This window comes from Panthera tigris, chromosome X (assembly GCF_018350195.1).
Source record: "Panthera tigris isolate Pti1 chromosome X, P.tigris_Pti1_mat1.1, whole genome shotgun sequence".
Lineage (NCBI taxonomy): Eukaryota > Metazoa > Chordata > Mammalia > Carnivora > Felidae > Panthera > Panthera tigris.
The window spans coordinates 124,374,751-124,446,839 of record NC_056677.1 but is presented as its reverse complement, the minus strand read 5'-3'; positions in this window follow the sequence as shown (position 1 = coordinate 124,446,839).

Sequence of the window (72,089 nt, the reverse complement as noted above, 5' to 3'; positions counted from 1 at the left end):
TGGAATTTTAACTTGCTGTAAGACTAACTTAAATGAGAAAATTCAATTATTTTATTTGCTATACATCTCCCTTTTAGGTATGGGTGGATTATGTTTCATTTGATCAGCTCCCCAGTTCAGAACAAGTGCTTGTGTTGGCAGTTTGGGCCTTTTGTTACATGAGGATATGAAAGGTCCAGTTTTTGAGCTAGTGGATAGTGTGATGCAAGTCTCAGTTGCATAGCTATCTATACTACTTCCCACCACTCTGATAGCACCTTAGTTGCCGATCTCAGCTTTGTGTACACATCATAGGATTTTTAACATCATAATGATTAGGCAGGAAATTCCTGTTTTCCTTTCTTGTTTTCTTCAATAATCTAAATTTGCTACCCTGCCACAATTCCCACAAAAGTTGGCTGCCTCTGCATGTTTCCTAATAGGTGAGTGACTTTAGATCCCGCTATTGCTAAGTTTCTTTTTTCGTTTGTTTCAGCTCCATGGACATATTTCTCTCTTTCTATTCTTTTTTTTTAAAGCAATAGTGGTTGTGTTTTTATTTTTGAAGTATGTTTTATGACTTAGCTATCATTTTTTAAGTTTATTTATTTATTTATTTTGAGAGAGAGAGAGAGAGAGAGAGAGAGAGAGAGAGAGAGCGCCCATGTGCAAGCTGGGGAGGGTCAGAGAGACAGGGAGGTAAAATCCCAAGCAAGTTTTGTGCTGTCAGTATAGAGCCTAATGCTGGGACCATGAAGTCATAACCTGAGCTGAAATCAAGAGTCTGAAGCTTAACCTACTGAGCCACCCATAGTTTTAAGCAAAGGAGTAAAGTAATTTGATATTTTAATAGGTCCCTCAGGTTCATGTGTGAAGAATGAATTAATGCAGTTTAAAAGTAGCCAGGGTGAATGTAAGGTGGCCAGTACCACTTTGATACAGTGGTATCTGGAGAGAGGGAGAGAGAAGGAGAGAGTAGGAAGATGAGTTTGAGAGATATACTGGACATTGATAGGAATACTATATGGAATATTTACCAAACACTAGTAAGTCCAAAATAGCTGAACTTGTTATTTTTGTTTCAACATTTTTATTTAAATTCTAGTTAGATTTCATTCTTTTTCATCACCAAGTAGTATTCCATTGTGTGTGTGTGTTTATGTGTGTGGATACATACATACATACATACACCATTGTGTGTGTGTGTGTGTATATTTATATACATATACACACATACATATATACATATATGTATATGTGTGTATATATGTATGTGTATATGTATATATATATACACACACATTTATATATATGTATATTTATATACACACATACATATATACATATTCCACATCTCCTTATTCCATTCATCAGTTGATTTGGGCTCTTTCCAGAATTTGGCTATTGTTGACAGAGCTGCTATAAACATTCGGGTGCATGTGCTGCTTCGAATCAGCACTCCTGTATCCTTTGGATAAATTCCTAGTAGTGCAATTGTTGGGTCATAGGGTAATTCTAATCTTGCCATTTGCAACAACATGGATGGAACTGAATGGTATTATGCTAAGCAAAATAACTCAGCCAGAGAAAGATATCATATAATTTCACTCATATGTGGAATTTGGGAAACTTAACAGATAATCATAGGGAAACGGAAGGAAAAATTAGAAAAAAACAGAGAGGGAGGCAAGCCATAAGAGACTCTTAAATACAGAAAACAAACAGAGTTGTTGAGGGTGGGGAAAATGGGTGATGGGAATTGAGGAGGGCACTTGTTGGGATGAGCACTGGGTGTTGTATGTAAGTAATGAATCATGGGAATCTACTCCTGAAGCCAAGACTACACTACACTACACTGTATGTTAGCTAATTTGGGAATAAATCTAAAAAATAAATAAAAAATAAATAAAATCCAAATAAATAACAAAATAAATTCTATTTAGTTAACATATAGTGTAACATTGATTTCAGGAAGAATTTAGTGATACATCACTTACTTTATAATTCCCAGTACTCACGACAGGTACCTTCATTAAAACCCATCACCCACTTAAACCATTCTCCCACCCACCTTCCTCCATCAACCCTCAGTTTGTTCTCTATACTTAAGAATATGTTTTCCTGGTTTGCCTCTGTCCTTTTTTTTTCCTTCCCTGTGTTCATCTGTTTTGTTTCTTAGATTCCACATATGAGTGAAATCATACGCTATTTGTCTTTCTGACTGACTTTATACTTACCATCATTCTAGCTCTATCTATGTCCTTGCAAATGGCAAGATTTCATTTGTTTTGATGGCTGAGTAAAATTCATATTGGGCCCTTTCCATATTGGCTATTGATAATGCTACTATAAACGTTGGGATGCACATTCTCCTTCAAATCAGTATTTTTGTACCCTTTGGGTAAGTACCTAGTAGTGCAATTGCTGGGTTGTAGGGTAGTTATATTTTTAGTTTTTTTTTTTTTTTCAGGAACCTCTATACTGTTCTCCAGAGTGGCTGCACCAGTTTGCATTCATATTGACAGTGCAAGAGGGTTCACCTTTCTCCACATCCTCACCAACACCTGTTGTATCTTGTGTTGTTGATTTTAGCCATTCTGACAGATGTGAGGTGGTATCCCATTGTGGGTTTGATTTGTTTTTCCCTGATGATGAATGATGTTGGGCATCTTTTTATGTATCTATTGGCCATCTGGATATCTTATTTGGAAAAATGTCTACTCATGTCTTCTTCCCATTTCTTAACTGGATTTTATTTATTTATTTATTTATTTATTTATTTATTTTGTCTATTGAGTTTGATAAGTTCTTTATAGATTTTGGATAGTAACCCTTTATTTGATAAATCATAGGTTGCCTTTTAGTTTTGTTGATAGTTTCCTTCACTGTGAAGAAGGTTTTTATCTTGATGAGGTCCCAATAGTTCATTTCTGCTTTTGTTTCCCTTGCTTCTGGATGTGTCTAGAAAGGAGTTGATATGGCCGAGATTAAAAAAGTTGCTGCTTGTGTTTTTCTCAAGGATTTTGATGGTTTCATGTCTCATATTTAGGTCTTTCATCCATTTTGAATTTATTTTTGTATATAAGTTTTTCCTTGTGCAATCCCCTGCATGCTTCTTTATATTTCTCTCTCTCTGTGATCAGGGCTCCCTCCCCTCTACAGCATCTGGGATTTTTTTTGTCTCTCAAAGCATGTCTCCATCTCCACACCTCCTACCTTCCGTGATGTGGCCTCTTTTCTCCACACCTCCTACCTTCTATGATGTGGCCTCTTTTCTCTCTTTAGTTGTGCAGTTTGTTCTCTCAGTCCTCAGATAAATTTCCTGGGTGTACAGAATGATTTGATAATTATCTAGCTGTGTTCAAGGGATGAGACAACCATAAGGTTCTCCTCCTACTCTGCCATCTTGACTCCTCCTCTGCCTATTTTTCAAATTAGCTTCCTGTTGCTTTTCTTCTTTTCAATGGGCTTCTCAGATTTGCCTCAGCATTGGCAATCCTGGTCTGGTGTTGTGTCTGGTAGCTCTACTTGCCCAGGGCCAGCTTGCAAGAGCTGAACTTGTTTTTATGATTGTGCTTATTTTGCTAAGTTTATTTCCTACCAGTTTTCCTGACCTGTCTAATTTGCCCACATATACAGTTATTCTTCTTCCCTTTCTCTTAATTTCACTCTTTCTTCCACTTTAACCTTCAAGCTTCTGCTTTCTCTCACTGACATAAGGTCTTGACAATATTTTTGTGCCTGCATCCTTTAATCAACCTCTAATTTTCTTTATTCTACTTCCACATCGGTGACTAAGAGCATTCTTCATTTTCAGTGGTCTGTATTGCTTTCGCCCATTTCTTGCTTGCTTTCAATCCCTCTTTCTCAGTTTTTAGCTGAGGTTCATTTGAGAAAGAAACTCTCTTGCTCTTGGGGAGTGGGTGTATGCTTGCCAAATGTTTGCAAGAAGTATGTCATTGTTACAAGTGACATTCCAGCAGCACTAACACCCAGGCAGAAATAAGTAAATACTCAATCTTAGAACTCATTTTCATTTTTACTCCAGGAGTGATTTCCTCCTGCTTTCTGAGTGCCTATTTAGCAATATATAAATGACACAGGCTCTAGAAGTATTTGGGGATCCATGGCAGTATCCATGTTACAATAATGCTCACATTTATATGCTCAGTGTGGTCTGGAAGCTGAAATTGGTATATATGAACATAACCTTTCTCCATTTTTGTATCTTGTCTGTAGATTTCCCATTTTTAGATAAAGGTGGGTTGCCTGAACAATGTACATTGCACATTCCTGTTTATAGCTTATGTACCCTGGAGACAAACTACAAATCTGCAGTTACTTTTTAGCATACAGCTTCATCTGTCTGCCTGCAGCCCCAGGGACTACTATTGAAAGTAGCTATTTGGATGAGAGGCAGGACACAGCAGCATAGCATAGTGCCAGGACTCTGAATCACTGTCTGCAGGGTGAGTGTTTTGGAATCTGGGTGCTGAGTTGGAAGGGACTATGAGTCAATACACTCTTAGAATAGAGCCTGTTGTAAATCAGGCCAGCAGTCTGAGGTGCTTGTGCAAATTACACAGAGTGTCTCTCCTTCCTTGGTGACTTAGTTCTTGAATTACTGTCTCTAATTGGTGAGTCTGAGTCTCTGTCTATAAATGGTTTTGTGGCTTTGCCATGTACCTCCCAGTGGCAAGTAAAGGAATAATTTGAGATATAACCTGTATTAGCATAAAAAAGATGTTTAGGGGGGCACCTGGGTGGCTCAGTCAGTTGGGCGGCTGACTTTGGCTCAGGTCATGATCTCGCGGTCCATGAGTTCGAGCCCCGCGTCGGGCTCTGTGCTGACAGCTCAGAGCCTGGAGCCTGTTTCAGATTCTGTGTCTCCTTCTCTCTGACCCTCCCCCGTTCATGCTCTGTCTCTCTCTGTCTCAAAAAAATAAATAAACGTTAAAAAAAATTAAAAAAAAAAGATGTTTAGGGTCATATAAGCAATTCATATGGATTGGTGACACCTTTCCAGATGTTCTGGTGTACTGTAGCCCCAGGCAGAATTTACCTGTGAATATTGTGGCCAGAATTGACAAGGTCAGTGTTCACTTATTGGAGGTCCTGTGTCATCCGTCTCTCCAGAACTTCTCAGATGTCTTCAAGTTCTACTTTATGAACCCCTTTCTTGAGTGTTTGGTTTTTCTTGGTGAGAGACCAGAGATTTTTATTTTCATTTTAATATCTATTTATTAGATAGTATGTTAAATATATCACTTCACTGTGTTAGGTGTTGAGGACATAATAGTGAATCAGATAGACCTGGCCCCCACTCTGTTGGAGCTCACAATCTAAAAGGGAAGAGATACTTCGAACAAGTAATTTGAAGGTAAGCTGAATGCTATGTAGTAAAGAGGGTTATAAAGCAATTAAAGAGCTTTAAACATGAAATGACGTGATCAAAATAACATTTTCCAAAGCTAAGAATGGGTTGGCTTTCAAGAAAGTCTGACAGGTGTGAGGTGATATCTCACTGTAGTTTTGATTTACATTTCCCTGATGATCAGTGGCTGGCTGCTGGTATGGATTCTGAGCTCTGGCAGAGATTGGGGGTAGGGAACAGGGAAGAACTCAGGTGTCTGTCATCTTTGAATGCTATTACCTGTGGGACAATAACTAGTGAAATCTATATGGAGTTTATGATAGCTATCCTGGCCATTGGTTTTTTCAATGAGGAAAACTATTGTGGTCCTCTGCATAGCAGGTTGTGGGTTATGCTGGTAGCCCCAGCTTTTCTTCCTTGTTTCTACTCATATCTCTATGTCTCAGCTTTTCTAGTCTGGGTTGGAGGGTGAAATCAAAGCAGGTCCTTTGTGTGGTGCTTTCAAAGGGAAAGATGGTCACTCACTCCAGTCTCCCTTTCCCAGAATGGAGAACTCCTTCTAGCTGTGCCAGCCAGCACTGAGCAGTACCAGCCTGGAGGAAAGGATGATGATAGTCAAAAGAAATGTTCATCTTTCCCTTTGTGTGCAGTTATTCTCAGGTTTTTCGTTCTACTGTTGCTGGTTTCCTAAGTGGACTCTTGAGCTGTACCAGAGTTGTTTTTGTTCACGAATAGCTATCTATGATCTTTTCAAGGAGATGGAGCCTAGGTCCTCCTACTTTGCCATCTTAGTGATGTCCTTAAAAGGGTTTTAAGTTACAGATTCAATGTATTTAATATTATGGTACTGTTCTGATTTTCTTTTTATAAATGTTCATTTATTTTTTTTGAGAGAGAGAGAGAGAGAGAGAGAGCGAGCCTGTGTGAGTGTGGGAGGGGCAGAGAGAAGTGGAGAGAGAGAATCCCAAGCAGGCTCTGTGCTGTCAGCACAGAGCCAGACACAGGGTTAGCTAATCATGAGATCATGTCCTGAGCTGAAACCAAGAGTCATACACTTAACTGATAGAGCCACCCAGGCACCCCTGTTCTGATTTTCTATTTTGACTTGAGTCAGTTTTGGTAAGTTGCACATTGCTAGCAATTTGTACATTTAAATTATATTTTCAAATCAATGGCATACAATTTTTTATCATATCTTATGTTTTTAAAAGGTTTATTTATTATTTTTTAAGTAAACCTTATACCCAACGTGGGGTTAAACTCATGACTCTGAGACCGAGTCACATGGTCTATTGACTGAGCTAGCCAGGCGCTCCTATATTATGATATTTTTAATATCTGTGGGACCTGAGTTATATATCCTTTAAGTTCCACATTTTATTTGCTCTTTTTTTCTTCATTCGTCCTTCTAATGGTTTATCAACTTTGTTATTTTCAAATAGGCAAATTTTGCTTTGTTGATATTCTTCATTGTGTATTTGCTTTCTGTTTCATTCATTTCTGGTCTTATTTAATTCCTTCCACTTTCTTTGTCTTTAATTGCATTACTTGATTTAGATTAATGAGATGATGCTTAGCTTATTAATTTTCAACATTTATTCTTGCTAATATATGCTTTTGAGGTCAAAAATGTTCCTCTGTGCATGACTTTAGTTGTAGCCCATAAGTTTTCATATGTATTGTTTTCAATATTACTCAGTTTAAAAAGTGTCTAATTTTTAATGTGATTTTTTTCCTAGACCCAGGGTTATTTAGAAGTGTATTTCTTAATTTTGAAGTGATGTGGATTTTATAATTGTAATTTGATTATTTATTTTTTGCTTAATTGCACTGTGGCCAGAGTATACTCCGTAGAATTTTAATTTGAAATTTGTTGAGGGTTGCTTCTTGGCCTGCAACAGAAGTCAGCAAATTGTGGTCCATAGGCCAAATCTGGTTTATGGACTGTTTTTGTATGACCCTCAATCTAAACATGTTTTTTTTTTTTGCTTATTTATTTATTTATTTATGAATGAATGAATGAATGAATGAAGGGGGGAAGGACAGAGAGAGAGGGAGACGGATAATCTCAGGGAGGCTCCATGTGTTCAGTGCAGAGCCTGATGCAGTGTTGGAACTCATGAACTATGAGATCATGACCTGAGCCAAAATCAAGAGTCAGACACTTAACTGACTGAACCACCCAGTAGCCCCTGTTTTTTTTTTTTTTATTTTTTTAAAAGTTTTAAAATGTGGCTAATAAAAAAGAAAAATACATGACAACAACATCATGAGACTCACAAAGCCTAAAGTTTTTACTGTCTGACAAAAAAGTTTGCTGACCTTTGTCCTAAAATATGTTCAGTGTATGTAAATGTTCCATGTGTTTATGAAAACAGTGTGTATTCTTTAGTTGTTGAGTATAGTGTTCCATCTCTGACAGGTCCAATTTGTTAATGTTATTAAGTTGCCATATATCCTTACTGATTTTTTCTCTTTGTTTCATCAGTTACTGAGAAAGATGGATTAAAATCTTCCACTATGATAATGTATTTCATTTTTTTAAAAGTCTATTTATTTTGAGAGAGAGAGAGAAAGAGAGAGAGAGGGAGTGGCAGAGAGAAAGGGAGAGAAATCCCAAGCAGGCTCCATGCAGTCAGCACAGAGCCTGATGGAGGGCTCAATCCCATGAGCCGTGAGATCACCATCTGAGCTGAAACCAAGAGTCAGATGCTTCACCAACTGAGCCACCCAGGTGCCCTTTTGTTAGTGTATTTCTAATTGGGGTTTTGTCTAGTTTTTCTTCATCTCATATCTTACTCATATCTTTTGAGGCAACATTAGGTACATACAAATTTACAATTGTTACAGCTTTCTCATGAATGGGATCTTTTATCATTCTGAAGTGTCTCTTTTTATTTTGCTGGTAATGATGTTTGTCTTAATGTCTACTTTGTCTGATAATTTATTTATCCAAACCAACTTTCTTTTTTAAAAATTGAAGTATAATTAACATACAATGTTATATTAGTTTCAGATATACAACATATTGATTCAACAATTATATACATTACTCAATATTCACCATGATAAGTGTAGTCACCATATAACCTTATTACAATATTATTGACTATATTTCCTATGCTGCACCTGTCATCTCTGCAACTTATTTATTCCATAATTGGAAGTTTGTACCTCTGAATCCACCTTTATCTACTTCAACCATCCCCTCACCTCCCTCCCTCCTGGCAACCACCAGTTCACTCTTTGAATTCAAGAGTCTGTTTTTTTTTGTTTGTTTGTTTGGGAATGTATATTGGTTCATACTGTGGAGAATGGTATGGAGGTTCCCTAAATTATTACAAATAGAATTACCACATGATATAGCAATTCCACTACTGGGTATTTACCAGAAGAAAATAAAAATTAAAACACTAATTTGAAAAGATACATGTGCCCCTATGTTTATTGTGGCATTATTTACAATAGCTAAGATGGAAGCAATCCAAATGTCTAGTGATAGATGAATAGATAAGGAATATGTATATATACACAGTGAAATATTACTTAGCCATAAAAAGAAAGAGATCTTGACATTTGAAACAATATGGATGGGCCTAAAGGGTATTATGCTAAGTGTAGCAAGTCAGAGAAAGACAAATACCATATTATTTTACTTACATGTAGAATCAAATTAGCTTTTTTAAAATTAATGTTTGGTGTATCTCTTTCCAACCTTTTACTTTCAAACTTTCTGCATCCTTGTATTTTAGATGTTATGTCTTGTAACATAGTTTTTGTACATTCAGTCTGATAATATTTGCCTTTATTCAGATAACTGAGTCAGTTTATATATAATGCAATTATTGGTGTATTTGATTATAAATACAAATTATTATTAATGCTTTCTTTTTTAATTTTAATTTTTTATTTAAAAAATGTTTATTCTTTTTTATGAAATTTATGATCAAATTGGTTTCCATACAACACCCAGTGCTCATCCCAACAGGTGCCCTCCTCAATGCCCATCACCCACTTTCCCCTCCCTCCCATCCCCCATCAACCCTCAGTTTATTCTCAGTTTTTAAGAGTCTCTCATGGTTTGGCTCCTTCCCTCTCTAACTTTTTTTTCCTTCCCCTCCCCCATGGTCTTCTGTTAATTTTCTCAGGATCCACATAAGAGTGAAAACATATGGTATCTGTCTTTCTCTGTATGACATTTCACTTAGCATAACACTCTCCAGTTCCATCCATGTTGCTACAAAAGGCCAGATTTCATTCTTTCTCATTGCCACATAGTATTCCATTGTGTATATAAACCACAATTTATCTATCCATGCATCAGTTGATGGACATTTAGGCTCTTTCCATAATTTGGCTATTGCTGAAAGTGCTGCTATAAACATTGGGGTACAAGTGCCCCTATGCATCAGCACTCCCATATCCCTTGGGTGAATTCCTAGCAGTGCTATTGCTGGGTCATAGGGCAGATCTATTTTTAATTTTTTGAGGAACCTCCACACTGTTTTCCAGAGTGGCTGCACCAGTATGCCAAATTATTATACAATGCTTTCTATTCTGAATTCTTTATTTTTTTAAAGAGTTTACTAGGCAAATGGCAATTGAGTTTGTGGGGATATGATGTCAATGCAAAATAAACAATATAGTGCATTGTGGGATCTGAAAGGAGGACCATGTAGCATGAGATTATGGTAGACCTGAGACTGATGTAAATATAGGGCTGAAAAAGTAGTTTGGGCCTGATTATGCAGTTAATTTTTGCCTAGGTTAATAATTATTAATTTCCTTAAGATTATAGATACACCTCATTCTATCGTACTTCACTTGCTTGCACTTTGCAGATATTGTATTTTTTACAAATTGAAAGTTCGTGGCAACCCTGTGTCATGTATTGGTAATTCTCACATTTCAAGATTTTTCATTATTATTGTATTTGTTATGGTGAGCTGTGATCATTGATTATGACTCACTGAAAGCTCAGATGATGATTAGAAATAAAGTATTTTTTTAATTTTTTGGCAATAAAGTATTTTTAAAAATTAAGGTACATATATTGTTCTTTTAGACATAATGCCATTGTACACTCAATAGACTACAGTACAGTGTAAACATAACTTTCATATACACCGGGAAACCAAACATTTTATTTGACTCACTTTATTGCAATATTTGTTTGATTGCAGTGGTCTGGAACCAAATCTGCAATATCCAAGGTATGTCTGTACTTTGAAACCACCAAGGTATTTAAAGTGGTGGGCAGCTGCTGAAAAAATCAAGTTTTGAAATGCTAAACTTGGCTTCAGTGTGTAGAATGATTTAGAAGGAGGCAAGTAAATTCAAAGAAACCAGTTAGCACTGTATCATATACAAGATAGATGCTTAATAAATATTTCTTGTGTGAATGAGGCTTTAGCAGTGGTTAAGAATGAGTTCATGATAGCTTTCAGTGGAGTTATAGAGGACATGTGAAGAGAAATGATGTTTTGAAAAGGGCTTGGGGGGTTAAATTGGTAGAAATTTGAATAGACGAATATGGAGATATTGGAGAGGGAGATATGAAAGATGATTTCTAGTCTTCTGATTCTGAAGTTGGATGGATGATGGTAATGTTTGCTGAAACAGGGGATAATGAAAGAGTATTTAGTTTTGGAAGAATGCTGGGACCCCTAGAAAATGAAAAGTTCAAAAATAAAGTAAATAATGATATCCAGCAGAAATTTTGTTCCTATCACAATCCTTATCAATATTGTTTTCTTCCCCCAACCCTAACAATAGCTAACTTTTAAATCAATGTATTAGTTACCTTTCAATACTTTTAAATGTAGATGTCTTGTTATTTTAACATATATATCTCTAATTGCTATTGAGGTTGAGTATGTATTTATGTTTATTATTCATTTTTAATGTTCTCTGAATTGTTTTTTTAATCCTTTGTTAAATTTTGTATTTTGTTTCATCTTTTAGTTACTGATTCATATAACCCTTTATCTGTCAGAAACATTAACATTTTGCTTATAAATCCCAGTCTGTGGCTTATCTCTAACTTTATCAATGAGAAATTTTATTGCATAGAAGTTTAAAATTAATGTATACTTAAGTCTCTTGGTGTTTCTTTTCATGGCTTATGAATTTTAGGTTTTACTTTGGAGGCTCTTCCCTACCTCAAGTACATTTAGTATTTGTTGTTTATATGTGCTACCATTATATTCCATTGTTCATATGGGTCTCACATTTTTTGAAATTAATTTATTATTTTTAAAAATTTAAATCCAAGCTGGTTAACATATAGTGTAATAATGATTTCAGGAATAGAATTTAGTGATCTATCACTTACATATAACACCCATGGCTCATCCAAGATAGTGCCCTCCTTAATGCCCCTCATCCATTTAGCCCATCCCTCCACCAAACACCCTGCCAGCAACCTTCAGATCTCCATATTGAAGAGTCTCTTCTGGTTTGTCAACCTCTCAGATTTTATGTTATTTTTGCTTCCTTTCCCTTATGTTCATCTGTTTTCTTTATTAAATTACACATATGAGTGAATACATATGATATTTATCTTTCTATGACAGACTTATTTCACTTACCATAATACATTCTAGTTCCATCCACATTGTTGCAAATGGCAAGATTTCATTCTTTTTGATTGCCAAGTAATATTCCATCAGATATAGATATAGATATAGAGATAGAGATAGAGATATATACACATTCACACATATATATAATCTAAATCCATCTCTCTCTCTCTCTCTCTCTCTCTATATATATATATATATATATATATATATATATATATATACATACATACACACACACACACTATATCTTCTTTATCCATTTATCAGTCAATGGACATTTGGGCTATTTCCATAATTTGGTTATTATTGATAGTGCTGCTATAAACATTGGGGTACATGTGCCCCTTCAAATCAGCACTCCTGTATCCTTTGGATAAATATCTAGTACTGAAATTGCTGGGTCTTAGGGTAGTTCTATTTTTAATTTTTTGAGGAACCTCCATACTGTTTTCCAGAGTGGCTGCACCAGTTTGCATTCCCACCAGCAATGCAAAAGAGATACTCTTTCTCCACTCCTCACCAACATCTGTCATTGGTGAGTTGTTAATTTTAGCCATTCTGACAGGTGTGAGGTGGTGTCTCATTGTGGTTTTGATTTGTATTTCCTTCATGATGACTGATGATGAGCATCTTCTCATGTATCTGTTTGCCATCTGGATGCCTTCTTTAAGAGTGTCTATTCATGTCTTTTGACCATTTCCTCACTGGATTATTTTTTGGGTGTTGAGTTTGACAAGTCCTTTATAGATTTTGTATACTAACCATTTATCCAATATGTCATTTGCAAATATCTTCTCCCATTCCACCAGTTGCCTTTTAGATTGCTGATTGCTTCCTTCACTGTGCAGAAGGATTTTATCTTGATTATGTCCCAATAGTTTATTTTTGCTTTTGTTTCCCTTGCCTTTAGAGACGTGTTGAGTGAGAAGTTGCTGTGGCCAAGGTCTAAGAGTTATTGCCTGTTTTCTCCTCTAAAATTTTGATAGCTTCCTGTCTTACATTTAAGTCTTTCATCCATTTTGAGTTTATATTTATTCTTATTATTATTATTTAAAAAATTTTTTAAGTTTATATCCAAATTAGTTAGCATATCGTGCAAAAATGATTTCAGAAGTAGATTCCTTAATGCCCATTACCCATTTAGCCCATCCCCCCTCCCACAATCCCTCCAGTAACCCTCAGTTTGTTCTCCATATTTATGAGCCTCTTATGTTTAGTCCCCCCCCCAGTTTTTATATTATTTTTATTTCCCTTCCCTTATGTTAATCTGTTTTGTCTCTTAAAGTCCTCATATGAGTGAAGTCATATGATATTTATCTTTCTCTGACTGACAAATTTCACTTAGCATAATACCCTCCAGTTCCATCCATGTAGTTGCAAATGGCAAGATTTCATTCTTTTTCATTGCTGAGTAATACTCCATTGTATATATATACCACCTCTTCTTTATCCATTTATCCATCAATGGACATATGTACTCTTTCCATACTTTGCCTATTGTTGATAGTGCTACTGTAAACAGTGGGGTGCATGTGTCCCTTCAAAACAACACACCTGTTTCCCTTGGATAAATACCTAGTAGTACAATTGCTGGGTTGTAGGGTAGTTCAATTTTTAATTTTTTGAGGAACCTCCATACTGTTTTCCAGAGTGGCTACACCAGCTTGCACTGCCACCAACAATGCAAAAGAGATCGTCATTCTCCACATCCTCGCCAACATCTGTTGTTGCCTGAGTTGTTAATGTTAGCTATTCTGACAGGTGTGAGGTGGTATCTCGTTGTGGTTTTGGTTTGTATTTCCCTGATGAGTGATGTTGAGCATTTTTTCATGTGTCGGTTGGCCATCTGGATGTCTTCTTTGGAGAAGTGTCTATTCATGTCTTTTGCCCATTTCTTCACTGGATTATTTGTTCTTTGGGTGTTGAGTTTGATAAGTTCTTTGTAGATTTTGGATACTAACCCTTTATCTGAAATGTCATTTGCAAATATCTTATCTCATTCTGTCGGTTGCCTTTTAGTTTTGTTGATTGTTTCCTTCTCTGTGCAGAAGCTTTTTATTTTGATGAGGTCCCAGTAGTTCATTTTTGCTTTTGTTTCCCTTGCCTCTGGAGACGTGTTGAGTAAGAAGTTGCTGCGGCCAAGATCAAAGAGGTTTTTGCCTGCTTTCTCCTTGAGGATTTTGATGGCTTCCTGTCTTACATTTGAGGTCTTTCATCCATTTTGAGTTTATTTTTGTGTATGGTGTATGAAAGTGGTCCTGGTTCATTCTTCTGCATGTCATTGTCCAGTTTTCCCAGCACCACTTGCTGAAGAGACTGTCTTTATTGCATTGGATAGTCTTTCCTGCTTTCTCAAGGATTAGTTGGCCATTCATTTGTGGGTCCATTTCTGGGTTCTCTATTCTGTTCCATTGATCTGAGTGTCTGTTCTTGTGCCAGTACCATACTGTCTTCATGATTACAGCTTTGTAGTATAGCTTGAAGTCCGGAATTGTGATACCTCCTGCTTTGGTTTTCTTTTTCAAGATTGCTTTGATTATTTGGGGTCTTTTCTGGTTCCCTAGAAATTTTAGGTTTATTTGTTCTAGCTCTGTGAATAATTCTGGTGTTATTTTGATAGGGATTGCATTGAATATGTAGATTGCTTTGGGTAGTATTGACATTTTAAGAATATTTTTTCTTCCTATCCAGGAGCATGGAATCTTTTCCATTTTTTCGGGTTTTCTTCAAATTCTTAAACAATCTTTCTATAGTTTTTAGTGTATAGATTTTTAACCTCTTTGGTTAGATTTATTCCTAGGTATTTTATGTTTTTTTGGTGCAATTGTAAGTGATATCAATTCCTTGATTTTCTTTCTGTTGCTTCATTGTTGGTGTATAGGAATGCAACCGATTTCTGTGCATTGATTTTATATCCTGCAACTTTGCTAAATTCATGAATCAATTCTAGCAGTTTTTTTGGTGGAATCTTTTGGGGTTTTCATATAGAGTATCATGTCATCTGCAAAGAGTGAAAGTTTGACCTCCTCCTGGACGATTTGGATGCCTTTTCTTTGTGTTGTCTGAATGCAGAGGCTAAGACTTCCAATACTATGTTGAATAACCGTGGCAAGAGTGGACATCCCTGTGTTGTTCCTGACCATAGGGGGAAAGCTCTCAGTTTTTCCCCATTGAGGATGATATTAGCATTGGGTCATTCATATATGGCTTTTATGATCTCGAAGTATGCTCCTCCTATCCCTATTTTCTTGAAGGTTTTCATCAAGAAAGGATGCTGTATTTTGTCAAATGCTTTCTCTGCATCTGTTGAGAGGATTATGTTTCTTGTCCTTTCTTTTATTGATGTGATGAATCACGTTAATTGTTTTGCGGATATTGAACCAGCCCTGCATCCCAGGTGTAAATCTCACTTGGACATGGTGAATAATTTTTTTAATGTATTGTGTTGGATCTGGCTGGCTAATATCTTGTTGGGGATTTTTGCATCCATGTTCATCAGGGAAATTGGTGTATAGTTCTCCTTTTTAGTGGGGTCTCTGTCTGGTTTTGGAATCAAGGTAATGCTGGCTTCATAGAAAGAGTTTGGAAGTTTTCCTTCCATTTCTATTTTTTGGAACAGCTTCAAGATAATAGGTGTTAACTCTTCTGTAAATGTTTGGTAGAACTCTCCTGGAAAGCCTTCTGTCCCTGGACTCTTGTTTTTTTGGGAGATTTTTGATTACTAATTTGATTTCTTTACTGGTTATGGGTCTGTTCAAATTTTCTCTTCTTCCTGTTTCTGTTTTGGTAGTTTATATGTTTCTAGGAATTTGTTCTTTTTTTTCAGATTGCCCATTTTATTGGCATATAATTGCTTATAATATTCTCTCATTGTTGTTTTTATTTCTGCTGTGTTGGTTGTGATCTCTCCTCTTTCATTCTTGATTTTATTTATTTTGGTCCTTTCCTTTTTCTTTTTGACCAAACTGGCTATTGGTTTATCTATTTTGTTAATTCTTTCAAAGAACCAGCTTCTGGTTTCATTGATCTTTTCTACTGTTTTTTGTTTGTTTGTTTTGATAGCATTAATTTCTGCTCTAAAATTTATTACTTCCTGTCCTCTGATGGTTTGAGGTTTTATTTGCTGTTCTTTTTCCAGCTCCTTAAGGCTTAAGGTTAGGCTGTGTATCTGAGCTCTTTCTTCATTCTTTAGAAAGGCCTGGATTGCTATATACTTCCCTCTTATGGCTGCCTTTGCTGCATCCCAGAGGTGTTGTGTTGTGGTGTTATCATTTCATTGGCTTCCATATACTTTTTAATTTCCTCTTTAACTGCTTGGTTAGCCCATTCATTCTTTAGTAGGATGTTCTTCAGTCTCTAAGTATTTGTTACTGTTCCAAATTTTTTCTTGTGGTTGATTTCGAGTTTCATAGCATTGTGGTCTGAAAATATGCACGGTGTGATCGCGATCTTTTTGTACTTGTTGAGGGCTGATTTGTGTCCCAGTATGTGATCTATTCTGGAGAATGTTCTATGTGTACTGGAGAAGGATGTATATTCAGTTGTTTTAGGATGAAATGTTGAGAATATATCTGTTAAGTCCATCTGGTGCAGTGTGTCATTCAAAGCCATTGTTTCCTTATTGATTTTCTGTTTAGATGATCTGTCCGTTGCTGTGAGTGGGGTGTTGAAGTCCCCTACTATTATGGAATTATCAATGAGTTTCTTTATGTTTGTGATTAATTGATTTATATATTTGGGTGTTCCACATTTGGTGCATAAATGTTTACAATTGTTAGGTCTTCTTGGTGGATAGACCCCTTGAATATGATATAATGCCCTTCTGCATCTCTTGGTACAGTCTTTAAAGTCTCGATTGTCTGATATAAGTATGGCTACTCTGCCTTTCTTTTGTTGACCATAAGCATGATAGATGGTTCTCCATCCCCTTATTTTCAATCTGAAGGTGTCTTTAGGTCTAAAGTGGGTATCTTGTAAACAGCATATAGATGGGTCTTGTTTTCTTATCCATTCTGTTACCCTATGTCTTTTGATTGGAGCATTGAGTCTATTGACATTTAGAGTGATTACTGAAAGATATGAATTTATTGCCATTATGATGCTTGTAGAGTTGGAGTTTCTGCTGGTGTTGTCTGGTCCTTCCTAATCTTTGTTGCTTTTGGTGTTTGTTTGTTTGTTTGTGTATATTTTCATCTTTTCTCCCTTCAGAGAGCCCCCCTTAAAATTTGTTGCAGGGCTGGTTTAGTGGTAACAAACTCCTTTAATTTTTTTTTTTTTGTCTGGGAAACTTTTAATCTCTTCTATTTTGAATGACAGCCTTGCTTGGTAGGAATTCTTGGCTGCATATTTTTCTGATTCAGCACATTGAATATATCCTGCTACTCCTTTCTGGCCTGCCAAGTTTCTGTGGATAGGTCTGCTGCAAACCTGATCTATCTTCCCTTGTTGGTTAGGGACTTTTTTTTCCCCTTGCTGCTTTCATGATTCTCTCCTTGCCTGAGTATTTTGTGAATTTGACTATGATATATGCCTTGTGGATGGTCGGTTTTTGTTGAATCTAATGGGGGTCCTTTGTGCTTCCTGGATTTTGATGTGTGTATCTTTCCCCAGGTTAGGAAAGTTTTCTGTGTGACTTGCTCACATAACACTTCTACCCCTATTTCTCTCTCTTCCTTCTCTGAGACCCCTATGATTCTGATGTTGTTCCTTTTTAATGAGTCACTGATTTCTCTAATTCTTAAATCGTGCTCTTTTGCCTTAATCTCCCTCTTTTTTTCTGCTTCGCTATTCTCTATAAGTTTGTCCTCTATATCGCTGATTCTCTGTTCTGCCTCATCCATCCTTTGTGCCACTGCCTCCATCCATGATTGTAGCTCAGTTATAGCATTTTTTATTTCATCCTAACGAGTTTTCATTTCTTTTATCTCTGCAGAAAGGGATTCTAGTTTATTTTTGACTCCAGCTAGTATTCTTATTATCATTATTCTAAATTCTGGTTCAGACATCTTGGTTTTATCTGTGTTGGTTAAATCCCTGGATGTCATTTCTTCGTGCTCTTTCTTTTGGTGTGAATTCCTTCGTTTTGTCATTTAGAATGGAGAAAAGGAATTAATGAGGTAGAAATATTAAAATTTAAAAAAATATTAAAATTAAAGAAATATTAAAATTAAAAAAATATTGAAGTCAAAAAATTATAAAAACACATATACAAAATCAAATAAATGATGCCAGATCCTAGGTGTGTTTTCATCTGGGTGTTGGAAGTGGTTTGATAGATTAGAGAAAAAAAAGGGGAAAAAAGAAAAAGGAAATCATTTGAGAATTTGAAAAAATGAATATACTGACTTAGAGTAAAATGAAAGAATGGAAGTAAAATAGAATTTGAAAAACTTTACACAAAAGTAAAGAATGTAGTAGAAAAATCTACAGAAAAATATTTTTAGTAAAAATTAAAAATAAAAATGAATTTTTTCTCCTTCTGTATTCAAGATAAAGAAAAGAAATGAAAAAGGGAAAAGAGGGGAAAAAAAGAACAAAAAAGGAAATCGTTTGAAAGTTTAAAAAAGTGAATACACTGTGGTAGACCAAAATAAAATTATGGAAGTAAAATAGATTTTGAAAAAAATTGCATGAAAGTAAAAAATATAGTAAAAAAAATTAAAAATATTTTTAATAAAAATTAAAAATAATTTTTTTCTCTTTCTGTATTCAAGAAAAAGAAAAGAAGTGAAAAAGAGGGAAAAAAAGAAAATTGAATAGATGGACCTGCTAATAGTTTGAAATATGACTGAAATTACTTTGTTTCCCCTAGAAGTCAAACTATGAAGTGCTTTATAGTCCAAAAAATTAAGCAGGAGGTGAGGCTTGTGTTCTTGAAGAGGGAGGTTGGCCCAGTTGGGTGGGGCTCAGTGCAAAAGCTCTGTTCTCCACTAGATGGCGCTGGTAGACTACAGAGGTGGATTGTTGTAGTGCTCATAGTTACATACGCACTTGCACGGGAGCAGTGAAAATGGCATCACCAAGCTACCCAGTCTCTAGTATTGGAACTCCGTTTTCCCTGATCAGCAATTTTGCACTGGTCCTCTGTCTTCAGCTTTCGTCCACTCCCCGCTTTTTCACTGTCAGTGATCAAGCCCCAGTCAGTACCTCTCTCTTGAGTTTTGTCTTAGATGTGACTGTTTTCCCCGGCTGGCCCCTTACTTCTGAAGGACTGGGGCTTTGACCCTTTCTGCCCCTTTGTGGGAGGGTCTCACCGAGCAATTGCAGAATGCCAGCTGCACCCAGGAACGCTTGCTTGCTGGACCCTGCTTCTGCCAAAGCCCAGAGACTGTGGCTAGGTGCCAGCCCGCCTCCAAAAAAGCTTGCGAGATAGTGTAGCAGCAGTGTTTCAGGGATTATGGAAAATCACAACACACATCTGACACCAGGCTTCACCCTTAAGGACCTTGTTCCAGCACCAGTGAATGTGGCTGTTCTCTGGGGTCTGCTGGGCCCAGGTTGCCTCACAGCCTCTACCAATTGTTCTTCCAGCAGTTGAACCGCTTCTCCCTGTGTGGCCCAAAAACCTCCCAGACCCCACTCTGCTCCTGGTGATTCGCCCTTCCCACCAGGGCACTGCCAGGTATCAAGCTGCGGAGTTGCAGACTCTGTGCTCCCCTTGTTTATAGTCTGAATGGAATTTAAACCCTCTCCTTTCTCTGTTCTCCCTTTTTAGTTTAGTCCCTGTGACTGTTTCCAATTTCCGATTTCTCTCCAGCTGCTTTTGGGGAGGGGTGCTTTTCCTTCCCCCCATTTCCCTTCTCTCTCCACCTGCAAAAGCGGCTGTCTGCCCACCATGGCTTCTCACTCCCCAGGTTCACCTCTCCACACTGCCCATGTACCTGATTAATTCTGTGGTTCAGGTTGTGCAGATTTTTGTGTTAATCCTCAAATCAATTTTCTAGGTGTGCAGAATGGTTTAGTGTTGGTCTGGCTGTATTTCATGGATGCGAGACACACAAAAAACTTCCATGCTCTTCCGCCATCTTGGCTTGAGCCCCATTTTGAGTTTATTTTTGTGTATGGTGTAAGAAAGTGGTCCAGGTTCACCCTTCTGCATGTCACTGTTGAGTTTTCCCAGCACCATTTGCTGAAGAGACTGTCTTTTTTCCATTGGATATTCTTTCCTGCTTTGTCAAAGATTAGTTGGCCATAAGTTTGTGGGTCCATTTTGGGTCCTCTATTCTGTTCCATTGATCTATATGTCTGTTTTTGTGCCAGCACCATGCTGTCTTAATGATTACTGATTTGTAATACATCTTGAAATTTGGAATTGTGATGACTCCAGCTTTGGTTTTCTTTTTCAGGATTTCTTTGGCTATTTGGATACTTTTCTGGTTCCACACTAATTTTAGGATTGTTTATTCTACATCTGTGAGTAATGCTGTGTTATTTGTATAGGGTTTGCATTGAATATGTAGATTGCTTTCAGTAGTATTGACATTTTAACAATATTTGTTCTTCCAATCATGAGCATGGAATGTTTTTCCTTTTTGTGTGTGTGTGTTCTTCAATTTCTTTCATAAGCTTTGTATAGTTGTTATTGTATAGATTTTTCACATCTTTGGTTAGGTTTATTCCTAGGTATTTTATGGTTTTTGGTGCAATTGTAAATGGGATTGATTCCCTAATTTCTCTTTCTGCTGCTTCATTATTGGTGTGTAGAAATGCAACCTATTTCTGTACATTGATTTTATATCCTGTGAATTTTCTGAAAATATATATCAGCTCTGGCATTTTTTTATTGGAGTCTTGGGTTTTCCACGGAGTATCATGTTGTCTGTGAAGAATGAAAGCTTGACTTCCTCCTTGCTGATTTGGATAACTTTTATTTCTTTGTGTTCTCCAATTGCTGATGATAGGTTGAATAACAGTGGTGAGAGTGGACATCCTTGTTGTGTTCATGACCTTAAGGGGAAACCTCTCCTTTTTTTCCCCATTGAGGATGATATTAGCGGTGAGACTTTCATATATAGCATTTTTCATCTTGAGGTATGATCCTTCTTTCCCTACTTTCTTGAGGGTTTTTATCAAGAAAAGATGCTGTATTTTGTCAAATACTTTCTCTGCATCTATTGAGAGGATCATGTGGTTCTTATTCTTTCTTTTATTAATGTGATGTATCACATTGATTGATTTGCAGATATTAAGCCAGCCCTGCACCCCAGGAATAAATCCCACTTGATTGTGGTGAATAATTCTTTTAATGTATTGTTGGATCTTGCTGGCTAGTATCTTGCTGAGAATTTTTGCATCCATGTTCATAAGCGAAATTGCTCTGTAGTTCTTCTTTTTAGTGTGGTCTTTGTCTGGTTTTGGAATGAAGATAATGATGGCCTCATAGAATGAGTTGGGAAGTTTCCCTTCCATTTCTAATTTTTGGAATAACGTTAAAAGAATAGGTGTGAACTCTTGTTTATTTTTTAAAATAGAATATTTTATTATTTTAATGGTTATTTATTTTGAGAGAGGAGAGAGAAAGAGAGAGAGAGAATGAATGAGCAGGGGACAGACAGAGAGATAGGCAGAGAAAGAGAGAATCCCAAGCAGGCTCCACACCATCAGTGCAGAGTCTGACATGGGGCTCAAACTCACCAACCATGAGATCATGACCTGAGCTGAAATCAGGAGTTGGAGGCTTAACAGACTGATCCACCCAGTCGCCCCTTAACTCTTCTTTAAATGTTTGGTAGAATTCCCCTGGAATGCCATTTGGCCCTGGAATCTTGTTTGTTGGGAGATTTTTGGTTACTGATTCAGTTTCTTTACTGGTTATGGTTTTGTTCAAATTTTCTATTTCTTCCTGTTTCAACTTTGGTAGTTTATATGTTTCTAAGAATTTGTACATTTCTTCCAGATTGCCCAATTTGTTGGCATATAATTTCTCTTAATATTATCTTATTATCATTTGTATTTCTGTGGTGTTTGTGATCTCTCCTCATTCATTCATGATTTTATTTATTTGGGTCCTTTCCTTTTTTTGATCAATCTGGCTAGGGGTTTATAAATTTTGTTCTTTCAAATAAAAAGCTCCTGATTTCATTGATCTGTTCTGTTTTTTTAAACATCATTGATTTCTACTCTAGTCATCATTTTTTGCCTTCTCCTGCTGTTTTTGGGCTTTGTTTGCTGTCTTTTTTCCAGTTCTTTTAGGTGCAAGGTTAGGTTTTGCGACCTTTCTTCCTTCTTTAGGAAGGCCTTGGTTGCTATATGCTTCCCTCATATGACCACCTTTGCTCATCCCAGAGGTTTGGGGCTGTTGTGTTTTCATTTTCATTGGATTCCATGTATTTTTTAAATTTCCTCTTTTATTTTTTGGTTAACCCATTCATTCTTTAGTAGGATGGTCTTTAATCTTCAAGTATTCATGGTCTTTCCAAAGTTTTTCTTGTGGTTGATTTTGAGTTTCATAGCATTGTGGTCTGAAAATATGCAAGGTATGATCTCAATCTTTTTGTACTTGTTGAGGGCTATTTTGTGACCCAGTATATGATCAATTCTGGAGAATGTTCCTTGTGCATTTGAGAAGAATGTGTATTCTGATTTAGGATGAAATGTTCTGAATATATCTGTTAAGTCTATCCTGTCCAGTGTTTATTTTTTTAAAATGTTTGTTCATTTTTGAGAGACACAGAGTGATAGAGCATGAGTAGGGGAGGGGCAGGGAAAGAGGGAGTCACAGAATCTGAAGCAGGCTCCAGGCTCTGAGCTGTCAGCACAGAGCACGGCATGGGGCTTGAACCAATGAACTGTGAGATCATGACCTGAGCCAAAGTTGGACGCTTAACCGACTGAACCACACAGGTGCCTCCTGTCCAGTGTTCATTTAAACCCATTGTTTCTTGTTGATTTTCTGCTTAGATGATCTGTCCATCGCTGTAAGTGTGGTGTTGTAGTCTCCTACTATTGTGGTATTATTATCAATGAGTTTCTTTGTTTGTGATTAATTGATTTATACATTTGGGTTCTTTCACATTGGGGGTATAAGTATTTACCAGTGTTAGACCTTCTTGGTGGATAGATCCCTTAATTATGATATAACACCCTTCTTCATATCTTATTACAGACTTTATTTCAAAATCTAGTTTGTCTGATATAATTATGAGTACTCCAGCTTTCTTTTGGAGACTATTAGTATGATGGATGGTTCTTTGTCCCCTCACTTTCAATCTGAAGGTGTCTTTAGGTCTAACATGAGTCTCTTGTAAGCAGCATGTAGATGGGTCTTGTTTTCTTATCCATTTTGTTACCCTATATCTTTTGATTGGAGCATTTATTCCATTGACATTTAGATTGAGTACTGAAAAATAGGAATTTAGTGCCATTGTATTGCCTGTAGATGTGGAGTTTCTGGTGATGCTCTCTGGTCCTTTCTCGTCTTTGTTGCTTTTGGTCTTTTTTGTTTTGTTTTCTCTTTTCTCCACTCAGAGTCCTCCTTAAAATTTCTTGCAGGGCTGGTAGTGGTTGTGAAATCCTTATTTTTTGTCTGGGAAACTCTTAATCTCTCCTATTTTGAATGACAGCCTTGCTGGATAAAGAATTCTTGGCTGCATATTTTTCCCAATTCAGTACATTGACTATGTCCTGCCACTCCTTTCTGGACTTCCAAGTTTCTATGGATGGGTCTGCTGCAAACCTGATCTGTCTTCCCTTATAGGTTAAGGACTTTCTTTTAACCTTGCTGCTTTCATGATTCTCTCCTCGTCTGAGTATTTTGTGAATTTGACTATGATATGCCATGGTGATGGTCATCTTTTGTTGAATCTAATGGGAGCTCTCTGTGCTTCTTGGATTTTGATGTCTGTGTCCTTCCCAGACTAGGAACATTTTCCACTATCATTTGCTTACATAAACCTTCTGCCTCTTTTTCTCTCTCTTCATTTTCTGGGACTCCTATGATTTGGATATTATTCTTTTTTAATAAGTCACTGAGTTCTCTAATTTTTGTATTGTGCTCTTTTGCCTTGTTTCCTCTTTTTTCTGCTTCATTATTTTTCATAATTTTATCTTCTATATTGCTGACTCACTGTTATGCTTCCTCCATCCTTGCCATTGTGTCATTCATTCGAGATTGCATCTTGGTTATAGCATTTTTAATTTAGTCCTGACTAGATTTTATTTCTTTTATCTCCAGAGAAAGGTATTCTCTGCTTTTTTAAGCCCAGCTGGCATTCTTATTATCATGGTTCTATATTCTAGTTCATACATCTTGCTTATATCTGTTTTAATTAAGCCCCTGGCTTAATTTTCTTCCTATTCTTTCTTTTGGGGTGAATTCCTTCATCTTTGTCATTTTTGAGGAAGAAAAAAATAATAAAATAAAAATTAAAAATTAAAAAAAATAAAAACAAAACAAAAAAGTCAAATACAAGAAGCTAGATCCTAGATGTGTTTTGGTCTTCTTATTGAAAGAACTTTTTTAGAATAGAGAAAAAAGGGAAAGAAAAAAAAAGGTAGATAAAAATAAAAAAATAAAATAAATTATATAGTAAAATAGAATAAAATAAAATGAAATGGAATAAAATTTTTAAATAAAAAAATAAAGTAAAAAATAATAAATTTTTCTCTTTCTGTATCTAAAGAGGAAGAAAAGAAAGAAATAAAAAAGAATACAACTTAAGCAAAAACAGAAGCAAAGAAAATGAACAAATAAATGAACCAGAAAATAGAATGAAACCAGAATGAAGTTACATCTGTAACTATGAAACTATGAAGCCTTCTATAGTCTGTACACTAAGCAGATGGAATGACTTGTGCTGGCTTTCTAGGGGATGTGCTGGGAGGGCACAGTTGGACAGGACTTTGTGTAATGGCTCCATTCTCCACTGTGTGGCACTGCTTAGCTTATTGGGGTGCATCAGTATGGTGTGCATGCTTGTGTGCATGGATGTGTGTGCGCCGGTGAAGTGGAAATTGCTTTACCCAGATCCGTAGTCTTTGGCACATGAACTTTGCGTTCTCACCGACGTGTGATCATGGACCCCTCCTTTGTGTCAGGTCTCTGTCCACTCCCCACCTCTACCCTGTCTGTGTCCAAGCCATCAGCCTACCAGGTGGCATCTCCCTCAAGAGTTTTATCTCAGATGGGGTTGTGTTTCAAAACCCCACACTTCAGAGACCCCTGTGGCTTTCACTCACATTGAGTCTCTGAAGGAGGGTCTTACTGAGCAATGGCTGGGTGCCGGCTTGCCCCAGGAAACCTTCATGCGATAGCACAGTGGGGGAGGTTTGGAGATTATGACAAATCACAACACAGCCAGAGCCAGGTTTCACCACACTCTTGTGTCTCTGTCTCAATATCAGCAAACATGGCTGCTCTCTGGGGTCCAATGGGATCTTTGTCTGTGGGGAGGTTGTATGGCCTCTACCAAATGCACTCCAAGCAGGGGACCACTTCTCCCCATGTGGCACATGGACCCCTCAGACCCCAAGCCTGCTGCTGGGAATTCACCCTTCCTCTCCACCAGAGCACCACCAGGCACTGAGCTGCAGAACTTCAGACTCTGTGCTCTACTGTTTATAGACTCCTGTTGGTATTGAAACCCTCTCCTTCCTGTCAATAGTCTTTGGGAACAGATTTCTTGTTCAGTCCCCTGCGAGTGTTTTAACTCTTTGTCTCTCTTTCTCTCCAGCTCCTTTCGGGGAGTGCTTTTCTTGCACAATCCCAATGTGCTGCACTCTCCCCCTTTCTCTTTCTCTGTCCTCTCTCTGCAAACATAGCTCCCTACCCTCTGTGGCTTTGCTTTCCTGCACTTCACCTCTCCACACTGCATACCTGCTGAATTCTGTGGCTCAAGTTATGTAGATTGCTGTGTTAGTCCTCAGATCAATTTCCTAGGTGTTCAAAATTGTTTGGTGCTGATCTAGCTGTATTTCAGGAATGAGACAAGCTTGGGGTCTCCATGCTGCTCTGCCATCTTAACTCCTGTTTCTCCAGATCTCAGATTTTTTTAAACAAATAGCCATTTTCCCAGTACAATTAAATAGTCCATAATTTATTGATTGATCATAAATTGATCCTTCATGATTTATTGAATCCCTATATACACATGTATTTGCTTCTGGAACCCTCTGTTTAATTTCACTTGTTCTTTTTCTTTTTTTACCTAAATATTAAGGTTTGAATTTTTAAAATTTGCTTTTTTAATGAGTAACTCACATACAGGGGTCATAATCCAAAGGGAAGAAAGTGGTATATAGTGAAAGGTAAATTTTGTTCTTATCCAAACAACAGTTCAGTCCCCCCTTCCAGGAGGCAATACCTGTTATTAGTGTTTTGGTGCACATACATACCAAAATTCAAGTATTCTAGTACTACAATGTTTTATTTTGTTAGATTTATAGTATGTTTTCTTTATTAGGTCAAATTTCCTTTTTTAAATTAGTTGCAAGCATTTTCTTAGGAACTTTAAAATAAACTTGACAAGTTTTATTTTAAGGAAATTGTGTTGCAGCTTTTATTAGGATTATAAATTAGAATTATAGAATTATAGAATTATTAGAATTATAAATAAGTTTGGGAACATTGGTATCTTTTAGTTAATTAGTTTTTCCCAGTCAGAAATATGCTATGTTTCACTTATTCAGGTCTTATTTTAAGTAGTTGTTGTTTGTTTAAATTAAACTTTCATTGATATGTATAAAAAAATTCAAAAATAAGTGTAATAGCTCAATGAATATTTTTGAAATGTACAAATCCAGGTATCCATCACCTGGATTGGGAAATAGAAAACTTATACCCCAAATCATCCCTTCATGCCTTTTCTCTGTCACCATCCATATTTTGCTTCTCAAAAGTAACTACTAGCCTGATTTCTTATACTACAGATTAATTTCACCTGTTTTTGAACTTTATATAAGCAGAATAATACAGTAGGTATTCCTTTGTGTATGGCTTGTTTGCCTCAACATTTTTTGGAGATGCATTCATGTCATTGCACTAGCTACAGTTCATTATTTTTCAGTGCTATGTAGTATTACATTGTATAAATAAATCACAATTTATATATCCATTCTATTGTTGATAGAAATTTGGATTTTTTTGCTGAATACATGTTTCCAATTCTCTTGTTTGTACAACTAGGAGTGGAGTTGCTGGGACATGGGGTATGCATATATTCAGGTTATTAGAACTGCCAAGGAGTTTCCAAAGTTTTTGCACCAAGTTACATGTCCACCAGTACTATCCAAGAGTTCCTATGGCTCTCCATCCTTTCTAGCACTTAGTACTGTTATATTTTTAAATTTTATCCACTATAATACACATGTTTTGGTATCTTATAGTAGTTTAAATTTGCATTTCCCTAATTCCTTATGAATTTGATTATTGTTATATGTGCTATTTACAATTTGAATGTCTTACACATATTTTTTGAAAGTCTATTGAAATCATATGTGCATTTGTTGATTCAATTGTCTATAACTTTCTTACTGGTTTGTAGCTTTTAATATTCTGAATATTAGTCTATTGTAAGATATATGTATTATATATGTCTTTTCCCATTCTATTGAGTTTGTCTTTTTACTCTCTTAATACTATTTTGTGATGAAGTGATTCTTAATTTTAATGTAATTTAATTGATCAATCTTTATTTAATGGTTAGTATTTTTTATTCCATTCAAAAAATCCTTGGGGTGCCTGGGTGGTTCAGTTGGTTAAGAGTCCGACTTCAACACAGGTCATGATCTCGTGGTTTGTGGGTTTGAGCCCCATGTCAGGCTCTGTGCTGACAGCTCAGAGCCTGGAGCTTGCTTCTGATTCTGTCTCCCTCTCTCTCTGCCCCTCTCCTACTCACCTCTCTCTCTCTCTCTCTCTCAACAATAAACATAACATTTAAAAGAAAAAGAAATCCTTGCCTACCCCAGTGTCATGAAGATATTATCTTCTAGAAGCCACACATACACACAATTTCTATGTTGATATACACATAAAAATAAATATCAATATATATAACATGCAATATCAATAAATATGTATATGTGTGTATGATGTAAGATAGTATTAAAGAGTCATTCTTTTTTTATGTGGATATCCAATAGATATTCAATTAATTACAGAATATTTTAATAAGTCTTGATAATCTGGTAGCATAATTCTCTTTGTCCTTCTAAAGTGTAGAATCAGGTTGCCAATTTCCATTTGGTAAAGGACATTTCTGGAATTTGTATTGCAATTACACTGAATCTATATTTCAATGTCAGGAATAACTGTTATTTTTACCAAATGGAGTCTTCCAATATGTGGACATGTGTATCTATGTATTTATTTAGATTTTAATTTTTCCTCAGTATTTTTATGTAGTTTATTTCATACAGATTTTGCACAATTTTTTAAATTTATTCTTAGATATTTAGTGTTACTTGATACTATTATAAATCTATCTTTTTTAAAAGCTTATTTTATAAATATTTTTTTGTGGTTATACAGAAATATAATTGAGTTAGGAATATTGGTCTTGCAGCCAGAGATACTGATGAGTCCATTTATTAATAGTACTAATTCATTTGTAGTTTTATGAAATCTTCAGATAATTCTATTTTCATTTATTTCAAATTTGTATATATTTAATTTTTTCATGACTTATTTTATTGCCTAGTGCCTCCAATACAATGCTGAATATAAGTGGAGACTGCAGACATCTTTTATTTTATTTGTGACCCGAGAAAAGATTTTCATTATTTCACCATAGGTATGGTTTTTGCTATAGTTTTGCAGGTGCTCTTCATCAAATTAGGGAGGTTTCTTGTTTATTTTTGGTTTATAAAGCCTTAATATAATATATAAAAATTATGGGTGGATGTTGAAAATTTTCCTCACCTTTAATGAGATATAATTGACATATAACATTTAAGTTTAAGGTGCACAATATGAAGATTTGATATACATATACATTGAAAAATGACTACCACAATAAGGTTAGTTACCATATGAATGAGTGTTGAGTTTTAACAGATTTTTTTTTTCCATTTGACTTAATCTTGTTTCCTCTTTTGTTCTGTAAATGTGGTGAACTACATTAGTTGACTTTCAAGTGTTTAACATTTTATTCTCACTATGAACCTTGGTTTTTCAGTTATTTTGCATAACAGAATGGGATATGTGTGAGTATTCATGTATGTGTATTTAAAAATTTTGCATCTCTGTTCATAAATGAGATTGGTGTTCAATCTTATTTTGTCAAGTTTTTGTTAGGTTTTGGTATTAAGGTTATGTTAGCTTCTAAAATGAATTGCAGTATGAAACTTTTTTTATACTCTGGAAGAGATTATGTAAGACTGATGCTATTTATTCTTTATATGTTTAGAAGATTTCATTGGTAATGCCATCTGGACTGTAAGTTTTCTTTTTGGGGGAATTCTTTAGTTATAGATTCAATTTTTTAAAGCATATGTGAGTATTGAGATTTTTATTTTCTTTTATTGATTTGTTATATTTTTAGGAAATGTCAATTTTAAATTTTTATATATATTGGCATAAAATCTCTTAAAAATAACATCCTCTCATCCTTTTAATCTCTATTGGATTTTTAATGATATATGCCTTTCCATTCCTAAGATTGCTTATTTGTTTTCTTTGTTATTCATCAGCCTTACTGGTGGTTTTTCATTTTCATTGGATCTTTTCTTTAATTGAGGTATAATTGACATACAACCATGTATTAGTTTCAGATGTACAGCATAATAATTCAATATTTGTATCTATTGCAAAATGATCACCATAATAAGTCGGATTAGCATCCATCACCAGATGTAGTTAAACATTTTTTTTTCCTGAGAACTTTTAAGATCTGCTGTCAGCAACTTTTAAATATGCAATACAGTATTGTTAACTGTAGTCAGCATGCTGTACATTACATGTGCATGGCTTATTTATATTATAAGTGGAAGTTTGTACCTTTGGCCCCCTTCACACATTTCATCCACTGCCAGTCCCCTACCTCTGGCAACCTGTTCTATTAACTTGGCAGGGTTTTTTGTTTTGTTTTGTTTTAGATTTCATATACAAGTGAGATTATATACTACTTGTCGTTTCCTATCTGACTTATTTCACTTAGTATAATACCCTTAAGACCCATCTGTGTTGCCACAAATGGTAAGATTTCATTCTTTTTTTTTATGAGTGAATAATATTCCATTGTGTGTGTGCGTGTGTGTGTGTATCACATTTACCTTATCCATTTATGTGTCAGTGGACATTTAGATTGTTTCCATATCTTGGCTATTGTGAATACTGCAATGAACATGGGGATGCCCATGTCTTTTCAAGTTAGTATTTTCATTTCTTTTTTTTTTTTTTTTTTTTTTAATTTTTTTTTTCAACGTTTTTTATTTATTTTTGGGACAGAGAGAGACAGAGCATGAACGGGGGAGGGGCAGAGAGAGAGGGAGACACACAGAATTGGAAACAGGCTCCAGGCTCCGAGCCATCAGCCCAGAGCCTGACGCGGGGCTCGAACTCACAGACCGCGAGATCGTGACCTGGCTGAAGTCGGACGCTTAACCGACTGCGCCACCCAGGCGCCCCTGTATTTTCATTTCTTTAGATAAATGTCCATAAGTGGAATTGCTGAATCATATGGTAGTTCTATTTTTTTTATGTTTTGAGGTAACTCCATACTCTCTATAGCAGCTACACCAGTTTAAATTTCCACCAACAGTACACAAGGGTTTTCTTTTCTTCACATCTTACCAATGCTTGTTATATTAGCTAGGCCAAAAGCCACATTAACTTTATTGTACTGTAGTCATACAAGAATGTTTTTACATGCACTCATTTATGTTTGTGTGTTTGTAGTTCTTTTGTGTGTGTATGTGTTTGTAATTCTACGCAATTTAATCCCGTGTGTAAATCGCATCCCATATTCAATTTATTCCCATGTGTAGATTTAATCCGCAATCAAGATACAGAACTATTATAATTACCACAAAGAAATTCCTTCATGTTAGTCCTTTATAATAGCACCTACTACTTCCCATCCCTGTCTTTTTCCCTGGAAACCATTAATCTGTTTTCTGTAGTTTTGCCAGTTTGATAATACTATATAAACATAATTATATACTATGTACCCTTTTTAGGATTTGCTTTTAAAAATTAATGAACATTATTTTTAGGGAAATTTTAGGTTTACAGAAAAATTGAACAGTAAATACAGAGTACCCTTTCTCCTTCCCCTCCAGATTTTCCTTATTGTTGGCATCCTGCATTAGTATATTTGTTAAAATTGATAATCAGCTATTAATACACTATTGCTAACCAAAGTCCATAGTTTTCAGTTGAGTTTACTCTTTGTGTTCTATAGTTCTATGGGTTTTGACAAATGTATAATATCATGTATCCACCACTATAGTATCATGCAGAAAAGTTTCACTAACACTAAAAATCCCTGTTTCCTGCTTATTCATCTTCTTCTCTCCTCCCTGAATCCCTGGCAACCACTGACCTTTTTAATCTTTATATTGTTGCCTTCTCAAGAATATCCTGTAATTGGAATCATACAGTATGTAGCTTTTTCAGACTGGCCTTTTTTCCACTTTGCAATATGAATGTAGGGTTTCTTCATGTATTTTCATTGCTTAATAGCTCATATCTTTTATGGCTGGATAATGTGTTGTATGGATGTACTAAAATTTATCTGTTCATCCATTGATAGACATCTTGGTTGCTTCCAGTTTTTGGCAATTAGGAATAAAGTTGCTATCAACATCCTTGTGTACACTTTTTCATGTACATATGTTTTCAACTTGTTTGTGTAAATACCAAGGAGTACAATTGCTGGATCATATGGTAAGACTATATTTAGCTTTATAAGTAACTGTCAGATTGTCTTCTGAAGTGTCTATAATATTTTGCATTTCCACTAGGAATGAATGAGAATTCCTGTTGCCCTACATCCTTGCAAGCATTTGGTATTGTCAATATTTTGGATTGTAACCATTCTAACAAATGGTAGTGATATCTTATTTGTCATAGACTCTAAGTCTAAAGTTCTCACTTGTCCAGCAAGACAGTGGGTGCAGGATTAAAAGTGAGAGATGGCTAATGCCCGGGAAAAGACAAGAGCCCCGAATAAGGGTCCTTGCTCCATACTTATTAAGATAAGAAGTCTTACAAATGTGATGGGTGTGCACAAAGAGACAATGAATCTGTGAACATTAACTCATGGGCATGAGGGAAAGGGGGTTTTGAAGATATACGGTGTTAGGAGTTTGGGTAAATGTAAACCAAAATCCTGGTGCCGGGCCAATGGGCAGATGGTTGTTAATGGCAGACAGGAGGTGCCATGTCTGTTTATATTAGCTAGCCTAGGGAATAAGACAGAGCACATAACCTCAGGGTTAACAAGGTACCTTTCTTTTGTTAATTAGCTCCACTCAGGACAGCTTCACCACAGTGCAGCAGTCTATAGACCTATTTACCTGTTTACCTAATTTGGTCCTTCCTTCCTGTGAAAGCAGCTTTCTGCTATAGTACTAAATTGGGGGGCACTTTTGCCCTGAATATCTAATCTTGCTTACCTCTTATACCTTTGTATTGGGGACCTTTGCCCCCCTACTCTATTCTGAGGGCCTTAGCCCCCCTTCTCTATCCTTATTTACCTAATCTTGCTTACCCAAAATCAGGTGTAAGTATTCTATGGCTTTGTAATTCTTTATGTCTTGTTAACCCATTGTGCAAGCCCAGGGAATTCCTAAGCTTATCCCCCACACTCATTATTGTTTTAATCTGCAATTCCCTAATGATAAGTGATATTGAGAATCTTTTCATATACTTATTTGTCATCTGTATATCTTCTTTGGAAAAAGATTGGCATTTTTACTAAGCATGATACTCTTGAGATCCATGCAAGTTATTGCCTGTGTCAATAGTTTTTTCCTTTTATTTCTCAGTAGTATTCTGTAGTATGGGTTTATCAGAACTTGTTTAGCAGTTTACCTGTTGAAAGCCTTTTATGTTGTCTCCAGTTTGGGGCTATTTAGAGTAAAGCTGAACATCAGAATATAGGTTTTTGTGTTTACATAAAATTTCATTTCTCCAGGATAAGCATCCAAAAGTGTGATTCATAGATCTTATGGTATGTACATGTTTACTTTTTAAAGAAACTGCCAAATAATTTTCCATAGCACTTATATAGCTGACCCTTGAACAACATGGGTTTGATCTGTGAGGGTCCACTTGTATGTGAATTTGTTTTTATAAATACAATACAGTATTAGATATGCATTTTCTCTTCCTTATGATTTTCTTAATGACATTTTCTTGTCTCTAGCTTACTTTATTATAAAAATACAGTATATAATACATATAACATATAAAATGTGTGTTAATCAACCATGTTTTTGATTAGGCTTCCAGTCAACAGTAGGTTATTAGTTAAGTTTTGGGGAAATAAAAAGTTGTATGTGAATTTTTGACTATGCAGGACAGTGTCCCTAACCCCCGTGTTGTTCAAGGGTCAACTGTAGTATTTTATATTTCAATCAGAATTATTTTTTTTAATCTTGCTTTACAAATTTATTGGTATTGTACCAAATTACTGGTGTTGCAAGTTTTTATCACAAATAGATATTGGAATTTTTTTCCCAATGTTTATTTATTTTTGAGAGAGAGAGAGCAAGAAAGAGCGAGTGAGAGTGAGCAGGGGAGGGGCAGAGAGTGAATCTTAAGCAGGCTCCAGACTCTGAGCTGTCAGCACAGCTCAGGGCTTGAACCCACAAACCATGAGATTGTGACCTGAGCTGAAGTCGGTTGCTTAACTGACTGAGCCACCCAAGCACCCATATTGGAATTTTTGATGTTATTTTTCTGCATCCGTTGATATGATCATATGATTTTGCTTCTTTAGCATCTGTTATGGTGTATTAAATTGATTTTCAAATGTTGAACCAACCTTGCATAACTGGGATAAACCCTATTTAATCATAGTGTATACTTGTTTTTATATATTGCTGGATTCAATTTATAAATATTTTCTTGAGGGTCTAAGGAATCTCTCTATTTATGAAGGATATTGGCCTGTATTTTTTTTAAATGTTTATTCATTTTGAGGGGGTGAAGAGAGAAAGGAAGAGAATCCCAAGCATGCTTTGCCTGATGCAGAGCTCAATCCCACAAACCGTGAGATCATGACTGGAGCCTAAATCAAGAGTCAGATGCTAAACCAAATGAGCCACCCAGAGTCATTGTGTTATCTGTAGGTTTCATGCTTGTAGTGATGTCTCTGGTCCTTTGTGGTCTTTGCAATACTTACAGAGCCTTTGTGGTTTTTGCAATACTTACAGAGCCTCCCTTAGGATCTTTTGTAGGGCTGGTTTAGTGGTGATGAATTCCTTCAGTTTTCGTTTGTTAGGGAAAACCTTTATTTCTCCTTCTATTCTGAATGACAGGCTTGCTGGATAAAGGATTCTTGGCTGCATATTTTTCCTATTCAGTAATTTAGCTTCAACACTGCTTTCTTTGTGAGAAGAGGGAACTTCAGATCCCCCTATTTCTCTGCCATGTTGGCCCCTTGCAGTGAACTGCCCTGGACATTAAATTTTTTTAATAAAAAAAAAAACAAAACAATTTGTGGCAATTCCAAATTCTCCACATCCTTACCAGCACCTGTTTAATTTCTGTTTGTTTTCTTTTCTTTATAGACATTTTACTCATGGGTGTGAAATGTTCTCTTGCTTATTGTGGATTTAATTTACATTTCCTTAATGACTAGTGACATTTAGCATCTTTTCAAGTGTTTGTTGGCCATTTGTGTAGCTTTGGAGAAATGGCTATTCAAGTATGTTTACAAATTTTTAAAAAATTAGTAGCAAGCAGGAAACTTTATGTGATACTTCTTTTTAATAGCTTTATTGAGATATGATTGACATAGCATAAACTTTACCTTTGCCCACCTTTTCATTGGGTTGTTTGGCTTTGTTGTTGACTTGTCAGTGTTCTTTATATTAAGGATACTAAAAATTCATCAGATATATGATTAGCAAGTATTTTCTCCCATTTGTCTTTTCAGTCTCTTGACTGTATTTTTTAATGCACCAAAGTTATTAATTTTTATGGAGTCCAAATACTTTTTCTTTTGTTTCTTGTGCTTTTGGTGTCTCTAAGAAACTATTGCCTAATCCATGTTTGTGAAGACTTACTTCTAGTTTTCTTTCTAAGAATTTCATAGTTTTAGCTCTTATATTTAGGTCTTTGATCCATTTTGAATTAATCTTTGTATGGTGAGTAAAAAGGATCCACTTCCTTGTTTTTGCATGTCGATATCCAGTTGTGTTTATTTGTCTCATTATTTTTTTTCTTCAGAGTCAAAAAATTAACTGAACTATCTTCAAGTTTGATGATTCTTTTCTTCTGCTGCCCAAGTCTGTTGTTGAACTCCTCTAATGAATTTTTCATTTTACTTATTATATTTTTCAACTTCAGGATTTATGACTTCTATTTCTTTATTGTTATTGTCTATTTGGTGAGACATTGTTCTCCTGGCTTATTTTAGCTCTTTGAGCATATTTAAAACAATTGATTTGTGGATACCTGGTTGGCACAGTCAGTTAAGTGTCTGATTCTTGGTTTCAGCTCAGATCATGATCTCACAGTTAGTGAATTCAAGCCCCATGTCGGGCTCTGCACTGATGGTATAGATCCTGATTGGGATTCTCTCTCCCTTTCTCTCCCTCTGCCCACTCCCCCTCACACTATCAAAATAAATAAATACACTTAAAAAATAAAACAATTGATTTGAAGTTTCTGTTTAATAAGTCCAATGTCCAGCCTCATTTGGGATAGTTTGCATTTCCTGTTTTTCTGTGAATATACCATAATTTCTCTTTACATGCCTTGTGATCTTTTTTTTTTTTTTTTTGTAAAGTGGACATTATGAATATTATACTATGTTACTGTGGAGATCACATTGTCCCCACTCCCACCACAGGATTTGTTGTTGCTGCTTTTTGTGGGGTATAGCTTTTTGTTTGTTTAGTAGCTCTTCTAAGCTATTTTCTAATATTGTATTCTTTGTTCTTGTGGTCACTGAAGTCTGTGTTTTGTTAGCTAGTCAGCTGGTGGTTTAACAAAAATCTCCTTAAATAATGAAAACTAAAAAATAAATTATCTCCTGGGTCTTCTGCTTTCCCTGGGTTTAGAGTCCAGACCCATCATTCAGCCACTGCTGGTGCTTTAGCCACAGAGGAAGGGATCATCATGTCACACTGTCTGAACTGTTGGACAGAGTTGGGAGTTCAGACTCTGTACTTGGTCTCTCCTGACCTTCATTATTGCTGATGGCCCTCACTGTAGTGGTTGACTACGGTAGAGCATGTATTTTTGGTAAGTTTTCTATCTTGGTGGGCTGCTCCCTTTCTTTATTCTTTGGCTAGAGTGAGCAGGCTTTTTTTTAGGGCTGTGTTTGTGTGTGTGCACGCATGCGTGTGCATGTGTGTGTGTGCCATCTGCTTGTTTATTGCAGAATTTTCCAGTGCATACTTTGTGACAAATGGAAGGTAAAAAGAAAATGCAGGTAACTCAGTGCTGTGTTGTTCCATAAGTCCCAAGGTCCCTAGCCAGTCTGCCCTTCTCTTTCCACCTCTCAGCATCCCTTTAAGATTTTCTGTTGTATTATGTCTAGGGTTTTAATTATAATTCCTTGGAAAGAATAGGGAGAAATAAATCTATTGTCATCTGGAAACAGAATTCCTCTGTTTTAGTTTTTAGAAAGTATTTGCTTTAGCTTCTGGAAGGCAGTTAAAGTGGAAGCAGATCACTTTAATCCAATTAGATATTAAGACACTTCAAGGATGAAGTTGTTTGTTTGTTTTGGTAAGGCATTATATCTTTTTTTTTTTAAATGTTTATTTTGAGAGAGAGGGTGGGAGGGAGGGGGCGGGGGAGTGGCAGAGGGAACAGGAGACAGAGAATCCCAAGCAGGTTCTGCACTGTTAGCACAGAACCCCATGTGGGGCTCGATTTAACGAACTGTGACATCATGACCTAAGCCACCAGGTGCCCCAAGCATTATATCTTTGTAAAGTACTTTTACTCTTTGTGTACTCCTTTAACATCCCAGCTGAAAATTTAGGGGCTTATTATGGATTCTTTGCCATCTTGGGCAACAAGCTCCTTAAGACTGCTGATAACTGCTTATCTTGTCATCATCTTAACATCTCTTTTCTACTTGTGTTCTCCAGCATAGCCATTTAGAAATCAGTAAATTCCTCTATGGAAAATGTGGCTCAGACTATCATGCTTATTTCACTGCTCTTCTTCCTTCTCCCAAATCTTGTTACTTGAATTCCTGAACTTTGACTTTTGCCTCATCATCTCCATGAAACTGTGGAAAGCTCTGCTTAGTTTCTCTATATCTTAGCTGCTTTCTGCTTAATTTTTAAACCTCTGTGTCTGTATTTCTTAACAGCCAGCTAGTTCCTACAGAGATTAAGATGTGTAGTATATCATGTTCACCTCAGTGAGTTTCCCTTCAGTCTAGGATCTTTGCCCCTCAAAATCTGTTTGCCTTGGTAGATTTTGATGTAATAAAACACACACACACACACACACACACACACACACACACACACACACACTTCAATTTTATAGATTTTCTTGGTGGGTAGCTTTGTTGTATAAAGTCACTCACAATCATAGCAGAAATTCTTAGTAAAGTTTTATAGTTTCCTTTAAATAGATTTTCAAATATATTTTGTTAAATGTATTTCTCAATTATAGTTTTGCTGATAATAATATAAATATTCTTTTTTTCCCATTACATTCTCTAATTGCTTATTGCTTTGTTTACAAAGGATGTTAACTGGTGTATTTTATAGCAAAGCAATTCTTTATTCCAAAGTGATAGTTTTTTTTCTTCTAACATTTATCCATTTTTTTTTAGCTTAACCTAATGGCTTGGGTTTTATAATAATACATGAAACGGTAGTAATGTTAACAGTCAATTTTATCTCCTTTCTCACTTTATCAAGAATTCTTTTAATGTTTCACCATTAAGTATGAAGTTTTCTGTAGACTTCATATGAATATATTTTACTGAATTTAGATGTTTAGGAAATAATCCTTATTAAGCCAAGTTGATTTTTTACAACAGGTATAAATTATTAACTCTTATAAACATCTATCCCATTGCTTGAAATCTTTTTCAAGTTTTCACTGAATTGCAAACTTCTTTCTCTAGTTTTATACCCCCTTTGGTCTTTCCAAATCATTCTCTAATTGGCTAGCTTATAATGTTGTTTCAGTTATTTAATTCTGCCTTAAAGTAAATGTTATTTTTTGTTTATCTCCTTGAAGACTTTTTACCTTTTAAAAATATCTGTACTCCCATTCTTGGTACAGTATCTGTCCCTTGTATGTAGTCAATGATTTTATGCAATTAATTCTTATTAATATTTTTGTCATGATATTTGACTATGCAGAATTGGTAGAGGTAGAAGTTTCTAATCCTAAGCAAAGTTTAGACCTAGGAAAAGAAAGGTAAATATGGACCCAGTTCTGCTTATGCTCCTGCTTCATTCTCAGTTGATATTTCTCTGAATTATAGAATATTGGACCTGGTAGTTTAGTTATCATCTACTTTAAGCCATTTATCTTATAAATGAAGAAACTGAGACCTAGTAGAGGAACTCCGTTGGCTCAAACTCAGAACTAATATTAAATCAATTTCCGTAAATTTACCTGTGTTGCAAAAAGAGATGGCATTATACAGACATAATCTTATCTTTGAGGTGTGGTAATTGTCATGAGTTCTCTATTGTCATTCCTCCTCTTGACACATAGACAATGTGCAGTCGTATAGATCTGCATGGGCTTAAGGCAATGGCACAGTCTGAAGGAGAGAGAAAAGAGATTTTCATCCTCCAGCTTCTGGGATACCAGATTCTGCTTTGGTTCACCATTTAAGTATGAACAATATTCCTTAGGGTGATCATGTACTATTGTGTTTTTGGATTTTAATGTATGAAAGCACCTTGGATAGACTTTGGTTTTGTTACCTGCAGTTGCCTTCTAGCTTCAAGTATTATGCTGGATTTATATTTGAGATTCTTGAACTTTGACATAAAGCTGAATTGTAGAATTTTGGGAGGGGTGTGTGAGTGAACTGAAGAAGCAGGAAACAGAAGATTAATGGCTTTGGCGGAAACCAGAACATTCCGGTTTTAAGAACTACATGGTTTTTGTACTTCAGACAGCTATATCAGATTCCTAAATCCCTTAGTGCTGGTTTTTACATGGCCTTATCCAAATCTCTCTATACTGTAGTCTCCACTGTTCTCCTAGATGGTCTCCAAGTAGACCCGTTGTGAAATTATATTTCTTGTCAATAATCAGTATTTATTCCTAGAGCCTAGGAAGCCCTGTGCTACATGGAGAGCATCAAAGCAACAACTTGGCCCAAAAGTACTTTCCCCTATCACAATAGTATAACTGAATTCTCACTATCATAGAAACCCCTTCAGGAAATACTCACTTTTTAAGTAAGGTATGGATTAACAACACTTACCCAGAAATCAGAAGTCTCAGTCCCTCTCTGACACTTATTAGTTATTGGTTTGTGACCATTAAAAACTCTTTGTGTTTTAGATTCCTATTCCTTATATAGTTTAAAAAATTCTTCCCTTGCTTACCTATCAGGATTGTGATAAGAATAAGATCTGACAATAAGTGGCAAAATACATCATAAGTGTACAGATAGAATTCATTATTAATGCAACACCATTTGCAACCATTTATTGGATGCCCATTTTATTCTGTTTACTCAGTTATATATAATATATAATATGAATTCTACTCAGTTACATATAATATATAATATGTACTCTATACTAATATATAGTGTGTATTATATATATAATTTTTCTCATGAAATCATCACACAGTCTAAAAGAAATAGCTATTATTATCCTTTTATTTGAGATAAAGAAACTATATTAGTTTATATTGCTGATGTAACAAACTACACACAATCTAGCAATATAAAGCAACACATATATTTATTTAATCTCACAATTCGGGAAGTCAGAAGTTTGCTTGACTAAGCTGGGTCCTCTGCTTAGAGAGCCTCACAAGTGTGAAATAAAAAAATGTTGTCAGGACTTCATTTCTTTTTGTAGGCTTTGGGGATACATCTGTTTCCAAGATCATTCAGACTATTGAACAATTTCAGTTCCATGTGGTTGTTGAACTGAGGTACCCATTTCCTCACTGCCCCGTTGGCCAGAGGTCTTCCCTAGCTTCTAGAAGCCATCTGCATTCCCTGATTGAGGATCCTTTCATCTTGAAAAGCAGCAACAGAGGATTGAGTTCCTTTCATGCTTTGAATCTCTCCTGCTTCCTCTCTTTCTCTTCTGCTTTTAAGAGTCCATGTGATTACACTGGGCTCATGTAGATAATCCAGAATGATCTATTTTAAGGTCAGTTGATTATTAACTAATTCCATCTGTAAATTCTTTTTGACCCTGTGGTGTTAACATATTCATGGACATAATACTAGTGGGTGAAGATCATGGGGACCAAAGTTTTGCTACCACACTAAAAGAGACACTTTTATTTAATTTTAATGTCTATATTATTAATCAGAAAACTCATAATAAGATTAATAAAACATAAATTAATGAATGTAAGTATTTCATACATTTTAAAGTGATGTGTATATATGTGTTTGTTTGTATATACATATATCCTCTCTGCTTAAGGGAATAGATGTCCCTTACCAAATTTTTATGCCACAGATTCTTATTTGCAGTGATGAGGCTCTTACTGTCTGTTATCCATTTTAGCTCTTCAACATAAAGACTTTGATTCCTACTGCAGAAGGTAGTGTTGAGCTGTCTACTGATATATTTGTCAAGTAAGTAAACTATAAAGGTTCACTTATATTTTAGATGCAGAGGTTCCCAGAAGAGCTTGAAAGCTATTCCTAGAGTCTTCCTTTCAGCTATTCCAGAATTGCCAAAGCACATTTAACTGTAACTTCTTTCTCCTTTCACCAATATCAATTTTGTTCTCTATTTGTACTCTATTATACCCCTTTTGAGCCCAATATGCACACAGAAACCAGAATTCCCTCTCCAATATGCATACATGTTTGTTACAACATCCTTCAGTGGTTTCTCTTTGCTCTAAAAATTAAAACTAAGCTCTTTGTAGTGGCTTTCAAGACCATGCATAAATTGGTTGCTGCTTACCTTTCTGCCCTTATTTCTAGCCATCTCCTCCTCTCTGTTTTTGTTCCAGAAGTACTGAACAACTTTCATATTTTCCAGCATAGTGGGATCTCTTTCCCCTTTCAATATTCCTATGTGATAGAAAATTCTTTTTCAATCTGAACTCCATAAGTTCATCATTCATGTCTCTCTTCAAATGTTACCTCCTCCGTGATATCTTCCGTTACTCCCCAAATCTCACTTTAAATTTTTTTTCTTTATTTTCATTGTACCCTTTATTTTTCCTTCTCATTGTACTTTTATCATACTTTAATTTCTAATTCTACCAGTAAGCCATCAACTCCTTGAAGATGAGCATCATGTCTGTTTTATTAGATATCGTGTTGTCATAACTTAGCATGGTTGTGAAATATTTTGCTCTAGTCCGAGCGGATGTGATAATGCATCTCTATTTTCTTAAGATATAAAAACTTGGGACTAGTATTAACCTTTCATAACCCTTCTTGCCCTAGCACTGATCTGGATGGTCTGTACTAGACTAAGAAGTTTGCCTCTTGGGAACCCTAACCTGATCAGATGTTAGTTCTTGCGAAGTCAACAATCAAACTGAGACTTCAAAGGTTTTCTCCTTGGAGGATGACCAAATATTAGTATACCATTGGCTATCCCCAAAAGCATCTTAGGAATACTTTTCCACACCATGGTTGTTTCCTTCTTTTCTATGTTACTTCCTATGGCCATTTGATTCCCTTCCATGTTTATTGACCTATGTACTGTGGTATTATGAACATACAACGTGGCTGTATGCTTTTATACTTAAGGCCACCTACTCCTGTACCATGGCCATTTGCTTATGAACCATGGCTGTCTGAACATGTATTCTCATGTAGTTTGGCTGCCTGTTCATAAATCTACGTTTTTTAAAAATTATGGTTGTCTACTACTTAAGGATCATCTGCTCCAATACTATGGTTGTTTGCTTCTGCATTATGCCTCTTTCTGTGGAATTGTAAACTTAGGTTCATGTATCATGATTGTTTCATTATACTTATCTGATTCTGTATAGTCAATACTATTGTAATAACATTGTAGGTGACAGACGGTGACTATACTGACTTTGGTGAGCAGTGCATAATATACAGAATTATCAAGTCATTGTGTTGTGCATGTGAAACTAATAAAACATTGTACGTCAACTATATTTCAATTTAAAAAGAACATAAGAAGGGGTGCCTGGGTGGCTCGGACAGTTAAACATCCGACTTTGTCTCAGATCATGATCTCACAGTTCATGGGTTCAAGCCCCGCATCAGGTTCTGTGCTGACAGCCTGGATCTTGCTTCTGATTCTCTGTCTCCCTCTCTCTCTACCCCTCTCCTCCTTGTGCGCTCATTCTCTCTCCCTCTCTCTCAAAAATAAATAAACTTAAAAAAGTAACATAAGAATAAAGTTGGTGGTACACCTTCACTATGGCCCTTGGTTCCTATTTCATGTCTTCTACTTTTTTCCTTTTTTTTCCCCATGGTTATCATGATCAGTAACTTAAATGTTCGTGCATTATAGACATCAAAGCAAACAAATGTCATCTTTGGTTAAGTAACATGGTCAGTTCTTAATGCACTGTGGTCATTTGAACATTCACCACTATAGTCACCTACTCCTGTGCCATAGGCACCTTCTTCAGCAGTATGGTGAGCTGAGCACATGATGAAATTTATGCATCATGGCAGTATGAACTTAATCATAGCATAAGTTCCTGCCCCAAGGTCACATCATCACCTTAACACATGCCATGGTCACCTTGGCATAAATAATAGGCAACTGATCATATATTTAAATTATATCTATGGTTTTCTTCCCCTGAAGCATAACTTTGCCCCTCTAAATATGAGTCTCTATACTTTAGATACCCACGCAAGCACTAGGGCCTTCTGTTCCTGAATTAGAAGTATAGCAAGAGCTTATGCATATGAACCTGAACCATGATCATGATGTCATTATTATGGTCTTTAAACATATGTCGGTGTCTGCCACGTGCCATGGTCATTTTATCACTTACCATGGTCATCTTTTCTTGATATTATTATTCTTTGGGTAGAGCCAGGGCCTATAACTTCCATGTTACATATAACTTACCTTTTTGGTAGTTTCCCTTAACATTCACCATAACATTATATACTTGTACTGGAGCTTTAAACCACTGTAATATGATTACTAGCTCATGAATCATGGCTTTCTTGACATGTTACATTATTTAAATGTATATATCAATATAGTCTTGTGTACAATGTTGAATACAGTTATAATATACATACTTGTAAAGTACATCTAGTAGATAAATGCAGCACACTTTACTGTGGCTGACATATATCTACTCATATTATGGCTGACTGATAATATTTGGGGCTTTCTGAGTGTGTATTTTGTTCAGGTAGTAAAATTACAGACATATATTTTATATAGCATACAGTCATTTAATCATATACCGTGACATCTCTGTTTGCAACAATGCCATTTATATTGGGTTTTACAGGGCTGCTGTAATAAAGTACAACAAACTGGGTAGCTGAAAACAACAGAAATTCGTTTTCTCACAGTTCTGGAGGCTATAAGTTCAAAATCAAGATGTCAATAGGGTTGTACTCCCTCCAAAGACTCTAGAAGAGGATTTATTCTTGCCTCTTCAAGTTTCTGATAATTGCAGGTATTCCTTGGCTTATTGCATCATCACTCCAATCTCTGCCTCTGTCATCACATAACATTCTTGCTAAACTTATCTCTTCTTATAAGGATACCAGCCATTGGGGGGCCTGGGTAGCTCAGTTGGTTGAGTGTCCAACTCATGATTTCAGCTCAGGTCATGGTCTCAGTTTGTGGGATCAAGTCCCTCATTGGGCTCTACACTGACAGCACAGAGTCTGCTTGAGATTGTCTCTCTCCCTTTGTCTCTGCCCCACCTCCCTCAAAGTAAATAAAACATTTTAAAAAGAATACCAGCCATTGGATTTAGGGCCCACCCTAATCCAGTATGACATTATCTTAAAACTTGATTATATCTTCAAAGACCCTATAACCAAATTAGGTGACATAAATAGGTACCAGGAAATAGAACTTCAAGGTCTCTTTTTGGAGGGGACATAATTCCACCCATAATGGCATCTACACTTGAAGATATTTACTTTTTAAAAGCTTTTTAATAATATTTATTATTTATTTAAAAAGATTGTAAAGATTTTTATGTATGGTGAAGCATTGAATAGAATTTTAATTTTTTAAAGGTTTATTCTTTTTTCAGAGACAGAGACAGAGCGTGAGGGGGAGGGGCAGAGAGAGAGGGAGACACAGAATCTGAAGCAGGCTCCAGGCTCTGAGCTGTCAGCACAGAGCCTGATGTGGGGTTCAAGCCCACGGACCATGAGATCATGACCTGAACTAAAGTCAGACAGTTAACCAACTGAGCCACCCAGGCACCCCGAATAGAATTTTAAACTACCCAAATTGGTAGATCATTGCAATCTAGATTTAGAGTCTATCTTGCTGAAATGAGAAAACGACATTTTGGAAAATATGATGATTAAGACAATGAGATCCCAGTCACTATCAACTAATATTTAACTGTTTCAACATTTGCTTTTCTTTGTTCTTCATGCCATGGTTTATTTATCTTAATTTTAGTACAACATGGAAGTAAGCATTTTGTACATTGTGTTTCTCAGTGAATATGTGCAATAATTTTTAAATTATTATTTATTTTATTTGGGTATAACTGACACATGTTACATTAGTTTCAGGTGTACAGAATAGTGATCCAACAAGTTTATACATTATGCTATGTTCACCACAAGTGTAGCTACCATCTGTCACCATACATTGCTATTACAATATCATTGATTGTATTCCTTCTACTGTGCCTTTATTCCCATGATTTATTCACTCCATAACTGGAAGCCTGTATCTTCCACTCAAAATTTGCTTTTATATTATGGCTTTTGATTAGGTGTTATATCCATCTGAGTAAGCACCACAGCTTTTTCATATACTGCTGGTGTGTGAGCATGATCTGTGATGATGTTCTATGTCATAATTATCATATTGGGCAGTACTGTTACTAACTCATACATCAGTCACATCTATCTTCTACTGTATCATTGCTCTGTGGTCCTATACCATGTTCAACTGCACCTGCATTTTGGATATATTTAGTTTTTGTTCAAGGTGACACATTTATTTTTGTTGGATATTTTCTTGTGATATGTCCTCCTGTATCATCATCATTCATACTTTACATTTTGGGGTTGTCAGGATGTACATCATGGTAAAATACTCAAACTTAAGAGGTGTATGTTTATGTACCATAGCCATCTGATATTGGATGGGGTCTCATTTTGCACCATTATCATCTCATCCTTGACTGAAAGAACTGAATTCTGTACTATGGATTTTGGGTAGTGATGTTCAAATGACTGAATATCACTCAGTGTTTATCTGCTCCTACAGGATATTCAACTGTGTATAGTATGAGTTTACTCATTGACTAGAAATATATATATATATAATCAATGTTGCTAATCCATCGTGAGTATGTAAAAAAGCATCATGATTTTCTGTGTATAGAATGACAACTTCTATAACGTGGATATTAGCTCTTGTGTTATGGTCATTAGCTCCTGTGCAATGGTTGTTTCCTTCATATTTGCTGTCTGCTCCTGTACCATATCTACTAACTGTATCATAGCTGTTGGCTCATATGATGGCATAGTTTGAGTATATAACAGGCTCAAAGATAAATTCTGGATATTCACCAAATGATTATTTTTAATTAGGCATTATGTCCATCTGAGTCTCCTTTTTTATCATTGTCATCTTCTTCTGGACCAAAGTCATTCATTGCTTGCATGGTGATTTTTATCATGCATTGTATCTAAGTAAGAATCACACCATACTTTATTACCATGTCCATCTGTACCTGTATCATAATTGACAGCTTATGTCCTATAGGTGTGTGGTTGTGCAGCATGTCCTATAGGTTTGTGGTGTGATCTTCTCCTGGACAACTACCATACATTCAAGTAAATAAAAAAATTATCTGAGCAGTTTTTCACTATATGATTCTTCCTTGGTGTACCATAATCAGTCTCCTCATTCATATATAAATCGACTCATTCTCCATGATAGTCTAAACATGCATAATTAATTTCTGCTCATATACTCTGAAGTTACACTATGGATTTCCACTTAAACTCTATGCTTGGTTGAAAATACACTATCATTGTCTACTCTTATACTGGGAATTACTATTTTGTACCATGTACATTAGTTTGTGCACCATGGTTTTGGTATTGCATCGCTGTTTACCCCAAAACCTGGATGTCACTCATGTTGCAGATTCTTTTGTGTGTGCATCATGGTCAAATGCTCAGACTCCTTGGTGGCTGCTTACGTACCATGAATTTTTGAGCATGTGCTATGGTGTCTACTTGTGCAACATTGCAATCTGCTTCTGGAACAAAGCCATTCATTATTCTGTTTTTAAATCTTCTGTCATGTCTGTCAAAAGAATCACAGCATATTGTCATTTATTATAGTATTTAACAGAATGGATAGTGGAGCCAAAATGACTGGATTTGAATCCTGAATTATCCACTTACTAGCTGTGAGATCTTGGGAAAATCAATTCACATCTCTATGCTTTATTTTCTTGCAAAATGAAAAAAATAACACCTTAGAAGATTGTTGTGAGGATTATATGAGTTATTATACATAAATATTTCGAACACTGCCTGGCTTGTAGTAAGAGGTATGTGGTGGTGGTGGTGGTGATGATGATGATGATACTGTGTCCCTTGATTCTTTATCATGATTGTCAGCTCAAATTTTGGAGTTCTCTAGGTGTGCATTATGTCATAATGCTCATACACTTGTGCTAATGTTTAAAGCACCATGATATAAGCACATGCCATTGAATCTCCCTTTGAATAACTGCTATTTGCACTATTCTATTAGTTCCTGCCCTATTGTTTTGTGTTCTTGTATCATTACTATCTCCCCTAATACCCTTGTTCATTTGCCCCTATTTTGTGGTCATCAGCTCCTTTTCTTAGTGTGTCTGGGTGTACACCACAGTAAAATGCTCATACATTTGTGGTAGTTGTTTATGCACCATGATTGTCTGAAAATGTGCTATGATATTCCTTTTAGCATTATTGTCATATGCTGCTGGCCTAAAGAAAATGTATTCATGTATTATGTTTCCTTGATTCATATGCCCAGTCTATCTAAGTATATTCCACTACATGTTGTTTGCTTCTGTATCATATCCACATGCTTTTATATGCTAGGTTTTTGCTCATGCACCATGGTTGTCTGAGCATGCAACATGCTTGTGTGCTCATACCCCATGGTTCCTGAGCAGAAAACTTCATTGCCTAGTGCTCTACAGTGAAATGGTGTTTCATGCATCATGCATATCAGTTTATGCTTTATGGTAATTTGCTCCTATTCCATGGCTCTCTACTCCTTGATCACTCCTCCTTTTCCTGTGCTGTATCTACATATTCAAAAATGATAGATATTGTCACATGTCACTGACTTGTCTTGAGTGTATATCGCTGTTAAATGCCTGTGGTGACTGTTCATGCACTTGGTTGTTTAAACATGTACCATAATTTCACCTGTTTCATCATGCCATCTGCTCCTTAATAAATTTGTTGAGTTTTAAAAAATCACCAACTTGGGTGCCTGGGTGGCTCAGTCAGTTAAGCATCCAACTTCGGCTCAGGTCATGATCTCACGGTTTGTGGGTTCAAGCCTCACATCACACTCTGTGCTGACAATTCAGAGCCTGGAGCCTGCTTCAGATTCTGTCTGTCTGTCTGTCTGTCTCTCTCTCTCTGACCCTCCCTCACTCACTTCTGTCTCTCTCTCAAAAATAAATAAACATTAAAAAATTTAAAAAATAATAAAATCACCAGCCATATCCATTTCAGAAAGCATACTGGCATGTCTATTTGCTTCTGTGTCATCACTTTTGATTCATGCCATGGGGTTATATAGGTAACCACCATAATTAAATGCTCAAATATTAGTTGTGGCTGTTAATGCAACATGGTCATCTGAGTATTTTGTGTCAGGTCTCCTTTGGCATACCTGACTTCTATTAATGGGCAAAACTATTCACTCCTATACCATGGATGTTCTGTAATGTACAATATCTATCTGAGTACCAGATATCATGAACACCACAACATGGTTTTCTTCTCCCAAAACAAGTTTGTGTACCGTATCCTATATCTTGTGGCTCCTGTATCATGAATACTATGACACAGTATAGAGTGTTTTTACCTGTGTGCAATATAATTAAATGATCAAACATTGCTGTTGGCTTTCATCAACTGTTGTGTGAACATATTCCATAGTGTCTCTCTATATACCATTGACATCTGCTTCTGAAACAATCATTTATGTATTGAGATGTTTTCATCATGTGCAATATCCATCTGTGATGTCTCCACTCATGGTTATTTCCTATTGTACTTTGTCTCTTGGCTCTAAATAGCTGTTGGCTCATCTCTATAGTTGTATGAAAGTGCATAATATGTTCTATTCTTTTATTGTGTTTGAAGTTTACTACAATTTTCTGTTTACTATAATCTTCTGTTTATTCATCATGTGTGTGAAAATGCACCATCACTGTCTGCTTTGTACTAAAAATGAAAATTTCTGTACCATAAATATCATTTTGTGCACCATAATTATTTACTTCAACGTGTTGGTTTCCTCCTTTGTCTTCAGTATCTACTCCTATACACTGGATGTCAGCTCATGTTGCAGGATCTTCTGAGTGTGCATCGTAGTCAAATGCTCAGACTCCTGTGGTGGCTGCTCATGCACCACGGATGTTTGAGCATGTGCTACGGTGTCTACTTTTGCTACATTGCCGTCTACTTCTGGACCAAAGCCATTTGTTCCTGTACTCTGTATTTTAAAATCTTGTACCACGTCCATTTGAGGAAGCATAGCACCATCAGTGTATATGCACAGTGCTGACTCTGAAATTAGAATGCCTGTATTTAACCCCAGTTCTGCCATTTAATAGCTTGGTATCCTTACACAAGTCATTTCACTCTTTTGTGTCCCTGATTTCTCAATTGGAAAATAATAGTAACAATAATACCTACCTCATAGGGTTGTTGTGAGGATTCAAAGCATTAAATGTAAAATGCTGATAATATTAAATTAGTATGTCTCTTTATTCTTTATTGTGATTTTCAGCTTGCATTCTGAGATTGTATGGTTGTACGTCTTAGTCATATGCTAAATTACTTGTCGTGGCTATATATCAGCATATTCATCTGATGTTATGACTTTGTTTCTCCTTTTGCAATAATGTCTCCTTCAATAAAACCATTTATTGCTGTGTTGTGTTCTTCATTACTCATCACATCTACCTGAGCAAGAATAGCATAATAGTTGACTACTCTACCATTTCCACCTGTATCTGTATAATTGATAGCCCATGTTTCAAGGTATATTAATGTGCATCATGTTCAAATAAACAACAGTGATTGATTGCTTTTGCATTGTGATAATCTGAGCATATATCATGGTATTTCTCACTATTACCATCTGCTCCTGGATCAAGTAATTCCTTCCTGTTTTGTAGCTTTTTGATCATATATTGTGACTACCTGTGCAATTTTCACTAAGTGATTATTTTCTTTGTACCATTCTGTCTTCCCTAACATATACATGTTGGCTCATTTTCCATGGTAGTCTAAACATGCATAAGGAATTTCTGTTCATATAATATGTTTAGGGTTGTACTATATAGATTTCTACTCATATGCTATGATTCTGTGAAAATGCAGTTATTGTCTACTTCTGAATTAAGAATGGAACCTTTTGTCATGAATAACAGTTTATTAATTGTGACAGCATCTGGTTTGCCTATACCTCTGTCATCCTGATATCAGCACACTTTGTAGGAAAATTGGGTTATGCCTTGTCGCCAAATGATCTGCCTAGTGTGGTGGCTGTTTATGCACCATGGATGTTTGATAATTGGCTATGTATCTACTTAGGCAACAGTAATGCTGTCTGTATTGATGATATGGCCATTAGTTTCTTTATTATTATTTTTTAATTTAATTTAATTTAATTTTTTAAAATTTACTTCCAAGTTAGCATATAGTGCAACAATGACTTCAGGAGTAGATTCTTTTTTTTTTTTTAATTTTTTTTAACGTTTTATTTATTTTTGAGACAGAGAGACAGAGCATGAATGGGGGAGGGGCAGAGAGAGAGGGAGACACAGAATCAGAAGCAGGCTCCAGGCTCTGAGCCATCAGCCCAGAGCCCAACGCGAGGCTCAAACTCACGGACCGCGAGGTCGTGACCTGAGCTGAAGTTGGACGCTTAACTGACTGAGCCACCCAGGCGCCCCAGGAGTAGATTCTTTAATGCCCCTTACCCATTTAGCCCATCCCCCCCCATAACCTCTCTAGTATCCCTCTGTTTGTTCTCCATATTTAAGAGTCACTTATGTTTTGTTCCCCTTCCTGTTTTTATATTACCTTTGCTTCCCTTCCCTTGTGTTCATCTGTTCTGTGTATTAAAGTCCTCATATGAGTGAAGACATATGATATTTGTCTTCCTCTGACTGACTAATTCGCTTAGCTAAATACCCTCTAGTTGCATCCACATAGTTGCAAATGGCAAGATTTCATTCTTTTTGATTGCTGAGTAATACTCCATTGTATGTATGTATGTGTGTGTGTGTGTGTGTGTGTGTGTGTGTGTGTAGTATGTGTGTTTGAACTCTAACTGGCTGATTTGGATGCCTTTTATTTCTTTGTGTTGTCTGATTGCAGAGGCTAAGACTTCCAATACTATGTTGAATAACAGTGGTGAGATTGGACATCCCTGTCTTGTTCCAGACCTTAAGGGGAAAACTCTCAGTTTTTCCCCATTGAGGGTGATATTAGCGTTGGGTTGTCCACATATGGCTTTTATGATCTCAAGATATGCTCCTTCTATCCCTGCTTTCTTGAGGGTTTTCATCAAGAAAGGATGCTGTATTTTGTCAAATGCTTTCTCTGCATCTGTTGAGAGGATTATATGTTTCTTGTCCTTTCTTTTATTGATGTGATGAATCACGTTAATTGTTTTATGGATATTGAACCAGCCCTGTATCCCAGGTGTAAGTCTCACTTGGACATGGTGAATAATTTTTTTAAATGTATTGTTGGATCCGGCTGGCTAATATCTTGTTGGGGATTTTTGCATCCATGTTCATCAGGGAAATTGGTGTATAGTTCTCCTTTTTAGTGGGGTCTGTGTCTGGTTTTGGAATCAAGGTAATGCTGGCTTCATAGAAAGAGTTTGGAAGTTTTCCTTCCATTTCTATTTTTTGGAACAGCTTCAAAAGAAAAGTGTTAACTCTTCCTTAAATGTTTGGTAGAATTTCCCTGGAAAGCCATCTGGCCCTGGACTCTTGTTTTTTGGGAGATTTTTGATTACTAATTCAATTTCCTTACTGGTTATGGGTCTGTTCAAATTTTCTATTTCTTCTTGTTTCCATTTTGGTAGTGTGTATATTTCTAGGAATTTGTCCATTTCTTCCAGATTGCCCATTTTATTGGCATATAATTGCTCATAATTCTCATTATTGTTTTTATTTCTGTTGTGTTCATTGTGATATCTCCTCTTTCATTCTTGATTTTATTTATTTGGGCCCTTTCCTTATTCTTTTTGATCAAACTGGCGAGTGCTTTATCAATTTTGTTAATTCTTTCAAAGAACCAGCTTCTGGTTTCATTGATCTGTTCTACTTTTTTTTTTGTTTTGTTTTGATAGCATTAATTTCTGCTCTAAAATTTATTATTTCCTGTCTCCTGATAGTTTTTGGTTCATTTTCTGTTCTTTTTCCAGCTCCTTAAGGTGTAAGGTAAGTTTGTGTATCTGAGATCTTTCTTCCTTCTTTAGGAAGGCCTGGATTGCTATATACTTTCCTCTCATGACTGCCTTTGCTGCGTCCCATAGGTTTTGGGTTGTCATGTTATCATTTCACTGGCTTCCATATACTTTTTAATTTCTTCTTTAACTGGTTGGTTAGCCCATTAATTCTTTAGTAGGATGTTCTTCAGTCTTTAAGTATTTGTTACCTTTCCAAATTTTTTCTTGTGGTTGATTTCGAGTGTCATAGCGTTGTGGTCTGAAAATAAGCACGGTATTATCTCGATCTTTTTGTACTTATTTAGGGCTGATTGGTGTCCCAGTATGTGGTCTATTCTGGAGAACGTTCCATGTGCATTGGAGAAGAATGTATATTCTGCTGCTTTAGGATGAAATGTTCTGAATATATCTGTTAAGTCCATCTGGTCCAGTGTGTCATTCAAAGCCCTTGTTTCCTTGTTGATTTTTTGATTAGATGATCTGTCCATTGCTGTGAGTGGGGTGTTGAAGTCTCCTACTATTATAGTATTATTATTGATGAGTTTCTTTATGTTTGTGATTAATCGATTTATATATTTGGGTGTTCCACATTTGGCACATAAATGTTTACAATTGTTAGGTCTTCCTGGTGGATAGACCCCTTGATTATGATATAATGCCCTTCTTCATCTCTTGATACAGCCTTTATTTTAAGCCTAGATTGTCTGATGTAAGTATGGCTACTCCAGTTTTTTTGGTTGATCATTAGCATGATAGGTGGTTCTCTATCCCCTTATTTTCAATCTGAAGGTGTCTTTAGGTCTAAAGTGGGTCTCTTGTAAACGACATATAGATGGGTCTTGTTTTCTTATCCATTCTGTTACCTTATGTCTTTTGATTGGAGCATTGAGTCCATTGACGTTTACAGTGAGTACTGAAAGATATGAATTTATTGCCATTATGTTGCTTGTAGAGTTGAAGTTTCTGGTGATGTTCTGTGGTCCTTTCTAATTTTTGTTGCTTTGCGTATGTATGTATGTAAGTATGTATGTATATATTATTTCATTGTTTCTCCCCTCAGAGAGTCCCCCTTAAAATTTCTTGCAGGGCTGGTTTAGTGGTCACAAACTCCTTTAATTTTTGTTTGTCTGAGAGTCTTTTAATCTCTCCATCTATTTCGAATGACAGCCTTTCTGGATAAATAATCCTTGGCTGCATATTTTTCTGGTTCAATACATTGAATATATCCTGCCACTCCTTTCTGGCCTGCCAAGTTTCTGGGGGTAGGTCTGCTGCAAACTTGATCTCTATTCCTGTGTATGTTAACGACTTTTTTTCCCCTTGCTGCTTTCATGCTTCTTTCCTTGCCTGAGTATTTTGTGAATTTGACTATTATATGCCTTGTTGATTGTCAGTTTTTGTTGAATCTAATGGGGGTCCTCTGTGCTTCCAGGATTTTGATGTCTGTGTCTTCCCTCATGTTAGAAAAGTTTCCCACTATGATTTTCTCGCATAACCCTTCTACCCCTTTTTCTCTCTCTTCATCTTCTGGGACCCCTATGATTCTGATGTTGTTCCTTTTTAAAGATTCACTGATTTCTCTAATTCTAAAATCATGCTGTTTTGCCCTGGTCTCTCTCTTTTTTTCTGCTTCATCATTCTCCTTATGTGTTTGTCCTCAATATCGCTGATTCTCTACTCTACCTCATCCATCCTTGCCACCATGACATCCATTCAATATTGTAGCTCAGTTATAGTATTTTTTTTATTTCATCCTGACCAGTTTTTACTTCTTTTATCTCTCCAGAAAGGGATTGTAATCTATTTTTTACTCCAGCTAGTATTCTTTTTATCGTGATTCTAAATTCTGGTTCAGACATCTTGCTTGTATCTGTGTTGGTTAAGTCCCTGGCTTTATTTCTTCCTGCTATTTCTTTTGGGGTGAATTCCTTCATCTCCTTATTTTGAAGGGACAAAAGGAATTAATGAGGTAAAAAAAAATAAAATTAAAATAATGAAAATTAAGAAATTAAAAACAACACACACAGAAAAAAATCAAATAAAAGATGCTAGATTCTAGGTGTGTTTTGGTCTGGATGTTGAAAAGAGCTTGACAGATTAGAGAAAAAAGGGAAAGAAAAAAAAGGAAATCATTTGAAAAAATGAATACAGTGAAATAAAATAAAATGAAATGATGGAAGTAAAATAGAATTTGAAAAAAAATTACACAAAAGTAAAGAATATAGTAGAAAAAATTAAAGTAAAATATCCTTAGTAAAAATTGAAAATAAAAATATTTTTTTCTGTTTCTATATTCAAGAAGAAGAAATGAAAAAGAGAAAAAAATAAAAAAATTGAATATAAGGACCAGCAAACAGAGTGAAATACGATTGAAATTACTTTGTTTCCCCCTAGAAGTCAAACTATGAATCGCTAAGTGGGGTTTGGTATAATGGCTCCATTCTACACTAGATGCCACTGCTTATCTTACTGGGTTGGAGTGTTGTGGTGTTTGTAGGTGTGTATGTGCATGTGCGGAAGCAGTGAACATGGCATCACCGGCTACCCAGTCTCTAGTATCAGAACTCTGTTCTCCTCAATCAGCAATCACACACCTATCCTTTGTCTTTAGCTTCTATTCACTCCCCACTTTTACACTTTCAATGACCAAGCCCCAGAAAGCACTTCCCTCCTGAGTCTTATTTCAGATGAAGCTGTTTATCCTGACCTCTTATTTCTGAGGGATTGTGGCTTTGACCTTTTCTGCCCTTCTGCATGAGGGTCTCACTGAGCAAAGGCCAGGTCTTGGCTACACCCAGGAATGTTCGTGGGACCATGCTGCTGCCTATGCCCAGAGACTGCAGCCTGATGCCAGCCCACCCCAGGAAAAGTTCACGCGATTGGGTAGCAGCAGCATTTCAGGGATTATGGCAAATCACAACATGCATCTGGCACCAGGATTCACCCCCAATGACCTTGTTCCAGCACGAGTGAATGTGGTTGTTCTCCCGGATCCACTGGGTCCTTTGCCTGTGGGGGAGCCACACAGCCTCTACCAGATGTCCTCCCAGCAGGGGAACTGCCTCTCCCTGTGTGCCCTGCAGACTCCTGGACTTCACTCTGCTCCTGGGGATTCACCCTTCTCACCAGAGCACCACCAGGTATTGAGCTTCAGAGTTTCAGACTCTGCTCTCCCCCTGTTTATAGAGTCTTAATGGAATTTAAAGCCTCTCCTTTCTCCTTTCTCCCTTTTTAGTTAAGTCCCTGTGGCTGTTTCCACTTTTCCACTTTCTCTCCAGCTGTCTTGTTTTTTTTTGGGGGGGGTGCTTTTCCCAAACTCTTCCCCCACATCTCTGTCCTCTCTCTGTAAGCAAAAACAGCCCCATGCCCTCTGCACCTTCTCTCTCCCCCAGTTCACCTATCTGCACTGTATACCTGCTGAATTCTGTGGTTCAGGTTGTGCAGATTGTTGTGTTAATCCTCAAATCAGTTTTATAGGTATGCAGGATGGTTTAGTGTTGATCTGCCTGTATTTCTTGTATGTGAGACACAAAAAAACTTCCATGTTGTTCCGCTATCTTGGCTCCTCCCTATTATTATTATTTTTAATGTTTATTCATATTTGAGAGACAGAGAGAGAGAGTACACGTGTGGGGTGGGGTAGGGGCAGAGAGAGAGGGAGATACAGAATGCAAAGTAGGCTCCACAATCTGAGCCCAGAGCCTGACGTGGGGCTCAAACCACCAACCATGAGATCATGACCTGAGTCGAACTTAGATACTTAACCAAATGAGCCACCTGGGCACCCCTATCATTATTATTACTTTTTTTTTTATCTCACACCATGTACATCAGAGGTATCACAGAACCACTGAAATATAGTGAGGTTAGACTGATGTACAAATCACTTCCTACCTTTCTGCCTTAGTTTCCTCAATCCTAAAATAATAGTAATGTCTATTTCATATTCTTGTTTTGAAAGTGAAATAGTTATATATAAAGTCCTTATTTCTTGGTATATAATAACTATTAAATAAATATAAACTATTTTCATCATTGGCATTATTATACTAGTATTATTTTCCTTTGTTCTCTATAGTATGAGTGACAGCCTATGTTCTGAGATTGTCATGGTTTACATTATAGTCAAATGCTTAAGCACTGTGGTGTCTTCACAAAACACAAATGTCTGGGAATTTGCCATGATGTCACATACTGGGTCATTGCCATCTGTTTCTGGACCATTCCATGTCAGCTTATTTTATAATTTCTTAAATATTATACCAAATCTACTTTAGTAAGTATTATTCTATGGCTTTCTCTACCTACTGTTTCTAACTTCTTCTATAATATATGTGCATCATGTTTATCTGGTATGTTCATATGCCATGGTTTTTGTATATGACATGATCACGTCTACTGTTATAATGAGATTGCCATTTTCTGTTACAGAAATGTTTATGTAGCAAATTTATTTTGAACTTCCTTTTTATGACTTCCCATTATTGGCTTTCAGCATATATTTTGAAGTCACTTGATTGTAAGTTAGAAGCTCAAGTGCCCAGTGATGTTTGTTAATACCCCATTGCTATTTGAGTATATATGCTTTTGCACACAAATTACTATCCCTTCATTGTAGTTTTATTTTTTAAATCTTATACCATATCCATGTGAACAAGCTCTAAACCTGGATTCCTTTAAGTTTTTGATAATTCACCATGCTTTCCACATACTCCATATGATATATCACAGTTTTCTTAGCACGGATCATTATCATTTTATCCTGTACAGTGAATGTTATCTTCTGTACCTTAGACCATGCATTAGCTTATTCATGTTGTTTTTCAGGTCCTGTACTGAGGTATTCTTCTTTTCCATCACTACTATATGCTCCTATACCATCTAACTATATCATGGCTAAGAGCTCATTTCACAGTTTTCTGAGAATCATTATGATTGTATAGTGTTCATTGTCTCATTTTGCCTCATTGCTGTTTATTCCTTTATATATCAATAACTGTCTGCACTTGGGTGATATATATCTGCTCTTGAATCATTGCTATCTCCTCCTCTATAATAACTGTCAGCTTGTTCACAAGGCTTTCTGATTGTGCCTCATAGTCAAATGCTGAGACTCTAGTATTGCATCTTCATCATGTACTCTGGTCATTTGGTTATGTACCATGGGATCTCCATTTGCATTAATTCCTTTAGATACTGGACCAAAGCCATTTTTTAAAACTCATGTTCCATGTTTTTATCACATAGCAGCATTTGTAATTACCTCTATATTATATCCATTTATTCCTGTTCCATTGCAGTTTCTTCCTGTTTCATAATTTTAGTTGTGTTCTGAAGTTGTTTGGTATGTATCATGGTCAAATTCTCACATATGAATAATGCTAGAGAGTATAATGGTAAGTGAAATAAGTCAGTCAGATGCTAGAGAGTATAATGCTAAGTGAAATGAGTCCATCAGAGAAAGATAAATAGTATATTATTTCACTCGTATGTGGAATTTAAGAATCAAAACAAGGGAGCAAAGGGGAAAATTTGATATTCATGTGCCTTTTTGATCTATGCCAGGGTAGTCCCTTTTACACTGTATATTACCCTCTATTTCTGGACCAAACTCATTTCATTCATGTTTTGTGCATATTTAATTCATCCAACACATATACTTCAGTAAACAGATCATTAGTATCATTCCTTTCTGTCTTAAGTTGTAGAGGTGTACTTATTTACTATGTGCTTGAACCATGATTGTGTACACCAGGCCTGAGAATGAAGTACTATAAGCATTAGATAACTGACTCATGTACCATGATTGCCTACTTTTCTATCACTATTCTACTCCTCTTTCATGTCCAGATTCATGCCTTTAATCATGTGTTGTGGGGTTGTTTGAGTGTACACCATGATCAACTGCTCAAACTTTAGTAGCTGTTCATGCACCATGGGTACTTGAGCATGTACCAGTGTACTCTTGCATTGTTCCATCTGCTCATGAAGCAAATTTCCACAGTGGCTGTTTCATTATTAGTGTATAGAAATGCAACAGATTTCTCTAGATTGATTTTGTATTTTGTGACTTTGCTGAATTCATTTATCAGTTCATGTTTTTGTTTTGTTTTGTTTTTTGGTGTAGTCTTGAGGGTTTTCTATACGGAGTATTGTATCATCTGCAAATAGTGAGAGTTTTACTTCTTTACCAGTTGGATGCCTTTTGTTGTATGATTGCTGTGTTTACAACTTCCAGTACTATTTTGAATAAAAGTGGTGAGAGTGGACATCCTTGTCTTATTCCTGACCTTCGGGGAAAAGCTCTCAGTGTTTCCCCATTGAGAATGATGTTTGCTTTCTGTTTTTCATATAAGGCCTTTATTATGTTGAGGGATGTTCCCTCTACACCTACTTTGTTGAGGATTTTTATCATGAATGGATTTTGTACTTGGTCAAATGTCTGTGTATATTGAAATGATTACCTAGTCTTTATCCTTTCTCTTATTGATGTGATATATCATGTTGATTAATTTGTGAATATTGAATCACCTTGCATATGAAGAATAAATCCCACTTGATCATGGTGAATGATTTTTTTAATGTATTGTTGAATTAAGTTTGATAGTATTTTGTTGAGGATTTTTGAATCCATGTTCATCAGGGATATATGCCTGAGGTTCTCCTTTTTAATGGTGTCTTTATCTGGTTTTGGTATTAGGGAAATCCTGTCCTTGAAGAATGAATTTAGAAATTTTCTTTCCCTTTCTATTTTTTGCTTTGCTCTCGGATCCTAGCCACACCTCCTTCAGTCCTTCACAGAGGTTCTCTTTGCCTTTTGTGGGCAATGATTGGTCCCGGCTATGGTGGGGGCACATTTTAACAAGGAGTGCCCTGGCATGTGAATGAGACCTGCCATTGTTGCCAGAATTGAGGCCCTGCAAAATGCATGGGTCGGGAGATGCTAGGAGGGATTGCACCAGGCTTCTGGGGTAGGGGACCTGCAGCAAGGGGACTCAGGCAAGTGTGACTGGGAAGGGTGGATCCACTTAATTACAGAGGGGTAGGGCTTGGTATAAGTGTATAGGTAGGGAGTGTGGGTGTTGGTGGGCATGTGTTTATACTGGGATGGAGAGGGAAATAGTGCCTGCCAGCTCCTTTCTTTCTGGAGGAGTCTCCTTGTGATCCCTGTATCTCTGGAACATGCTCTGAGCTGAGTAAATAACTGTCCCTTTCATATGTCTAGCATTGGAAATTGTGGATAATGGGTATGTGTGTTATCAACTTTACAATCTAATGCCAAACTTTTCTCTAAGGAGTTTGTTCATTTTAGACCTCCACCAACAGTGTGGGAGAATTCCTGTTGCTTCAGATCTTTGTCAAACTTGATATTTATGAGACTGTAAATTTTCTGTCAATCAATGAAGGTGTAATGAGAATTTATTGTGGCTCTAATTATTATTTCCATGATTACTAATAAAAGAAAGCACTTTTACTTAAAGGTTAACAACAATCTGTAGTTCCTCTTTTATGAAGTACCTCTTCAAGTCTTTTATCCATTTTTACTACTGGATTTTCTCTCTTTTTCTTATGGTGTTATAGGAATTCTTCATATATTTTATATAATGTTTCTTTAGCAAGTACATGTATGTTGTGTGACAAGAATATACCATTCTGTGGTTGTTCTTTACTCTTTTTCTTACATCTTTTGATGAAAAGAGTTCTGAACTTAATATACTCTGTCTTATTAATTGCTTTCTTTATAATTAGCACTTTGTGTACATTTAAGAAATACTTTCTTACTCCAAATTTATGAATAAGTTCACTTCTATTATTTAGTCTTATACTTTTGACTTTAATGTTTAAATCTTCAACCACCTGTAATAAATTTTTGTACGCTATGGATAAGATTACAATTTAATTATTGTATGAGGTATGAAAATAACCAATTGTCATAGCACCATTTATTGAAAATCCTGTATTTACTAGATAATTCTTCAGTGCTACTTCAGTCGTAAATCAAATGTCCAGACATGCCTAGATTTGTTTCTGAATTCACTATTCTGTTTTTCTTTCCTGTCATCAATACACTTCTGCCCCATTATAATTAGTAAAATCAGTCTTGATATCAATAGAGCAAGTCCTTTCACCTTATTCTTCCTCAAGACTTCAAAATATGTTCTTGGCCCTTTGCATTTCCATGCAAAATTTTAGAATCAGCTTGTCAAGACTAACCAATCTATCATTCAAAAAATAAATTGACCAGTATTGACAACTTGACAATATTGTGTTTAAAGTTGTATTTCTGCATTTATTTAGGTCTTTATAATGTCTTTGCCATTTTATACTTTTATCTTACAGAGGCTTTGTACATCATTTTTTAGATTTATTTCTAGGTCTAGGTGATTCTTTTATTTTTAATTGAAGTATAATTAGCATACAGTATTATATTAGTTTCAGGTGTGCAATATAATGTTTCAACAATTCTATAAATTATTCAGTATTCATCATGATATTTGCTTTTAATCCCCTTTATCTATTTCACCTGTCAGCCCAAAACCACCCCCAATCTGGCAACTACAAGTTTATTCTCTGTATTTAAGAGTCTGGTTTTTGTTGTTGTTGTTGTTTGTTTGTTTGTCTCTTTTTTCTTTGTTTTGCTTTTTTTTTTTACATATGAGTGAAATCATATGGTATTTGTCTTTCTCTAGCTGACTTATTTCACTTAGCATTATACCCTTTAGGTCCATCCATGTTGCTACAAATAGCAAGATCTCATTCTTTTTTATGGCTGAGTAATATCCATTGTGTGTGTGTATGTGTGTGTGCGTGTGTGTGTGTGTGTACACACACACACCACATCTTCTTTATCCATTCATCTATGGATGGACACTTGGGTCACTTCCATATCTTGGCTATTGTAAATAATGCTGTAGTAAACATAAGGGTGCATTTATCTTTTCAAATTAGCGTTTTTGTTTTCTTTGGATAAATATCCAGTAGTGGACTTACTAGATCATATGGTACCACCTCACTTTATAGTATTACATATGTAATTTTAAAAATTAAGTATATAATTATTTATCTTTAGAGTTTAATTTATTTCTGGGTATTAATTTTTCATTCAGCTATTTTTATTAAGTCTCTCACAAATTCCAATGATTTATCTGTTGATTATCTAGGATTTTCTGTGTACATAGTCTTATCATATCCAGGTAATGAGTTTTGTTTCTTCCTTTCTATCTCTTTTCTTATTCTTATTTTCTTCTACTACCTGGGACTTTTAATAGAAGGTAGAACAGTAGTTGAATCATGTTCCTGATCTCAAAAGGACAATTTTTATAATTTCTCTTTTTGGTATGTTGTTTTCTATAGGTTGATTTGTCAATACCCTTCATTAAATCAAAGGAATCTCCTTCTAGTCTTGTTATTACGTTATGTTGTTATGGTTATGTTGTTATGGTCATAACTTTAAAAAAAAATTATTGAGGGTAACCTGGGTAGCTTACTCAGTTCAGCATCCAACTTCAGCTCAGGTGATAATCTCACTGTTCATGGATTCAACTCCCACATTGTGGCCTGTGCTGACAGCACTGAGCCTGCTTCAGATTCTCTGTCTCCCTCTCTCTCTGTCCCTCCCCCCACTCATGCTCTCTCTCTCTCTCAAAAATAAACAAACATTAAAAATCTATTGATGTAGGGGTGCCTGGGTGGCTCAGTCAGTTAAGCGTCTGACTTCAGCTCAGGTCATGACCTCACAGTCTGTGAGTTCGAGCCCTGCGTCGGGCTGTGTGCTGACAGCTCAGAGCCTGGAGCCCGCTTCAGATTCTGTGTCTCCCTCTCTCTCTGCCCCTCCCCTGCTCATGCTCTGTCTCTCTCTGTCTCAAAAATAAATAAAAACATTTTAAAAATTGTTAAAAAATCTATTGATGTAGATGAATTGTATTAATTGATATTCTAATATTCACCAAATTTTGAATGCCTAGAATAAACCCAGTTGGGCCATGATATATTATTCATTTTAGGTATTGGATATAATTTACTAAATTTCCTTTGGAGTTTTGCCAGTAATTTTCTTTTCTCATGCTGTCATTGTCAGGGTTTGGTATTAAGGTTATGCTAATCTAGTAACACAGATATAGGGATGTTGCATCTTTCATTATTTTGTGGATAAATTTACATATAATTTACATTATTTCTTCCTTGAATATTCAGCAAGCCTCACTGATTAAAGCATCTAGCCTTGGGTTTTTTGGGGGGGGGGCATTTTTTTTTACTACTATTTCAATTTATTTACTGCTTACAGAACTATTCCTTTTCTCTAATTTCTTTCTGATCCTGTTTTAGTAAGTTATATTTTTCTAGGAATTTGTTCATTTCACCTAAATCTTCAAATGTGTTATCATAAAGTTGTTCAACTACATTCATAATCTGTTAGTTATTTCATTGAATCGACTTTTGGCTTTCTTAATCATTTCTTTTATAAATTATATTCTATTTCAAAAATTGATGCTCATGTCTTTATTAGTATCATTTTTCTCTATGGGCTTATTTTGATTTTCTTAGCCCATTAAGTTTTTTTTTTCTTTTTATATACGTATATAAGGCCACATGTTTTCCTTAAGTACTGTTAGCTGCATGCCATAAGTTTTAATAGTCATTTAGTTATGGTACACTTATGATGTTATAATTTGTATTTTGATTTTATTTTTTGATGAGTTTCATATATATATATACATATATATATATATACATATATATATATATCCATTATATATATCCTATATTACTTTAATCATTTCAAATTTGTTGTAAGTTTCTTTATAGTCTTGTAAATTTTTGTAAAGATACCTAGTGAGAGGATACCTGGGTGACTCAGTCGGTTAAGCATTTTACTCTTGATTTTGGCTCAGGTCATGATTTCATAGTTCCCAAGATTGAGCCCTGTGTTGGGTTCTGTGGGGACAGTGTAGAGCCTGCTTGGAATTCTCTCTTTCCCTCTCTCTCTGCCCCTCCTGTCCCTTCTCTCTCTCTCTCTCTCTCTCAAAATAAATAAATAATCATTTTAAAATATATCTAGTGAGATTAAAATAATGTATATTTTTTGCCACCAATGGATATACTATTCTATATATTTCCATTAGGTCAGATTTGTTACTCATCTTGTTAAAATCTTTTATCTATCCTGATTTTTAAATGTTTATATTTATTTATTTTTGAGAGAGAGAGCATGTGCGAGTGGGGAGGGACAGAAGTAGAGGGAGAAAGAGAATCCCAAGCAGGCACCATGCTATCATTGTGGAACCTCACATGGAGCTTGATCCTACCAACCATAAGATCATGACCTGAGCCAAAACCAAGAGTCAGATGCTCAACGAACTGAACCACCCAGGTGCCCCCAAAATTGTCAACTTTTAATGTTTTCTATGTATCCTGCCTGTTTTGTTTTCTTTTGTTTCTTATTTGGATTGGTATTTCTTAAGTTATTTTATTTTTTCTCTCCTCTTCTGGTGTAGAAGATAGGTAATCTGTTTCTATTTATATGTAGTATGTGTACTATTAAGACATACACTTTACTTTTCAAAGCCTTTTTATTTCCAGAAGTTGTATTCTGTTCTTTTTCAAGTCTCCTAGTTTACTATTCATAATGTTTTGTTATATTCAGATATTTTAAGCTTTTTTCAGTATAGATTATATAGTTTTTTCACCATTTGTGTCTGATAGGAAATATATCTTGAATCGTATTAATCCCAAGCCAGGAAGCCTCAAATTTTAGAACTATCCCTCTAAAGGAGAAGCCTACAAAAGAGATAGAGTAGAAATGGTCAAAGGTGTAGTATAACTAGCATGGTAACGTGGAGCTCAAGGAATTTCAGAGGATGAGGTTTTTATCAGTGCTAGAAGGAAGGAGAGGAGGAAAAGGGAAATAAATAAAGGAGGGAGGGAAGGTAGAAGGAAGTTTAATCCAATAGGTGCTCTAAGATGTGGTTTATATTTTTAATACCAACATTATTGGCGATCACTGACATAGCAGTTTTAGTGAAATGAGCACACTGAGATAATAGTTTCATTGAAGTGGTCAAAGAAGAAGGTAGAAAATAGTTGATAAAATAATAAATAGAAGAGGAGTAAGTTGAGATTAACAATTGTGAATTACCCATTTAAAAACCTTGATAGAGAAAGGGAAGAAGATAACTAAAAAGGAGCATATTAATAGGATATTTTTTTTAGGATGAGAGAAACTTGATTATGTTTATAGTCTAAAAGATAGTCTAAAATCTAAGGTTGACAGGTAATCTTTAAAGGGACAGGTTAATATTACTTTCTTAAATGAATGGAAGAGAAAGTAAGTATAAATATAAAAATGAATAAATTTTATAGGTTGGGACAGGGCTGATGTCTTAAATTGGGTCCCACAGAAGCAGGTTCTGAGATTAGGATTTATGTGAAAATGATTTATTAAGAAGCATTCCCCCCAAAAATCTATAGAGGAGTGGAAAGTGGAGCAAGGAAGGGAAAGAGAAGCAAGAATATGTCAAGCCAAGTATTATGAGACAGTGTTAGTCACATCTCAGTTTTGTCCCCATTTGGATGCTGTAGTATTTGAACCTCTGCACATGCCAATCCTGGTTAAGGGCTATTCTAGGTCGGTGACTCAAATTTCCAGGCACTTCTGATTTTCAATTTGCACAGACAAAAGTGGGTTTCAACAACCGGAGGGTAGTCCTTAGACAAAGAGATGAAGATGGTACTTGTTGGGAGAGTCAGTGTACATGAAACTGGTAAAGAGATTTAAAAGGATATAAGTAAAGCACTGTTAGTGTCTCCTATGGATGTTTTGTCCTTGATAATCTTGGATTTTTACTAAAGAAAATGCAAATTTCCTTGGATAGGTAACTTGGGAAAGAATGACAAAAGTTTAGAACAGTTGAGAAGAGTAGGGAAGAGAGCTGATTCATGACAGATCAAAAGATCATATAATGGTCCTGGCATTGGAGACAGGTTTGTCCTACAGCTGATTTGCATGATTGTGGAATTTTCCTAAGCATCATTCACCAGTCCAAGGGAACACAGATTTTTTTCATTGGTCCAAAGAAGTATTTCTGGGCAAATACAATGGAAGTTTGGATATATAAAGTGCTGGTAAAAGAGTGATTTTTTATTTGGTTCAGCCTTGAAATGAAAAGAAGTAACACTATGCAACAGCAAGAGACTAGAAGATGATGGAAGGACCAATAGACAACACTAATTTCAAAGAGTGAATAGAATAGAAGTAATATTTAAAAACTAGAAGAATAACAGAATGACAGAAAGTAGAGATACTGTAGTTTAACATTTGTGATGTGTGAGTAATTATGCATAAGATACAGAATGTGTCTATGGGCACAGATCTGCCATACTGGAAAAGAAGAGAAAGTCATGGGGATTGTGTAGGTCAAATAATCATGATAGATACATTATCAGCATCAATAATGAAGTACTGAAGATGATGGAAGGACATAAAAAGTGTGAGCTGAACACTGTTTTTGAGTCAGTGTGAAAAGGCTACAAGGAGGTTGACAGAAGACTAATGAAGGCACAGAGTGATACAGATAGGTGGCATGAACCTCAAATGACAAGGAGTGTGTGCACACAGAGGAGGAATAATTTCAAAGTGGCATTCAGGATATGAGATAATTCTGATCCTGTCCCTCAGTTGCATGATGTATGGGAATGTGCACATCTACACTTAAGAGGAAAGTTATTGAAGTACTGTTTTTTTTAAAAAATGTTTATTTATTTTTGACAGAGAGAGAGACAGAACGTGAGCAGGGGAGGCAGAGAGAGAGAGACATAGAATCTGAAGCAGGCTCCAGGCTCTGAGCTGTCAGCACAGAGCCCGATGAGGGGCTTGAACTCACAAACCGTGAGACCATGACCTGAGCCGGAGTGGGATGCTCAACCAACTGAGCCACCCAGGTGCCCCTGTGAAGTAGTGTTTTTGATGTCAACCCAAATCCATTTATAGAAAGGAGAAAGGGAGATTTTTCTGTTCAGAGGTTGAGGACATAGGATCATTTGTTTTCCATAAAGTTAAGGATTGAAAAAACATGGGGAAAAGGCTTTAGGAGGGAAAGATACTCTTAAGAATATATCTCTGGGAAGGAAAAGATATCTAGAATAGTGTAGGCATGAACTCCTACATGAAAGTAGGCATGAAAGTATTTTCTCTGTTTTTCAACAGATATTTTATTGAGTAGTTACCATGTACCAGGCACTGTTCTGTGGCCCAGAAAAAGATATAATGTTTCTGTACTAATGCGGCTTATATCTAGTGGGGGAAACAGAGAATAAATATACAATGTAATTTTATGCAGTGCTATATCCTATAAAAAATGGAACTGGGTAAGGGAGTAGAGAGAAGTGAGGAAGAAATATGCAGTTTTAGATAATAGTTATCAGGGAAAGTTTCTCTGAAGTGCTGACACAAGACTAGAATCCTAAAAAAAGTGAAGGAGTGAGCCAAACTGATATATTGAGGAAGAGCATTTATCACAGAGGGAAGAACAAGTGCAATGCCCCTAAGGCAGGAACATCTTGGGTGTTTTCCAGGAATAGTAGGAACTTAACATGAGTAGGGAGAAAACAAGTAGAAAGAGGTGAAATTCAGAGGTAGGCAGTGTACAAATAAAATATATTCTTATAGGCCATGGCAAGTACTTTGAATCCAATGAAAATGTACATAAAAAGTTGAGAATGGGGTGATATAATCTGATTTATATTTGAAAAAAAAAAACACTTCATTCTGGCTGCTGTGCAGAGAATGCACTGTAGGGGGCAGAAGAGGAAGCAGACCAGTTGGGAGGCTACTCTGGGTGTAAGAGATGATGGGTTATACCAGCTTGTGGGCACTGGAGGTGTTAAGAAGTGGTCAGAGTCTGGGGCGCCTGGGTGGCGCAGTCGGTTAAGCGTCCGACTTCAGCCAGGTCACGATCTCGCGGTCCGTGAGTTCGAGCCCCGCGTCGGGCTCTGGGCTGATGGCTCAGAGCCTGGAGCCTGTTTCCGATTCTGTGTCTCCCTCTCTCTCTGCCCCTCCCCCGTTCATGCTCTGTCTCTCTCTGTCCCAAAAATAAATTAAAAACGTTGAAAAAAAAAATTAAAGAAGTGGTCAGAGTCTGAATCTGTCTTGAAGTCACAAGGATAAACTGATAGTTTGGATGTAGGTTATGGAAGAAAGAAATCAAAGTATAGATGTGGATTGGATATAGGTGAATTTGACGTGGGGTGTGTATGAGAGAGGAGTTCTTGGTCTAGTGTTCTTCTCTTTATTTGCTTTTTGATTGTCTTGTTGACTGCTGTATTCCCAACACCTAGAACAGTGCCTGGTACGTAAATGGTGCTCCAGAACTTTTGAGTGAATGAAAAGAGTGGTTTCAGTGGAGTAATAGGTGAAAATACCTGATTGGTATAAGTGGTGTGAGAGAATGAGAAGAGAGGAAGTTGAGATGGTGATATCAAAAATTATTAAAATGAGTTACCATAAAAGGAAGAAAACATGTTAGGAAAGGGTTGGAAGGGAATATAGGTCAAGGGAAGGCTTTCTTTTTTAAATGATGGATGATATTATATCATTTTTTACGCTACAGGGAATGAGTCAGTGGAGAGAAGAAAACTGATAAGTGTGGGAGAGATAAAAAAAATCACTGAAGTAAAATCCTTGGGCAGGAGACAGGGAATGAAATCCAGGGCACATGTGGAAGGGATAGTATTCAATAACAGCACAGACACCCCTGGTAACAATGGGGAAGGTAATGTATATGGCTAAGATCCAGATAAGCTGGTATAATTGATATTAAGAAAATGAAGCCTTCTGATTGTTTTACTTTTCTTGGTAAAATAAGAAGCAAGGTTGTCTTCTGAGAGTCTAGGAGGGGAGTTACTGGAGACTTAAAAGAAAGTAAAAAAATAATAATAGCTGTTTCAGAGAGTGGAAGAGTAAAATTTTTTGGCAAATGTAAAAGGATCATGGCACATTTGAAGTATGGTGAAGAAAAATTTAAAGACAGACCAGTCAAGCATAATTATGCATTTTTCTCCAGCTATATTTAGCTGCTCATTTGCAGGCAAAAGGATGGATTTAACTAGGGTTTATGTTTTTCCAGGAAATTACAATAGAGTAAGAGAGAAGCAAGTGTGTTGAAGATACATACCAGAGAATGGTTTTAATGATATTAATTATGAACTATGTATGTAACCCAAGTGCAGCAAGAAAGGAAGTAGGAACATGAAGGTGATAATGAGCAATTTAAAGATGGCAGGATCAAGGGATTAAAGTTTAGGAGGCTAAAAGAATTGACAGTATAAAGGTACTGAATGAAAAGTGTTGTAAAGATGTGGTCAGATAGTTATTTGAGATCATGGATTTGTAATGACAAGATTTAGGATATGACCATAAATGAATGAGTGACTGGATTATGGTGAAGCTGAGGCTCATTGGACAGCAAGAGGTCAAGGAATTGACCTGTAGCTTACAGTGACCAAGGATTGCTATATGTTAAACATAATGCTTAATTCTACCTGTGAATTATGTCATTTAATTCTCATAACACTCCTCTACGGTACTATTGTCATTATCAACATTTTATAGATGAGAATGCTAAGTCAAATCATTCACTCAATGTCAGATTTCTGTGTGGTATATCAAGAATTGGCACTAAGATGTTTCTGGCTCCAAAACTTTTAATAATGGCTGTGCTTTGAAGCTAAGTGGAATTATATGGCCTCAAATGAAACTCTTGTGACACACTGAGGCAAAGAAATGTGAGAATTGGCTTTGTAGTATCTGAGTAGCAGCTTGGGATGCCTGTTCAGGTAAAGTTGTGGCAGATAGTGCCTTATAGCATCCAATAGGGGAGTTGGTGGGCAGAGTATCAGTATCTGGTAGTTTCTAGACACTGAGGTAAAGAATATTTAGGAATCCTAACTGAAGAATATGCTGTAACAGTGCCTTGTACATAGTAGGTGCTCAAAAGTTTGTGATAAAATGAATTTATATTTGGACAGGATTTAGCAGCAGACTCATCCTGGTAACAAGTCTTTAGCCAGGCATCTTATGTATATTATTTAATCTTTAGAATTCTTATGAGGATTGTTATCCCCATTTTACATGAAGAAGGAAGTCTTTAAAGCCTAACACAACTAGTATTTGGTAGTACTAGTAGTCCCTTGATCTGGTGGGTTCCAAAGCCTATTCTATACCCTATCCTTTATACTATCTTACCTCATTTATGGATGTGACTTGCAAAATAACATTCATTAATTAACTATTTATTAAGTATGCATTATTTATCAGGCATTCTTCTATGCATTGGGCATATATCTGTGAATAAAACAAGCAAAATGTCTTGTCCTCATTGATCTTATATTCTACTGGAATAACAGACAATAATAAAAATATGAAATATATATTAGAAGTACAAATGAGGAAAAATAGAGCAGGCAACTGCATAGGAAGTATCTGGGATGTAAGGAAGGATTGAAATTTTAGACAGGGTGGTCAGGGAAGACCTCAATGAGAAAGGTTATAGTTGAACAAAAACAGGAAGTGAGAGAAGGAGCAAAGTATCTTGAAATTAGATGGAAGAATATTCCCAGTAGAGGCAATAGCAGTTGCAAAGGCCCTAGAGCTGGAGCATGGCTGGAATATCCAATTGGCAGCAAGGGGGCCATGGTGGCTGAAGTGGAGTGAGAGAAAAGGGTAGTAGAGGATAAGGTTAGCCAGCTATTTGGAGATTAGATCATGTAGGTCTTTGTAGATCATAACATGGCTTTTGATCTGGGAAGAAATTGGAGGATTTTGAACAGAAGAGAGATGTGATCTGACCTAACACTATTAAAGTTCAGTCTGTTATATGTATACAGAAAAGACTGTAAGAGGAGCAAGGACAGAATCAACAAGCCCAGTTAAGAGGCTTTTACAATGATATAATGAGCCAGAGTCATAGCAGCAGAGGTGACAACCAGTGGTTTTATTCTGGATATGTTTCTTTTTAAGTAGAATGCCAATGAGATTTTCTGATGGATTGGATGTGGAGTATGACACAAGAGGAGTCAAGATGACATCAGAGTTTTTACTCTGGGCAAATGGAAGGGTAGAATTACCATTACCTGAAATGGCAAAGACTACAGGGGGACTTTGTGTGTGGAGGCAAATGAATATCTGAACCTCAGATTTTAACATGTTAGGCTTAAGATACTTCTCAGTAATCTTAGTACAGATGTGGATTGCAGAGATATCTGATATAGAGATATTAATTTATAAGTCATCACCTTATAGATAGTATTTCCCTCTGATTTGTTACTTGTACTCTTCTTTAGCTCTTGAGCAGACTCAATTGGTTCAGTAACCGTTTGCTATTTTGGCTGTACAATCACGTATTATGGTGCCTTAAGCATGTGTCAAAATTGTGTGTTCATGTACCACAGACAACCCATTCTAACACCAAGATTATCTTAGCCTTGATAAGGGTTGTCCCTCCTATTTCATAGTCAGTCTGCTCCTATTACAGGCATCTGCTATTAAGCCCATGGTTATCTGGATATGCTCATTGGTTGTAAGTTCATAGGTCATTGGTGTTTATCCATGTGCTGTACTTATATAAGCATACATCAGGGTTGTGTACTTTTGCAATGTGGCCTGGCTTCTTTACACTAACTTTAAAACTAGTATTAGGTTTACACTCTGTTCATGCAGCATAGTGGTTTAAATAGCCATGTTATTATGTGATGTTTCCTTGCTATAATTTTCACTTTATTCACTATGGTTGTGTGTGCTATATTTCTTTGTTCATATGCTATAAATAGCTATTTATTCACTATTGATCATGATAAGTAAGAATATCAGTTCTTCATTGTGGCCACTTGCATCTGTGTCTTAGCCCTTTAGTGAAAAAAAAATTGAGCATGTCTGTTTACTTTTGCACCATAGCCTTCTGTTCTGCACCATGCAGTCCACTTGGCTAGCATGGCCATCTACTCCTAAGCCATGTCACTTAATTCCTGATCATGGTTGCTATGATACACACATTGTGTATGCACACATCATGGTTAAGAACTGTTATACAAAATACCTCTTCACACACATCATGGTTGTCTAAGTATACTTTAGTTGTCTCCAGCTAAAGGCTCTAGCTGAAGGATCTTTAAGTGTTACAGTTTTTAGTTTATGCACTATGGTCACTTGAAAATTCACCAAGCTTGTCATAAGAATTTTAAGGGTCTGATGTCCTACAGTCCTTGTTTGTGTTTGTTTGATGGTCATCTGAGCATGTGTCATGGATGTATGTTCATTTAATGTTAATATCTGCTAATGTGCCACATTTTTCTATATACATACAAGGGCTGGGGCTGGTTTTGTACATATTTGATAACTTTCTAAGGCTACCTGTTCCAGTAGCATTTTTTTAATTAAAATTAATTGTGGTAAAAAAACACATAAAAAATCTTAACCATTTTTATTTTTTATTTTTATTTAATATTTTAATGTTTATTTTTGAGAGACAGAGAGAGAGAGAGAGCCTGAGTGAGGAAGGGCAGAGAGAGAAAGAGAGGGAGACACAGAATTAGAAGCAGTCTCCAGGCTCTGAGCTGTCAGCACAGAGCCCGACACTGGACTCAAACTCATGAACCATGAGATCATTACCTGAGCTGAAGTCGGACACTTAACTAACTGAGCCACCCAGGTGCCGCAAATCTTAACCACTTTTAAATGTACAGTTTATTAATGTTAACTATATTCACATTGTTGTGAAATAGTCCAGTGGCATGCTTTTGATCATGTATAATGTCTTAAGGAATTGTTTATGAAGGCCCTGTTCTCTTGTTCAGTGATTATTAGGCTCATGTGCTATGGTTTTCTGACACATACTATGGTCAAGTGGTTTTATGCACAAATGTATTCACATGAATTATAATAATGATGTTTATTAACAAAACGTTATGGTAGTTGGAGGACACATATTATGTCTAATCTCTTCTATAGG